The following is a 72,089-nucleotide window of genomic DNA, read 5'->3' as shown; positions in this document are numbered from 1 at the left end:
TCTCAGACTATGCGCCAGGGCTGGTTGGAAATAGCAGGTGCCCGCTATTCTATGGGTCCTTCACGCATAAGTGAAGCCTTGTTTAGTTTAAAACCTCATCCTGCATATACATTGATATCTGCGGAGCGCACTGATGATGTTGATGCAACAGATGAGAACTGTGCAGTTGAGAAGGCAGATGAAAAAATATCTATGCCCGGCGTAAAACAAGAAGCTTACTTCATACTGCACAAATGGGAGAATAAAGAAGAAGTTGATTTTAAAGAGAGCAGGGAGAGATCTTCTTCACAGTTGCGGCATCGCCATCTTTCACAACGCGATCGTTCCTCCAAGTTACAAAAACAAAATATTGAAACCCATAAATAGAAAAAAAAGGTTGCATCACAATGCCCACACTACAATCTCGGGCCTTTTTATCTTTCTTTGCTCTGAAATTACAGTACAATCTCTGGCCTTTTTATCTTTCTTTGCTCTGAAATTACAGAGAATATCCTGTACCCACAGAACTTAATCATGAGCCCGAGGGTAACCGCAGAAAGCGCTTTGGCAGATGAATTACGGTGCAAGCGATCGGACGGGAGGCGATGGCGTTGTTCTCAGCCCCGCGTGGAGGGCAAGAGCTACTGCCAACGTCATTCTGAAAAAATTGAAGGCTATACCCACAAAAACAAGAAGCCCAAGCCCAACACAAGCAGATCGCCGGAATCAGAGATTGGTATAACAAAGCATTGTGTGAGCAACAAGTACAAGATACAGGAAGCCCAAATTGCTGAAACCATAAAATTGCCCAGAGAAATATTTGCGCTACAGGATCTCAGAAACGTTCTAACGGTAGAGGCGTGGAGAGAAGATCTTACAGAGCGGGAAAAATCTAGACTTCGTGCATTTCTTCCAGAAGGGCAGAGCAATAATAACGATGTGGCTGAAACTCTGCTGCTGATCAGGATTTAAATGGGAACGCAATAGATTACAGAGATAATCATAAATACAGAGATGCAATAACCATAAACACATAGATGCAGCGGAAATAATGATTCATTTCATTAATGGAAAATACTGAATACAACCAGAAATGGAAATAAATCAGCTAGGGCGATGGTAGCTATCTCTGAGAAGAGATGTGCGGCTACATGCCTCTGAACTGTTCCGAACTGCGTTACAATGAGGCTCGAAGGCCTATTTATTGTTGAGAAACAATGGAAAACCCTTCACATCCCGAAACCTAACCCTAGAAGATGAAACGCCAAATTGTGGGCCCCGTTTGGGTAAATTGGTACATCAATTTCCCGGGGTCGTAACTTTGGCATACGATCTCCGTTTGACGCGCACGATAGCTCGTTAGAAAGATCTATCCGAGTACTACCACTTTGGGAGGCAACATGGGTCCATGGACCCATGTTGCCCCAGAATCCCAAAAAAACGTCGTTTAGGGCCTCAAAACGGCTCCGGAAGTTCAGGACCCGAAAAACTGCTAAAAATAGTATACTGTGCTACAATTTAGGAAACTGAAAAGACTGAAAGAGACAGTTGTGGGGGTCCAAATGGGTTGGTGGGTGGCCACCAACATCCACCTGGATCATTCCTCCCCCCTTAGGAAGCAATGGTCCCCATTGAGTTGAGTTCCTCCATCTGCTGAACTTGTCCTGCAATCTCTGATGTGTCCAGTGATGGTGGGAAGCATGGTCGACGATGGTCCACATTGAACACTTGGTGCAGGCGAATGAATGGAGGAATGATGTGCTCCAAAGAATTGTTCCCCATAGCCTTGGTACTGTTGTAAGGACCATGTCTGAGTGGTCTGAGCTTCTGATGGGTTCTGGTAAGGCGTTCCTTTTGTCGATGCAACCAGACTTTGTTGCCCACCTGAAACTTGTGTGGTACCCATATGCGTGAGAAGTTGTTCCTGTGTTCTGTCATGACCATATTCCTTTGCTGCTGCTGCTGCGTAGAGGAACCCTTTGCAGGGGTCATGGATGTAGCAACAATCTTCCCCTTACTTTGGGAGTGGACCAGACAGATGAATTTCCTGGTCTGTGATATGAGCTTGCTGCCTTTCTTGGTAGTGATCAAAGATGTGGCGGTAGGTGGGGCTACCTCCGGTATCCTGTATAATGAATTATTCAAAGAAATAATGACAGCACGAGGCCTGGACTCATACACAGCATGTCGCCTCCATAAGTATGGCTGGCCTAATAGTACATCACAAACATCCAGAGGTGTAACATCACACAATACCTCGTCTGTGAAGGGCTTGATGCTGTATGGAAGGCGGCACTGCTGGCGAACTTTCAGATCTCGTCCTTCATGAAGCCACCCGATACTGTACGGCTGTGGGTGTGGTGTAGTCGGTAGGCCCAACCACTTCACGACCTCTGCTGAAATGAGGTTCTTTTGGCTACCACTGTCGACAATGAATCGCAGTCGTGAACCCTTCACCCACATCTGTGAGTGGAAAAGACGCTCCCCCTCCTCTGGATCTTCGGGCTCATTTTTCTTGATCTTGGCGGTGGCAACAGTGGCGTTGGGATCCGCATCAATGATCTGCTTCCCTTTGCCATTCCCCTTGTCGGGTTCTGGCTCAGGATCAGAACATGCATTTGAGTCGGAAGCCTTCAACTCAGCCACCAGCGACTGCTTGGTTCGACACTCACTTGTGTTATGAGTGGGACTCTTGTGGAACTCACACCACTTTCCTGTGTCCTTCTTCGGCTTTGTGGTATTGTTCTTTTCTTGCAACTTCGGCGGGTTGTCTTGGGCTGCCCCGCCTTGGCTTTGTCCTTTGGGCTTCGGATTTGCAGATCCAAAGTCTCGCTTCTTCTGTTTGAACTTTTGCTCGATTTTGACAGCGTATCGGTATGCTGTGCCGAGTGAGGAGATGTTCAAGAACACCATCTCTTCCTGGATGTATTTGTGCAGGCAGCCACGGTATTTGAGTACCAGATGCAACTCAGAATCTTTGATACCCAACTGTGTGCGAAGGGTATGAAAAATGTTTGTGAACTCCGACATATCTTGGTCTCGTCCCTGCCGCAGTGTGGTCCATTTGATGTATTTGTCCTCATAGCTTCCGACAGGGTAATACTGCTCCTTGATGGCATCCCGGAAGTCATTCCAAGTGGGTGCGGCTGAAAATAGTGAGCCTGTACTTTCATCCTTCTGCTCGCAGTAGGTTTCCCACCAGTCCTTGACGTGGGGGGCTGCTTTGAGAAGAGCGAAAACAATCTTTTCCCGACTTGAAAATTCATGAACAGAAAAATACCCATCTAGCAGATTTAACCATTTATCTACGGCATCTGCGTCTATTTGACCCTCGAAGATGGGGATTTCAAAATTAACTTGTACCTTAAACGGTGTGGCATTTCCAGAGTCGCTGTTGGAAGCCGGTGCGTCGCCTCTGGGTAGCCGCTGAAGGATCTGCGCAAAGCTATCCATCATCGCGTTCCTTTGCCGCTCGAGGGCTTCTTCGAGCAAGATTTTGATAGGATCTCCTGCCCCCTCGTCTTTCTTCTCATCCGCCATGGGAGGCCGTCGGGATTTGCGAGGCTGGTCTTGCAAAGGTTCGACCAGTTCAAGCCCTAACTCCTTATATCCCGACCTCATTGGGGACATGCAAAGAAAAACAGAGAAAAAGCAGACCGCTCTGATACCACTGATCCGGATTTAAATGGGAACGCAATAGATTACAGAGATAATCATAAATACAGAGATGCAATAACCATAAACACATAGATGCAGTGGAAATAATGATTCATTTCATTAATGGAAAATACTGAATACAACCAGAAATGGAAATAAACCAGCTAGGGCGATGGTAGCTATCTCTGAGAAGAGATGTGCGGCTACATGCCTCTGAACTGTTCCGAACTGCGTTACAATGAGGCTCGAAGGCCTATTTATTGTTGAGAAACAATGGAAAACCCTTCACATCCCGAAACCTAACCCTAGAAGATGAAACGCCAAATTGTGGGCCCCGTTTGGGTAAATTGGTACATCAATTTCCCGGGGTCGTAACTTTGGCATACGATCTCCGTTTGACGCGCACGATAGCTCGTTAGAAAGATCTATCCGAGTACTACCACTTTGGGAGGCAACATGGGTCCATGGACCCATGTTTCCCCAGAATCCCAAAAAAACGTCGTTTAGGGCCTCAAAACGGCTCCGGAAGTTCAGGACCCGAAAAACTGCTAAAAATAGTATACTGTGCTACAATTTAGGAAACTGAAAAGACTGAAAGAGACAGTTGTGGGGGTCCAAATGGGTTGGTGGGTGGCCACCAACATCCACCTGGATCAGCTGCGGAGAGAACGAAATTTGAAGCAGTCTCAGTAGCAGTATTTCGAAGATATGAAGACCTACTACCACACTCTCCGTGGTACCATTGATGAGTTGTATGATGGTTTGAAGCCACAATGCCAAAACAATGGCGGTTTGATGCTAAAACATGAGATTTTCCAAACACAGTCAAGCCAACAATGTGTAACCCACACTCGTAGGAGGAGCGATATTACCTTATTTTGAGAATTCGACAATCAATCCTGAGCACACCAACATTCAATACTCCACAACTTTCAACCTAGTCCATGCTCACCTTGGTCTCCACGCTCACGGCAGCAGCGTCGGATAGAGAATAATGGCAGAGGAAATGGCATTCGATGCACAGGACGAGGAGCGTTATGTGTAGTGTTAACTAGGCAGGGTATTTTTCTATTTCAAGACGTGTCAGAGAATAATCACAGTGCTGTTATACCAGCGCTCCTACCACAACGATGTTTACTTAAAAACGCATATGACAAAGGGCGCAGTTAATAAAATTGACAGACAGGCATCTCAGAATAGCTTGGACAGCGCTGGACAACGCTGGCAGGAGCAGCTAACATGTAGCTGAAGAAATATTTGTAAGAAAATATTCCTGAGATGCAGAATTGATGGCAGAGGCAACATGTCAGGAGCGTTGGAAAAGAATATGGCAGAGAGCCAGGACTGACATGCACATAACAGGCCACAGAAAAACAAGTGGCTCTGATACCATGTTAAACACACATGGACAGCACAAAAGATATGAAAGATAAATCAGTGAGTGCATTTTTTTATTAACAGGAGATGTACATTTATAATACAATGTTGTGACTCTTGGGTTTCAGATCCCAAGGTCTCTTGGACTGCTTAGTATTTTCGGCTTCCACACTAACCCTTTAGGATTAGGTGTCCAACAGGGATAGTACGGTGTCGAACTATCTTGACGCAAGCCTAGTTGGGTCGTCAGTTCCGTCATCATGTGATTACGAAAATGTTTTTCGTGATCGGTGACGATCGCCTGAGGGACTCTGAAACGAGTAATGACATGATTAAACAAAAACTGCGCCGCTGTGTAACCGTCTTCGTTCAGTGTAGGCATCGCTTCGGCCCACTTGGTGAAATAATCCACGGCAACGATGATATACCCATGCCCCCCGGCCGAACGAGGGTTACAGGACGTATAATCGATGCCCCATTTGGCAAATGGACCTACAGTAACAACAAGGTGCAGTGGTGCAGGAGGTGCACGCATTTTCCGGTGGTACACCTGGCATTCATGGCATGCACGAACAGTGAGAATGCAATCTTTGAAGATAGAAGCCCAGAAGTAACCAGCACGGAGAATTTTCTGGGCGGTAGCATATCCGGACATGTGGCTGCCACAAGCACCGGAGTGGCAGTCATTCAACACCCGCTCAGCCTCCTCGAGAGTCAAACATCGGCGAAGAACAGAATCAACGCCGAGGCGGTACAGGGTATCACCCAAAATGCGATAGGGTTGAGATTGGTGACGAATTCGCCGTCGAGCATCTTTCGACACATTGGGACGGAAGGAAGACGTCTGCAAATATACTATAATGTCCCCATACCACGGGTCGAGGATGCTGATGAGAAACAATGTTTCGTCCGGGATATGCTCCTCCGAACGAGATGGTGCAGAATGAGATGGCAAGGAACAGAGCAGTTCAGCAAAGACCAGAGATTTCTTAGACTTGGCCGCAGTAAATTCCAAGTCGAACTCTTGGAGGATTACAATCCATTTCGAGTATTTGCCCCCCAGCAGTTGACGCGACAAAATGTAGGTCATTGGGTTGCAGTCAGAAATCACGGTCGTTGTGCGCAACAGGATATAATGTCAGAATCGTTGAACGGCGCAGACAGCTGCCAATGCCAACTTCTCGACATATGCATAGCGAGTTTCCGTATCCAGAAGGTTGCGACTAAGGTAATAGATAACGTGTTTGGTGCCGTCATCATCATCCTGCACTAGAACCATGCCGATGGTGGTGTCAGCAACAGCTAGATAGAGAGTGTAATCACGGTGGTAGTTCGGAGGTCTTAAGAGCGGAGCTGAGACAAGGAGGTCTTTAAGTCGCTCGAAAGATTCCTGGGCGATAGCATCCCAACGAAAGGGTGTGTCTCGCTTTAATAACCGTGTAAAACCCTTATCCACCTCGGCATAATTTGGAATGAATCGTCTAAGAAAATTAGCTTTGCCTTCCAGGATCTGCAATTGCTGCAAAGAGGCAGGGGGAGGAAGATTCAAGATGGCCTCGACTTTGAGGGGATCCAGGCAGATGCCTTCTCGGGAGACGATGAACCCGAGCAGTCGGCCAGATTCTACGCAGAAGACACACTTATGCGGATTGAGTCGAATACGGTAGTGTCGACAGCGGAGAAAAATTTCGCGTAGATGAGATGGATGGTCCTGACGCTTAGCTGAATGAGCTGGGAGGTCATCCAGGTAAGGCTGTACGATGTGTCGAATATCATGAAAAGCATACGACATCGCATGCTGGAAAGTGGCACCGGCATTCTTGAGACCGAAAGGGAGCTTCTTATAGGCAAAGGTGCCCCAAGGACAAATGAAAGTTGTCTTATGCTGGTCCACAGGGGCTATGTTGATCTGGTTATAACCAGAGAAGCCGTCCATAAACGAATAAATCTCACTTCCTGCGCAGTCATCAATCAGCTGATCGATGAAGGGCGTAGGGAAGTTATCTTTCAGACAGGAATGATTGATATCGCGGTAGTCAACACAGACCCGGATAGTGCCCTGCTTTTTATTCACAGGGACTATATTGGACACCCACTCCGTAAGGGGAATGGCGTAGATGAAACCAGCTCTAAGAAGCTTTTCGACTTCGGCCTTGATGGCTGCAGCTTTTCGAGGGTGTACTGGGCATAAGCGCTGATGAACAGGCTTAGCATCTGGATATGTAGGTATTTCGTGCACCACGATACTAGGGTCAATGCCGGGCATTTCCTCGTAGGACCATGCGAAGACATCACGGAATTCGCGAAATAGAGCAGTATAGAGTTGAACTTCCTCAGGAGTGCACGTGACTCCAATGAAAATGTTCTCGACAATCCCTGGTTTGACAGAGATGTCGATAGGCTGGGTTTGCGTGATGTTGCCCATATTGCCCTCAGAAGACACTTGATACAGCTGAACAGGTGTTTGAAGGGGCGGGGATGGGACACATGAAGCAAACCGCTCGAGACATGCGACCATTTCTGAATGTGGAGGGAGAAACGAAGAGCGATGGTGGTGATCTGACCAAGGGAGCTCTTCGAGAGACATAGTCTCTATGATGGCCTCATCGGAGGGAAATGTTTCCTTCAGTGGATCCGAAGTGGCTTCATCACCCAGCCAAGGGAAATGATCGTATGAATCGGGAACACTGCTTGGAAAAGCAGGTTCAGGAGGGGGAGCGGATGCAGCGACAATCTCGATGTAGTTGAGCTCAACAGGACTCAACGGCATCATATCACCCCAAGAGTCTTCCTGATTCATGGGGGGGAGAACCCATGGATCAGAGCGTACTGAGATCATGTTGACAGGGGCGAGATTCGGAGGTGGGAGGGGAAAGACTCCCATTAAAGCGGGATCTTTGAACAGTCCGGCACCCACACTCACTAATGACTTGGAGGTATGCTCCACGAACGACACATTACCTTCAGAAGAAGAAGCAAAAAAGGAGAGCTGGTCCACCGTGACAATCTTTCCCTGATGAGGGAAGCGAACGACACAGAATAAGGAGGAAGCCATGGCTTGCATGGCGTATGTCCAGCTCCGTCCAAGGAGGAGGTTGTAAGTGAGATTAGCGTCAACAACTTCAACCTCCACCTCTACGGTCTTCCCTTCTAAAGAGATAGGCAATCGTTGGAGGATACCATATGGACGAGATTCTCTTCCATCGAAGGCTTCCAGGGTCGTAGGAGACTGGCTCAAAGTAGGAGAACCAATGGCCTTCCAGCAAGCAACATACATGATGCAGTTTGAGGCACCCTCATCAATAACTGTACGATGAATCGTTTTGCCATTGATGATGACCTGTATAAGGAAAGCCACTTGGTGAGGCAGTCTCTGTGTAAAACCCTCGAGATCAAAAGAAATCAGATCCGAATCTGCCGGGTCTATGCCACCAATAGCTGATAGCAAGGACTTCCTCTGGGAGGGGCAGCTCTGGAGGACTTCTAACGCGGACATAGCAGACGGAGCCTGGGCTAAGTCCTCAACAATGCTATAATGCTGGGCAACACGAGCATTGGGGTTATAAGATGACTTCCTGAGTACACCTTTGGGAGGGGGTCGGGGGATCGTCTCAGTGCTGGGCCGTTCGATGTGAAGGGGACCAGAACTGGACGGAGGAGCGCTGGAGGGAACCTCCGACTCTTTCCCGGCTTGAGATGGATAATCTTTCGCTCGAGTTGAAACATGGATGGGGATCGTTCTAGCCATGAACACTTGAGAACCGAACGAGGAAGAGGATTGAGACGGATCTGCCACCATCTGAGTCTGCTGGGAAGGGAAAGGCTCTTTAAGCACGGCAGGAGGCCCCGGAGCTCCTTTCAAAAGTCGACTAACTTCGGACCGCCTCGGGCAGTCCTTAGTGTAGTGATCCTCATCACAGATGAGACAAGGATACTTAGGTTTTCGTTTAGCTCCTTCCTCGGAGAGAGGCTTAGGGGGATCCTGCTTGGGCTGTCCAGATTTATCTTTAGCTTTCCCTTTCTTTTTCCCTTTTGAGGATTTATCCGCCACGGTGGACTGAACGGCGTTTACCTCGGAGGTACTCCCAGAATTTGATTGGCCCTGAGAAGCATTCTCGTTAGAAGCGTTCTGTTTCTGCTTCCCAGGGTTCGCGACCGATTTCTTTGATGACGAGTTTACAGAGCCAATGACTCCATCAACAGATGGTTTCGGCGGAGCCTTGGACTGTCCAGGCCTCGGGGCATCTGGAAAATACTCATACAAAGTACCCGACTGAGAGTACACTAAGTCGAGGTACTGAGCTCGCGCGATCGCTTGCTCTTCAGTTACACACGCTCCCATTGCGATGTCTTTTGCAATCTTAGGGACAAAGGAAGTCGTGAACCAATCGGTCAGGAGTTGATCAGGAATCCAAAATTTGATCAAGCGACGACGCCTTCTCCATTCATGTATATGATCAGATATGTGTGTAGTCGTATCCTGTCTGAGAGACGTGAGGAGATGTGTCCCAATCTCATACCGAATGGGTAACTGAAAATGAGTCAAGAACGCCATGGCCAACGAGTTGAAATCTTGAAACATGCCGCGATTCAGCTCAATATACCACTTAGCGGCTGAACCAGTGAGAGTTCTCTGAAAGAGGCGGAGCCGGATAGAGTCATCAAGCCACGAGTTCGATGAACACCAAAGGTGATAGGTCATGACATGGGCCTGAGGATCTTCGCCAGCTTTGCCATCAAATTTTGGACAATCACCTGGTATTTTAGTTGGAACTGGTGGCCAATATGGATTATGCAAAATATGATCATTTGTCAACTTGGACACATCAAGCAGTTCCAACGTCGCTAAGAAAGGCAACTGAGGGTTAAAGGACATTTGTGGCTGCGGATTCGAGGCAGTATTAGGGTTCCAACCAGGTGGTGGTTGCCCCCATGGGCTTTGTCCAGATGGACCCGGCCCAAAAGGACCTGGTGCATAGGGACCTTGCCCATAGGAGTTCTGTCCATACGGATTCTGGCCATATGTGGACAGTTGTCCCTGTGTCTGCCCCCCAGCTCCCCATGTATTAGCAACTTGCCCTGCAGGTGCAGCATACTGATAATTTTGGTAAGGAGTGACCTGTGACTGTTGATAATTTTGATAAGGAGTAAGCTGAGTTTTCCCCTGGGGTTGCTGGTAGCCATACATTTGCTGGGCTCCATACTGAGCCTAATAAGGAGGCTGCGTTTGGTAAGAAGGTTGAGGCTGTGGCCCACCTTGCATTTGATAACCCATTTGAGCTTGGGGCCCAGAATAATGTCCTTGAACCGGTTGGGCTTGGATCATCTGTCCGGAAGGTTGACCTGGGTGGGCTTGGGATGGACCTGCCTGCCCAGAAGGACGAATTTGCTGGGTGCCAGGTTGTCCGTGAGCCACTAAGGGTTGTCCTTGCGGAACAGATGGTTGAGCCGGTTGGACGGCTGGTTGACCCTGAGGTTGGCCAGCCTGTCCAGATGGATGATTAGGGCGGACAGCGGGTTGACCTTGCTGTATAGAAGGTTGGCCCGTCTGCCCCCTAGAGTGTACTGGCTGAGCAGTGGGTTGGCCTTGCTGTATAGCAGGCTGCCCCCCTTGCCCAGGAGGATGCATGGATTGGGCAGTGGGCTGGCCCTGCTGTGCGTAGGGTTGCCTCCCTTGCCCAGAAAGATGACCAGACTGGGCAGTAGGTTGGCCCTGCTGCATGTAGGGTTGCCCCCCCTGCCCAAGAGAATACCCCTGCTGGACTGCTGGTTGGCCCTGAGGAGTGTAAGCTTGCCCAGCTTGTCCAGATGGGTACCCCTGCTGGAAACCAGGTTGGCCTTGTTGGATGTAAGGCTGCCCTGGTTGCCTAGTTGGGTAACCTTGCTGGGTACCAGGTTGCCCTGGGTAACCAGAAGGTTGACTCTGATAGGAAAACGACGGACCACCAATGGCCGAGGGTTGTCCCGGGTAGGGTTGTCCCTGCGGGCCCCCAGATTGTCCTGGGTAAGGCGGGCCATGAAGTGGTTGCCCTTGAGGGGTTTGCACATAAGGCGGCGGGCCTTGATTTGGCGGTCCTTGAGGCTGCCCACGGATCACCTGGCGCCCTTGAAAAGTATGAGTACTGGCGTCGTAAGAGATGGACAACGGTACCGAGACTTCAACGAAAGGTTGAAGAGGTGCGGATTGAGCGAACTGAAGGTACTGACCAGTAGAGTCATAATAAAAGAGGGGACCTTGGTAATTCGGATCCACTACGGGCTGCCCCTGACTATCATAGGGCCCCCCTCCTGGAACAACACCAGAAGAGGGTTGAGCACTCTGTGCAGGATCAACGACTCCAAATGAAACTTCCGACTGGCCCTGATTGTGGGAAGGACCAGCACCATCGTTCGTAGACGAAGACGTTGACACGGCACTAACGACCGGAGTCGAGTGCGCTACACAAACGGTTGGATTGGTAGGAACTGAGGTAACAGGCGTATTAAGAGGTCGTGACACAAAGGGCCCCATGGTGGCAATAAGACTAGGATCCCATATAGTCGTAGAAGTAGTTCTGGCAGCTATTCTATCCCTCATCGACTGATATCGCGGAGGGAGTGGAGATGTAGCTGGGATGGGAGTTTCAATATTTGACACCACGGGTGTCTCACCTGTGCTAGGAGATGTCTCATCCATGTGGGAAGTAGACATCGGAGACGACATACCGGGAGGAGTACGAGGGGTATCATCTTTGTCAGGCTCCCAGATAAGATTCCAATCTTCTTCGTAATCCTCGTCGTCCGGGGCACGTACGTTGATAGGCTGGATACTCGGGATAACAGGAAGAGTATCGCTTACAATAGGTACCTCAGGAGCAATAGAAGATGGAGAACCTTGACCACTCGGTCCGGGAGTTGACGGGTCAGCCAGGATGATAAGACCCCTTAGAAAACCTAAAGGAAACTAACGATAAAGACCCTACTCAAGCTAACGCACACAAGATCTAACCAGGTAATATTATCGTGGCCGAATAAATTTTAAGACACAGGAACCAAACTTGACCTTTTCATGTTTCAAGAGTCGAGAAAAGGACGAAAAGATGACTCCAGTCTCCTTCGAATGTTTAATGAGCACGAAGTGACAAGACGCTCACAGGCACCTTTTCTTTTAGGGAGTCCGAAAAGGATCAAAAGTGACTGCTCTGGAGACTCTAGGTAAAGGGTTTACCAAGCAATCCGTAAAACTGCTTATACACCTTAGCAATCGTATGAGAGCCAAGGACTTTCCGTACTGCAGTCAATCTTCCCGAATTTTGTGTTCGGTGCGTTACGGTTCACAAGGTGGCAGACTCGGCTTCCTATGGATCAAGGATAAAAGCCTAGTGGGGTCTCCCTATATACTCGACGGTACGTGGGAGCACAGTCCGTGTTAGACCACTATCGAGTCACAGAAGGAGGAATCACCCAACCGTAATGTGAAACAATAGTGACTATGTTTAAAGACGCCGGAACACGTCTCTAACCTAGACCTCTAGATGTTTGCGTTAAGTTCCAATGCGTTTTTAGGTTTATTCAGTTTATTTTATGGTTGATCTTGAATCTAAGTTTCGATTTCAGGCCTTATCGTGTGATCTCTCACAATTACCTAGATGCAAGCTATATGCCAAAGAACACCGTTTCGTTCGATGAATTCTAACTACGAGAAGGTTAAGAGTTTTCAATAAAAAAAAACGAACTCAAACAACCAAGCAATCTAATGCAGCTAATGACAAAGAAATGAGACTTTTCTTTGAGAATGCAAATCAACAAAATACTCTTCCTTTGATTAACTATTGAATGCAAAATATACTAGTTCGATTTCCTTATCAATGGCACAATGCACTTACAATGAATTTTGAGAGACATCAACACCGAGTAAAGGAAACAAAAGTCACTCAATGAAACACACAACAAGCGTGAAAAGAGCTGGTTGAACCCAAGCAATTGTAATCTATGTCTGTGTGGCGAGGAGTAACCGAAGCAACCGAAGGACTGGTTCGAGAACAACCACCTAAACAACCAAGCAAAGAAAGCAAAAAGGAAGGTTTCCGCAAAAGCAAAGGCACGTAGCAATGGATCTTTGTGAACAAGTGATAAAACAAAATCAATCCAGCGAAAACGGGATGACAAGACTAGGTCACCGGACACAAAACAAAATCCGCCCGACAAGACTTTGCAAGCAAGTGTCTCACAGTTCAAACAATGAAAAACAAGCCATAAACCAAGTGGAAAGAGTAAGGGACAGTCAACCCAACAGGCTCAGGAGGCAAATTTGAATCAAAATGAATTCTACAGGATCAGCGCGGGTAGAACTCAGCAACAATGCACTGACCAGAGTTCACGTGTAGCAACAATGCGCTGTCAGCGCGGAAGGACACGGGTTATCCGCGCTGGTTCGATTTCAGAACCATCGCGACTGTTCGATGAGAAAGCGCGATGACCACGAAACTCAAGAAACAGGGCAGCGATGTCAGCGCGACTGTTTCAATTAAAAATGCACTGAGGCTAAAAACAAGCAAAATCAAAGAAAAAGCTCCCAAACCCAGGCAAAGGTTTTTCAAACAATTCAAGCACTTCCCAGATTGAACCAGGAAATCCAGAAGTAAAAGACTAACCCCTAAACTTCAAAGAGAGAGCAATCAAGCAAGCTCAAAGCAAAAATGAATGACAAGGGACAGAGGCCAACTTCCCAACGGAGTCGCCAAATTGTTGGAGAGGTAAATCCCCTCTACGGATAGAGGCGATCCCTACTAGCCCAGAATGGGTCTAGCAACAATCAGTCAATGCTACTATGCAAGTTCCTAATTGCAATTAAAAGGTAGGCAAAGGACACCTACTTGGATTCCAACACTATTGTTTGATGAAGAGATGCCGCTCTCGCTCCTTCGCTCTGGCCGGTCACGATCCTCCGCGATCTCCGCGAACAGATACCTGCACACACGAAGAGAAAGACAAACACAAGCGTGAAATCTAATAAAAGCAACTATACATCAGTCAGAAAGGATGTAATTCACATTAACCATTACAGAGACAAACGAGAATGGAACCATAATAGTAGTCATCTATTATTAATCAATAACAGAGAAGAGTACAACCAAATGTTCTGACGTCGATATCCTTCTCAAGAGGGTCCAGTCAGCAAGTCTCTTAAGCATTCACCTTTAGAGATGGATCTCCCAAGACAAGAGCTCTCTCTCTCACACAAGGAACACTCCACAACCTTCCCTAAGCTATCTAGCACTTCCACACTTATCACACCAACTACCTATAGTAGCAGCAATCTGAGCACTACAAACTCCACACAATCCAAACTAGCTGTTCATGGCAATGGTAGAGGTTTAAATAGGAGAGGGAGCCTCCTTGAATGGTGGAAGGATGAGCTTATCTTCAAGGGAAAGTGGTTTCAAAGGCCGAACAGACATGCCATAGAAGGGAGGCGATACTCACAAGGCAACCAACCAAGCCTGTAGTTATCTGGAAGGCTGGCTGTTGGAACAAATTCGCCCAAACTGGATCAGCGCGGGTGCAAAACTAGTTTGGCGAGCTGACATCGTAAAGTAATAATAGACAGGGTCATGTCAGCGCGACTTAATACAAACAGGGGCTGCGCTGGTCATGAAATTCGACCAGCGCGGAAAAGTCGTGTGCTTCCGCGCTGGCAGCGCATGCGGTCTGTTATGAAGCGCCAGTCAGCGCGGATATTTTAAAAACAGTCGCACTGATGAGGAAAACTTTGGAAAAGTGGGTTTTTGGCCAGTTCAGAGGGCATGAACTTGATTATTGTGAACTCCTGACACAGTAGGGTGACTGACAGGGAGACAGTGACGAATTACTGTGTAACATAGTGTGTCGTTGACGAAAAGAATGGTAGGGAGTATATATTTAACTTAAGCTAAGTAAATAAGTTATGGTGATCAATGAGATGAACAATGCTTCCTGAATAGTTAGACCTGTTTTACATGAAGAAAGATACACACATAGAGTTGGAGTTCTACCAGTGTATCGCCAAGTGTTGTAGTTGCAACAACCACCCTCCAAATTTTTTTCCATTCTTTGATTTTGGAGCCTTCCCTTCTATACACAGGAGCTTATCATTCACTCATGTCAAGTATTCATGTTATGATCAAGACTTATCTTTTCATGATGTGCTTGTGATGAGTTAATCCTAGTTTGATATCTTTCATACACAAGCTATCTCTTGACTTGAATTTGCAGCATTATTGGTCTTCCCTCTAGAAACTATGCAATATTGGAAGGTAGGCTAGCCTTGAGGGTCTAAATTGCGCAATATAGACAAGCAAGCCAACCTTGAGCTTAGAAACTACGCAATTCTGGGAGACAACTCGGCCTTAAGCTTAGAAATTGTGCAAAGCTTCCCCTTGAGCTCAGAAACTATGCAATTCATTGAGTCAAGAAGTTTCACGGTAGTTGCAAATTGCATAATCCTTCTAGGCCGTGTGAATGGATGGTTTCCCAAAAAACAAAAAAAGAAAAAGGCAATCCCTAGAAAATAGGGAGTGGATAATTAGTTTCCTGAAGGATGTCCTTTTGTCCTTAATTTTAGGCATGCACATCATAAACCCTAATTAGCCTATATCTATATAATGGATGCCGCTAGAGCTGATTTTCACATTTGATCTTGGAGCTCTAGCCTTCCCAAGGATATCAAGGAGCCTCTAGTGGAGTTTGCGACACTTTTCCAGGTGAGTTTTGCTTTTGTCGTCTTTTGTCGCTTTTTCTATCGTTTTTAGTTGTTTCGCTTCAGTGAGTGTTGTTTGACTTGTTTCTTTTCATAGTTGCTGGTGTTTTAACATATATTAGCTTGTACAAGTGTTGGTTCAGTCCATCATTGGCCTTTTACAAGTGTCACATCAGCTTTCTTATTTTTACCCATTGGTAATCATCGTTTTTTGCGACTCCCTATGCATGTTTGTTTTTCCTTTTGCATGTTGATCTTCTTCACTTAATCTTCACTGATTGATCTTGCCTTAGTCAGATCTACACTCCAAGTTGCACCATCACTCATATTTTCCACTTTCCCATCCTCTTTCCAACCAGATCTGCCCTTCACTTGGGCAGCAGTTGCCTTGCTCAGCTCGGCATTGGGCAAGTCCAAGGCTCAAGCTTCAAGCTTGGTCTCTGAGATTGCCCAATGCGTAGTACCTGGATAGCCCAATTGCACATTGTGCAGTTCCAAGGCTCAAGCCACACTGTTGGCCACTAAGAATGTACAATGCGCAATCTCCTCCTCAGTCTACCTAGGATGAGATTGTGCATTGTGCACTCTCAAGCCTCAAGCTGCTCCCCTGGTTGCTAAGACTACGCAATGCGAACTTCTTGGAGCTAGCCTCTACCCTCAGCTCAGGATTTGCACACTTTTCCCCTTCATTCATGTGGTTGTTGCCTTGATCTTGCTGTGTGAGCCTTTTTGTTCAAGGTAATTCATGTTTTCCATGGGTTCCTTTTCCTCCTACAGATATTGCAGTTGTTGAGCACTTATCTTCATCAATTACTGTCATCATGGCACCAAAGAGATCATCCACTTCAAAGGACAACAGTGAATGCAACACCGAGGAGGTAGTTGAGAGTACTCTAATGAACTTGCCAGTTTTTGCAAATACTCAATTGTTCATAGAAAAAGAGTCAGATATCACATGGCATAAAGTAAATGAAGCTTTATTTGCAAGAAGCTTCAACGCAGATCTTGAGGACCGACATGTATATATCAATGTCCAAAAGTCGGGGTTACATAAGATTGCATGTAGGTACCTGAATTTCCCATATGGAGACATTGTCAACTGGATAAATTCTCACATAGATCCCGAGACTCTGACTCTTAATAATGCCAACAAACAAAGGCTTTATTCTTTTCTGGCACCAGATTATCATCTCATGTACCATTTCCGGAGCTAGAATCATTCATGGATTCTTACTTCTATGCTTCCACTAGCTAATTGAGCACAAATGAGGTTGTCAAAGGCTGGGTGAAAGAGCTAGCAATTTAGACACCAACCAACACCTACAAGACAAAGTCTCTCAGGGAGGTTCACCATTTTTTGATAGTTTTATGTTGCATAATCTATGGTCAACAAAGCATTGAGACCTTCCCCGAAGGGTGGGAATTCTTGCTGAACTAGATTATGAACAAAACAAAACCATTCAACTAGTTAGACTTGTTGGTTCAACAACTGAAGATACATGTAGCTAATGCCCAAAATCCTCCCAAGGTAAAGCAAGCTAGATTTTACATGTCCTCCTACCTGATGGATGTAATTTGTGCTCACAATTCATTCCCTAGCATGAATTGCACCTGGACACCAAGAGAGTCTGTCATGCATATTTATTGTGAGCTACTTTTGGAGTGAAACCACAAAGGAGTAATGGAAAGGCTAACTGATCACTTACTCATTTTGTTATACAAGTTAATCTTTGAGGAAGAGCCACCTTGCATGTCACGTGGGGCAAGGAAGCAGTGTTGGAGATAACAGATTAGTTTGCCTCACCGGGTGACACTTTCCTCAGAGTGTTTGGTGGACAAAAGTCTCTGCATCTTCTATCGAGGTATGCCACCATTAAGTTAGTCATGCAATTAGCTACATACCATCTTTCCATGGGGTTATTAACAGTGCTCCACAGGAAGAAGAAATCACCTTGGCTTGTTCTTCCTATGCAAATCAAATTGTACGAAATCAAGAATCTTAAAGTTGCAAACACCGAAGGAAAGGAGATAGAAAAATTCACATTCAGTCATTTGGACTTCAATCCATACGATCCTAGGAATGTTTGCAAATACCATTGTGCACAAATTCATTATCAATGGCCAAGTGGGACCTTTCGCATACCCGAGGAGGAAGCATGGGAAAATTGTTATAATGCCTCCAAGTCCCATGAACTAGTCATATTCATCCGAACATCATAGGTTACTCTGTAGAAAGAAGTCACTCCAGAGATAGTACCAATGGAAAGGCACAACCTAGTGCACGAAAAGGGCGAGAGGAAAGTCACGCATAGTCCAGTCGAAGAGCAGAGCCACAAGATGAAAACATATCCAATCATCTTGAAAGTAGCCATAACAATAGATAAGAGGAGGAATCAAAGGAAGCAGGAGGAAGAGATGAAGCAGAGGGAAGAACAAAAGCAGAGGAAATTAGAAGAATAAAGACGAAGACAAGAAGAAGAAGAAGAAGAAAGCCTAAGAATGGAAGAAGAAAAGGAATGCGGAAACATGTTGAGGAATAAGAGCAGAACTGACTACTAGAAGAGGAGAGAGAACAGTTGTAGGACAAGGAGATAGCTCAAGAAATTGAGGAGTTGATTGTGATTCCAAACATGGAGGTGGAACCACAACTATGGAATCAAGATGTTATTTGATGCTGAGCGTTTAGCATGTCACCATTCAGTCTCCCCCTCTTTCGACATTAGAGCAAGCTCCAAGCGAGGAAGAGGAAATTGTTCCTCTTGATGAGGGTCTGGTTATAGACACATACAATTTGACTTACGATGAGCTTCAGAAAAAGATTGTACAATCAAGGAAGAAAATTTTTCGAGACGATCTCGCATCTCCTGCATTCATTAGAGAAAGGGTAATTGTAATAGACACTAGAAGGAATCCAAATGCCATTGTTGCAGCCAACTTGGCCTTTGCAAGTGCTACAAAGTCAAACACTGAGTATTTGATGGCCGAGAAAAAACAGTTGGAAAAGAACTTACAGGCTATGCGGAAAGTAGTTGAAAAACTCTGAGCAGAGGTCCAAAACGTAGCTCCCGTGCACATTTATTTGGAAGAAATTAAGGTAGTCATACTTGGTGAAGTATCAACATTAGGAGAAACCATGCATAGCTTGTATGAAGAGATTTTCACCATGCATAAAGTAGTTGTCTGCTTGCAGGACATGCAACAGAAGTGTAAGGATAGTGCTAAAGCTGTTAAGGTTGTTCATACAAGCATTGTTGTTGTGTATGAGTGGTCAATGCAGTACAAAGGGGCACCATCCTAGTTGTTGAAGAAAAAAGGCAACAGGCATAGTGGGAGAAAGCACAAGTGCGGATAATCATTCAGAGCAAAAAAGAACTCGCCTCATTCATTGCCAATATTCAGGCCTCATATGCACAATTGTACAACAATGTGGATTTTGTTGAGAAATGGCAACAAGAAATTACAGTTTAATTTGTCCTTGAATTAAACTGTGAATTAAAATCGAATTATATTCTCATAACAACTTGTAAATAGTTAATTAAGTTTAATTAACTTAATTAGCTTAGGAATTTCAAGTTGGAAGTCTTTCTATAGTTATGTATGTGTTATCCCTAAATTTTAGGGGTCCAGTATGAGTTTATTTGAGTTGTAATTAGATAACTCAGCGTGACTAAGTTATAGACAGTTAAACTAGTTCTAACTGTTTGTAAAGCTAGTAGAGGTCTACTAGTGAGTTGGTGCACTGGCGCATCCTCAGTGCTACTCCAGCTAACTGAAGATTCCCTCATGAGAAACTCATGCATGTCAGTTCAGAGAAAGACTCAGTTGAGACTAGAGTGCAGGGATAATGTACTATCAGTTGTATGATGATCTGAGTTGTACAGATCATGCATGCAATAAGAAGAGGACCTAGATTTGGATTGCGTAGTTATGGAAGAAGGAATTCCTAATTAAATGTCAACTATTCCTCTCAGGAATTGCGCAAGGAAATAAGGTCTCAACAGGCAACAAAAATTGGCTAAGTGTTGGTCGTGCGGGCTTGTGAGGCAGAGAGTTGATCACATTTGTGCGGAATTGTTCTTGTGAGAACAAGATTTGTATTATTACTCAGATTTCTTATTAATGCAATAGATTGTCAGGGTTTTGAGCAACGGCTTTCGCCAGAGAAAAAATTGTGTTATCTGTCTTTGATTATCTTCCTCTTGTTGATTATTGTTCTCATCAATCATTGGTTTCCGCTTTTTAAAAGAGTATAGTAGATTCTTGTTTTGTGTTTGAGTATATTACATGAGCTGTGAATATACAGGAAAATATACATGGTATCAGAGCTAAAGACAATATACTAGAGGATATTTCAAAATTTTGAGTTTTTGGTTACAAGTGAAATTCAAATTTGCAATACATAATTCAAGATCGATAGATGGCGTTCTACAAATTGTGGCTTCAATATGCCTTGGAAGGCAGCTTGAATTATATAACCTGGAAGGACAGAATGGAGGCTACACTAGAGGTAATGGCTTGAAGGAATTCGTTGATCAAGACATTCCTAAGCCAACAGCATCAGATGCACAAAATCTGGCCGAATGGAAGAAGTGTGTGGTGAAGGCGAAGTGGATAATCCTTGAGGGAGTTCAAGACCACATTGTCTCGAGTCTCCATGGGAAGGAAACTCTGTATGCTAAGTGGAGAGCATTGATAAACTTATTCTAGAACAAAATTGATCATAGGAAATTGGCACTGGAAGACAAACTTCGAAAGATCAAGATGGAGAAAGGTGAGACCATTTCGAAATACTTGACCAAGTTCACTCACTGTCGTGATGAACTTGGAATTAGTGTTGGAATAATCATTTCCAAGGATGACATGGCGAGCCTAGCTCTCCTAGGCCTTCCCAAGAGTTGGAATAGCTATCAGGACCTTATCAATGGGAGGGAGAAGCTTCTAGATTGGGAATTACTGTGGTCGTATTTGATGCAGGAGGAGATCAGAAGGAACACTAGAGATGGTTCCTCATTAAAGACTGATGATGAGTAAAATTGTTCCTTAACGAGTAAGGAAAGGGAAGGGAAAGGGAAGGCGTCCCATTCTAAATCAGATTCTTGCCATGGAGGTAAGAAGAAAGATGTGACGAAAGTTAAGTGCTTTCATTGTCACAAGTTGGGACATTTTGCTACAAATTGTTCAATCAAGAAGTCCAAGAAGAAGTCCTAAGGAGGAGCAGCGGGTGAGGCTTTGACCTCTCAATTCGAATTGGACTTTACTCTCATTGCATGCATGGTGTCATCAATGATGGGTAGTGTATGGTACCTTGACAGTGGAGCTTCATTCCACATGACTGGTGACAAGGAGTTGTTCAGTGACCTAGAGGAGAATCTCCATATGCATATCGAGATGGGTGACGACAAGAGGTATAATGCTACTGGATTAGGCACAATTACTTTTTAGAGGGAGGAGGGTGCTCCTTTCACCTTGAGGGATGTTATGTATGTGCTTGGGTTGAAGAATAACTTAGTATCAACCGCCATGGTTGAGGATAGAGGCTATGATGTGATCTTCTCGAAAGGAAAGGTGTTCCTTAAACACATAGCCATAGCTAAAGTAAAGAAGAAAGGGATTTGAGTTAAGAATATTTATAAGTTGGAGGTAGAGGATTGTGCTACTTTGAACACAAAAGAAGAGAACGTGCAAAGCTGAGATGTTGGTGAATTGTGGCACAGGCGATTGGGCCACTTGCATCACAAGTCTCTCAAAATCATGTAGCAAATCTCTACTGGTCTTCCCAAAGGTATGCTAGAGAAAGTTGATACATGCAAGGGGTGTACTTTGGGAAAATACATCAAGGATTCCTTTCATGATAGAGAAAGTCGAGTAGAGGTGAATCTAGAGCGAGTCCATTAAGATGTTTGTGGACCATTCTCGACTGCATCCATGGCCAAACACAAGTATTATGTTATATTTGTTGACGAATTTTCTCGTAAATGCTGGATATTTTTTTATGCAGAAGAAGGATCAAACTTTCACAAAGTTTTGTGAATTTAAAGCATTGGTTGAGAAAGATTCTGGAAAGAAGGTTGAAGCTCTCAGGAGTGATAATGGTGGTGAGTATGTCTCAAATGAGTTTAAGAACTTCTGTGCAGCAAAAGGGATTAAACGGGAGTTGACGACACCCCATAACCCACAAAAAAATGGGGTGGCCGAGAGGAAGAACAAAAGAATTGTAGGGGTAGCACGGGTAATGTTACATGATCAGGGCCTACCATTACACTTGTGGGTTGAGGCACGCAACACAACGGTTTATTTGCAGAACCGTAGCCCACATCGGTTTCTTGGGATGAAGATACCAGAGGACATTTATTCCGGTAAGAGGCCAGATGTTGGTCACTTTAGGATTTTTGGGTCATCAGTATATTTCCATCTCACCAAAGATGCACGGAAGAAGCTTGAGCCGAAAACATAGTTGGGGATATTTGTGGGGTATACTAATACACCTCACAACTATCGGGTGTACTTTTTGACCAGTAGGATGACAATGGTTCACAGGGATGTTAGATTCGATGAGGAGAAGGCCATGCGAGGTTCCCTTGGGAGGGAGCTTGAGCTACATGCAGTTGAGGAGCTTTTAGCTCCTAAGGTTGAGGAGCCTTAGATTGATGTGGAGTAGCCACATGCAGAGGATTTGGGAGTGGAGACATCCACTCAGGAAGAGTCTTCTAGAGATGGGAGAAAGTGCACTAGAGAGGCTAACAGGTTATTGCATGATGCAAAGGACAATGTGGGAGCACCCACATCTCAGCACAGACAAAGGATGTCACCTAAGAGGTACACTAGATACATGGCTCTTATGAGCGGATGTGTTGAGATAGAGCCATCTTCCTTTGAGGAAGCAGTGCAGTAGCTAGTTTGGGTTGATGCCATGGTGGAGGAGTATGACTCCATAGTTCATAATAATGTTTGGGATGTGGTCTCAAGACTAGAGGACATGTCAATGGTGAGCTCTCGATGGCTTTATAAGGTAAAGCAAGCTGCTAATGGTAGTTTGAAGAAGCATAAGGCCAGGTTTGTGGCCCGTGGCTTTTCACAGGTAGAGGGGATTGACTATGATGATACCTTTTCTCCTGTTGCAAGGTACTCATCGATCAAATCTATATATTGGCACTATCAGCACATATGGGTTGGAAGATACATCAGACGGATGTAAAATCAACCTTCCTTAATGGCATTATTGAGGAAGAGGTGTACATAGAGTAGCTTGAAGGTTTTTAGACCTTCGATCATGAGTCACATGTGTGTCGGCTCAAGAGAGTGTTGCATGGGCTGAATCAAGCACCCCATGCTTGGTACACTAGGATCTATAGCTACTTCACCGAGTTGGGCTTCACCAAGAGTGAAGCAGATGCGAACTTGTACCACATAGTGGTGGAAAGTAAATTATTGATCATTGTGTTATATGTCGACGATTTGATTTTGACAGGTGATGATCAAATATCAAGTCTTCTAAGGAGGAACTTGCAAGAGAGTTTGAGATGAAGGACATGGGGCTCATGCATTACTTTCTAGGCATGGAAGTATGGCAGGGTGATGGGGAATTGTTTGTGTCTCAGGGTAAGTATGCCAACGAGATACTCAGGAGATTCCGCATGGAGAGCAACAAACCCACGGAGACTCCTCTAGCAGGTAACTGAAGGAAAGAGGATACTACTTCAAGGGAAGTAGTGGAAGCTATTGTTTACAGGCAACTTGTGGGTTCACTTATGTATTTGGTGAACACACGACTGAATATATTCTATGTAATTAACCAGCTTAGTCAAGCGATGTTTAGGCCTACTAATTTGTATTGGAAGGTGATAAAGCATGTGTTGAGATACCTCAAGGGCACTACTCAGTATGGATTGCGATAGATATGGCCAGAGGGAGTGAATCTTCAAGGCTTCACCACTTCAAATTGCATGGGGTAGGGAGTCGATCCGACAAGAAGAGCACATCAAGAGGGATCTTTAGTATTGGGTCAACAATAGTTTCTTGGTACAACAGGAAATAGAGATCGGCTGCACTCAGTTCGACAGAGGCAAAGTACATGGTTGCAATTCAGGTAGCATGTGAGGCCATCTAGAGGAGGAAGATTCTAGTTGGGTTGTTTGGTCAGCAAATGGATCCAACTATGATTTACTGCAATAATCATAGTTGTATCAAACTCTTTGAAAATCCAGTTTTTCATGATCGGTCCAAGCATATTGATATCTAATATCATCATCTTTGAGATTGTGTATTGAGACAGATTATATTGTTGGAGTATGTTTACACAAAGGAGCAAGATGCTGACATTTTGATAAGATGTAAATCTGAGTTTCACAGAGACAAGATCAGGGTAGATGATAATCCCTTTCTTGTTGAGAGGGAGTGTTGAGAAATGACAACAAGAAATTCTAGTTTAATTTGTCCTTGAATTAAACTGTGAATTAAAATTGAATTATATTTTCATAGTAACTTGTAAATAGTTAATTAACTTAATTAGCTTAGGAATTTTGAGTTGGAAGTCTTTCTATAGTCATGTATGTGTTCTCCCTAAATATTAGGGGTCCAGGATGAGTTTATTTGAGTTGTAATTAGATAACTCAGTTTAACTAAGTTATAGAAAATCAAACTAGTTCTAACTGTTTGTGGAACTAATAGAGGTCTAGTAGTGAGTTGGTGCATCCTCAGTGCTACTCTAGCTAATTGAAGATTATCTCATGAGAAACTCATGCATGTCATTTCATAGAAAGACCCAGTTGAGGTTAGAGTGCAGGGACAATGTATTATCAGTTGTATGATGATCCGAGTTGTACAGATCATGCATGCCATTAGAAGAGGACCTAGATTTGGATTGCACAGTTATGGAAGAAGGAATTCCCAATTAAATATGGGCTATTCCTCTCAAGAATTGCGTAAGGAAATAGGGGCTCAGCACATAGTATAAATTAGCTAAGTGTTGGTCAGTGCGAGCTTGTGAGGCAGAGAGTTGATCATAATTGTGCGGAATTGTTCTTGTGATAACAAGCTCTATATTATCACTCAGATTTTTTATTAATGCAATAGATAGTTGGGAATTTGAGCATTGGCTTTCCCCAGAGAAACAATTGTGTTATGTGTCTTTTATTGTCTACCTCTTGTCAATTATTGTTTTCATCGATCATTGGTTTCCGTTGTTTAAAAGAGTAGAGTAGATTCTTGTCTTTTGTTTTAGTACATTACATGAGCTGTGAATATGTAGGAAAACCTACATTCATGGTGAAATCGCACAAGATCCCATAAGTTGGCTTACTCACCAAAGCCAAACGCAAGAATTGGGTCAGGCATGAGGTTGAAGAATACTTGGACCGGTTTAGATAGATCGCTACCAAGGAAGATCTTGAAGTGAAATGTAAGAACATCCAGAAGTACGTTGGTGGCCCTGTCCAGATGAATATTATGATGCTATTGCTAAAGAAGGAAACTCAGATCGATTCCAAATCAGTGTACTCGGATGCCATGGAGGCTAGAGTCCGCTTTTAGCCCGATCCCATCGTACAGTTTGGGGAATTCATTGCGCAGTAGAATGTTTGGCACTGTCATGTGACAAAGAACCTAAAATTCGAAGTTATTGAGTTGGAGTTTCCCCAAACTCAAGCTTAACTTATTTGTCTTATTATGTTTTCTAGTTGGCTCAACCCAATTTTGTCCTATATGGGTACCAATATAATGTGATATTCTTTTATAATTAATTTGTAAGTGGAATTCCAAGTGTCCATTGTGGAATGTGAAGAGTAATTTTGTAAAGAAGTTGAAGAGTCACGAGACAAGTCCAAGAGTCACAAAAGGGAGATGAATAGTCACCCATTTTGTTATAAATATGTTCTCATAACTCATGTAAAGGGTTTTTTGGGGAGCCAAGCTTTTGGCTAGGCTTTTAGCTTATAATCAGGAGCTTGAGAGTTTGTTGAGAGCCTTGGCTTCTCAGTAGCATAGAGGGAGTATATTTCTTTGGAGGAGCAGGTGTAGACTTCATGTTCCACTATTGGGACTAATGGTTCGTCAATGGTATATGTATGCTTGGAAATTTTACTTTAATAAAAGCTCAAAGCCAACACATTTTCATGCATATGTTGTGAATATAGTAGGAATATTCTTGTTATGTTTGCAATATATGTCATTTCACTTACGCTAATGCTTATGAACTATTTTGTTTGCATTAGTATGAATCTTGTTGAATGTGTGTTGTTGTTTATTTTCGTCATTAATAACTTGTGAACTATTTTGCAGGCTAACTCATGATGTTTTATGCTCGTGTGTTCCTTTTAAGTTGCGTACTATTACAGGTTTTTAAGGGGCTCACTCATTTCCCCTCATTGTGTTGGAACCTTTCATACATCACACTTGACCCTCCCCAAAGTCACACACTTGTTCACCAAAGTCACAATTACACCACTATATGCGTTATTGCAGCCAAGGCACATCATTAAAACCCATTGCTTCGGCAACCGGGTCGTATTCCAGATGGGGCTCCTACACCAGGCCGTATTCCAGATGGGGTGTGAGGTCTAGTTGGGACTTCATATCGTGGAGACCCCCTGAATGTTGGCAGGTCTAGCACCGTCAACAATACCCATACCTTTGCACAGGATTTTCCTCCACACAAGATTTAACTTCGACACACCATTACCTTCATACAAACCCTTTCTTTTGCACAACCTTGGCTTCCACACAACATTTATTACTTTGCATATTTTTCCCCACATATCTCTGCATCATATTGTGAAGTTGAAGCATCTGTTTCTTTAAGCAATGGCAATACTCTGGAAGTTGTCTTAGCCCTTGGGCGCTGGCTTGTTGGCCATTTTTTACCAGGAGTGATGATTGGGGCTACCTCCTTCTCAACCTTCTCATCCTTGTTGGCCTCCTTAGCTTCCTCAGCCTTTGAACTTCTCGGCCTTCTCGACTTGCCTGCCCTGCACTTGAATTGCTTGCTTGGCCAACCTATTTTTCCTTATGATGCATGATTCACTCTTGAACTACTTGCTCGGCCAACCTATTCAACCTTTTTGGTTCGATTTTATGTTCTACTTGATCCTTTGCCGCCTCTTCTACTTGATCTGTTGTTTTTCCTTCGACATTAGTGACACTACTACAATTGACATCAATGACAACATATGTGCAACAATGCTTCATGACTGTGACATCAATACAAACACACATTTTTCAATAGTCCACTCAGTTTTGCTAGTAGTTTATTGCAAGAATTTAAAGAGTATTCACTCTGTAATCTTTTTAAAGTTGTCATAGGCAACAAACTATTCATTCATAACTAACTTTTTTGTGGCAAATGAAAGCACACAAGAGTAAATTTTGGATTCTTTAATGTGTTCTCTATTAAGTTGTTTGGTGGGAGATGCCTATTTGAACTTAATTTTCCATTTCTAAAGAATATCACAATATCATATTGCATTCTCATGTCATTGAAATTTGAGAGATTATTACTGTGAGGCTTTTACAAAGTTCATATTGTATTTTCCAGTTTTAATCTGTTCAAATTATGAATCTGAATTATATGCATGCATGAAGGAGCCCTACAATCTTGTATGGTGTCTGATAAAACAATGTTTCTCTTCGGCATGTAATCAAAGAATATGTTTTATCATTTTTCTGCAAGTCAAGCTTTCTCTTAATCTTGTTGTATTATATACTAAAGGACATACAACTTCAATAAACATTTAAAAGGTCCAGTGACCATGTATGGTAACTTTATTTTGGTAATTTTAGTTCTAACATGCGCCTTTCTGAGCACTAGGGTGTTGTTTTTGTTAGGGATAGTATGTTCAAATTGTTTTATTCTAATTGAATGTCTTCCAAATTTTCTAAGAAATCTATTGCAACTACAATTTAAGTGTTGTTTGTTAGAATTTCTTATGCTAATTTGTAAAGCTTATAAATCTCTATTATATTGCCATCATAACTATGAGAGGGAAAATAAGAACCATATGAAAAAGGAATCACCAAGCCTTTAATTGTCTTTCTACATCAAGGAGTAATACCCCAACTACTTTGTGAAAACTACGATGGGTGCAACTTGGTGTCAAAATGATGGAAATATTTTTTAAATTACAACCATCTATCAATAACTGGAAATAAAATGACATGGAAATCTTATAAGTTTTCAAAAGAATTAGTCATACCCATTGTTACCGCTCTTATGCATGAAGACTTGTATTATTATTTAATAAACTTTTAAGCAGGTTGCTTGTGGATAATTTGGTTTGTAGGCCTTTGTTGCAACTTTTAAAGTATATCTCTTCATTGAGGATCACCTTTCGAGGCATTGTTAAATATTTGAGGCATGGTGGCACATGTGGTAGATTTCTGCCTTCATATTTGAGGCATGGTAGCACATACGATAGATTTATGACTTCGAGAGCCCTTATTGGCCTATTTGCATGCATATATGTTTATTAAGGATGCATCTCACACATACTAAGGCAAGATGACATTCAAAGGCATTGCCACATCATGTACAAATAATTTAAAGAGTTTGAGAAATGCCTTAGGTTTTGATGCCACCTATTCATGGGGAGATTTATGAGTTCAACAATGTCATAAAAGTAGAAAATACATAACACTCTTAAAATGTCAATCTGTATGAATTTTGTAGAAAAAAATGCATTTTCTTTCTCTTGGATGTCTAGCATTTAAAATATATCCTCTACAAACACTCAAGATAAGAAATATTTGTAAGGATTTACAATTTCTTTTCTCAAAAACATTAGCTGATTCACATTATCTCAATCTGGTCAAATTTGACAAATCAACATAAACCTCAATTAGTCAATATTAATTCTATATGTTGATTAATCATCATTTACATTTAGAAGAAAATTCATGAAAATGGACGATAAAACAGGCAAAACCTTTAAATGTATAAATTAATGTGACAATTTGACCCCAACTATAGTAATGGGATAGAAACAGTGAATTCTAAAACAAAAGTTAAGGCTTAATGTGATTCTCTATGAAATGGCTGCCACCACTAGTAGCTTAGGTTTTGCTTCTCATTTGACTTTTGTCTTTCAATGAATAGTTCTACTTTGATGGAGTTCATGTATGTATAGTGAATTTGACTAAAGTGGAACACAAGTGTAAATTCTTATTTCAATATCTAGATTTCATTGTGCATGTCAAGTTTTTTTTGCCAAAAGTGAAGTAGCATGATAGATTGGTACAATTTGGTTCATGAGATTGTTATGACAATTGTATTTTAATTTCCATTTTGTTCAATGTTTGTAAAAGGGACGACATATCATTTGATATTATGGCAAATTACTACTAATTCATACTAAATAATAAATTTAAAATTTTTATCATATATATTATATGCACTTTTCTAGCTTTTCATGCACCACCAAGTAATGATCATAGAATCATTTGGGAAAAAGGGTTATGAAGATTTGATCTTCCAAATGTTAAGATTAATGAGAATTTCATATGGAGGTAAAATTAAATGCATGAGATTTAAAAAAATGTAAGATCTAAATTAATGAAATTTAAATATATAAATTGATTTTAAAAATACAAATTAATTATTCTTTAAAAGTAATATTTTATAACATTTAATTAAGTCGAAGGCTTTTTGGCTTTTTTATGTTGAGGTTTTACCTCAGGACATGTATTCATTGTCCCTCGCAGAATCTGATTAGGGGTAGTGAGCCCTCTTTATTGATATTCATTGTCCCTCACAGAATCTGAACAGGTGTCGTGAGCCTTCTATATTGGTCCTACTAAGTTATAATTAATTCATTGAGTTGACACCTTTAGTGTTTATGAGGTTACAAAGTTATTTTCTTGTAAATGTATTGCTTAATAAGATAAATAATTGTTTATATTATAATTCATAGTGTTCGTGGATACCAGAATTTCTATTATTTTTCTAGCTAAATTGTGATCTATAATTTTAAAAATACATTTTTATTCCCAAATCAAAATTCAACATAAATAATTGTTTATAAAATAATTCACAGTATTAGTAAAATGCCAGAATTTGTATTATTTTTCTCGCTAAATTATGACCTATAATTTTAAAAATACATTTTCACTTCCAAATCAAAATTCATCATAACTAATAATAATAATAATAATAATAATAATAATTTCAAAATATCATCCCAATAATAATAATTAATTTATAATAATAAATTAATTCTATAATTAGAGCCGATCCAAATACAACCAAACACGAAACCAACTTCAAACCCAATAACATCAAGAGCCATCAAAACACCCAATTGAGATCCAATAACATCGAACATTGAGAGCCAAATACCAAATTGAAAAACATCCGGTTGTCTCTGACCACACAATACCTCACATGGTATATGGTGGCAGCGGTTCACAAAAACTTCCACCCCACGAGGTGGAAGCAACATATATTTTTTTCATGCAGCTTTTACTTAGCCAATACTCAAATCTTAGGATTCTCTCACTCACTGCAAGAGATGTCGTTACTATGATCGAGTAGTTGTCGTGATCTTGACTGACTGCGATTCTGGGGTTTCGTTGTAATACAGTGGCTATCGCTGGGATGGGCCAAAAGACGAGAGTGGAGGTGCAGAGAGATGGTGCCTGAACAGAGGCCGTGGTTGTCGTTGCTTATGGTCGTGGGCGAGAGCGTCGTTACAAGGTACGCTATGACCACCACCCTGACAGCGACGCGCAGCTATTGACACAAGAAGAAGATGTTCCCTCTACCCGTGTCAGACCCATTTCTCCTCAGGCACCCCACAATTACAATTACTCCCTCCGAGACGCGGTTGAAGTTTCTGACAAAGGCTGCTGGTTGTTGGAAATTTCTGGTAATTTCAAAGGAAAGACTGAACAGAGAAAATGCTCTGTTTCCACGAGAATCTTAACACAAGGAAGCCAAAATAAAATTGTTTTTAGAAGACAGAGGTTTCAGCAACACATAAAAACTTGTATTTATTCTGTCTGATACAAATTTCTTCCTCGAACAGAGGGATTACACCAGTTTTAAAAGGAAGTTTACTCTGTCTCTGCAACAGAGAGTAATACTCTTTTCCAAAAAAAAAATTAAAACACTGCTGTGTTAAAAAAAACTTTACTGCTGTAATTATAATTCCTTACCTGGGGCATTTCCATTACATTACATTTCAACAAAAAAAAATTCACAGTGCTGCGCACTTCACTTCATTGCAATACATTTCAATCTCCCAAAAAAATATTTTTTATCTTGAGCTGCTGCGCCTCTCAAACTACCTCACACTGCTGTGTTCACCTTTTTTTCGCTTCACACATAAAACAATAAACAACATAACAAAATACATCTATGTGCCCATACTTCCGTGTAAAAAAAACATTAAAATTAAACTAAGTGGTATGGAGGTCGAGTGTTGTGCGTATGGAGGCTGAGCACTGGTATATAGGAACCACAGTGGTATGGAGGTCGAGCGTTGTGCGTATGGAGGCCGAGCACTGGTATATAGGAACCACAGTGGTATGGAGGTTGAGTGATGTGCGTATGGAGGCTGAGCACAGGTATATAGGAACCACAGTGGTATGGAGGCCGAGCACTGGTATTAGGAACCACAGTGGTATGGAGGCCAAGGGTTGTGCGTATGGGTGGAGTAGTGGTATTACACAGTCGACTGTCATGCGGCAGATTTAAAATCGGGAGGACTGCTTACACTATTGAAACATTATACCATTGAGCCATACGAAATTTAGAAAAAATGGAATTCAATACCATTCCGCTGCGCCACTTTGATACCATTCAGACTAGCATATTCAATGCAGAGTCCTCCAGTCATTTGATGGTGAATGCACCTCCAACAAACCATGCATCATACACCATGTCTGGGCGGCGCCATCACTAGAACGAGGCCAAGCACTCAAATTCGTTCGGGCCACGTATGGGAGCGAGATTGAGGGGAGAGGCCAAGGGGCCGAGGTCAATACTAGGTGGGAGCAGCGTTGAGAAGAAAACCATGTTAGGGTTTGCGAAGAGGTTCATGTATTGCAATGTTCAACGGAAAGAATATGACAAATTGCAGAAATGGGAAAGATTGCAGAAATGGCAAAAGGGTGTTACAAGAGGAGGAAACTAAAAAAGGGTTGGCACTCATATCATGTCAGGCCAAGAGGTAACTCCTCAAATCAACTATGTTTATTCATTTAAATTGTTCATGGTTATCTACATGAGGGAGTGACTCTTGGGTTTCATCTCTCGACGACTCTTCCTTTTCCATTATTTATTGTTTACAAATGTTCGCCCAATTCCAGACAATTCGACTTTTCTGCAACCCTACAACTAAAGATCGAATGCCTTCCCAACAACTTAGCTTCCCTGTCAAGGAACTGTGCTGCTTCAAGAATTTCGGCCTGCTACTCCCATCGAGCAGCAAAATTCTCTTCTCCGCTGCTGAGCTTCCCGATTTATCTCTCACTCTTTGATACCATGTGAAAATTCCAAAACTGGAATCCTATTGCAGCAACTAGAAATTATTCTTCTACTTGTTAATTAATTTTAACAATTTATTTGCTACGACAAATACTGAATAAATCACACTGCAATTTTCACAAATAAAATACTGTGGAAATAATAGCACTGGAAACTGAGAAAATACTAGCACACACATACAAAAATGACACTGTTATTTTTTGGACAAATATCCCCGGAAAAACCCAACTTGGGAAAACCAGTGCAGCAGAACCTTCACAAATAAAATACTTCCGAAAGAGTAGCATTGGAAATTGAGAAAATACTAGCACACACACAAAAATGACACCGTTATTTTTGAACAAATGTCCCCGGAAAAACCCAACTTTGGAAAACCGGTGCAACAGTTGAGGGTTTTATTATTATGCAGCAGTGAGAAATTTTGAGTACAATAATCTGGATGCCGAATTTGGCAATCCTACAGAGAAAAACACTGGCAAAATTCTAGTGAGGAATTTTCCTCACCCCACAGGCAAATCTCGGCTCTGACTGCGACTCCAAGTGAGTCGTCCACACTGCCTCTGCGCTGGCTTGCATCACCCTAGTGCAGTGTTTTCCATGCTCAATCTAAATCAACTACTCCTATAGCTGTCTTGTCTGCCATTGGTTGAGAAATTGTCTCTCCAGCCTTTTAGAACCCTTTAGCGGCCTCTAGAACTGAAACTCGGTTTTCTCTCTAGCTAAATCAAACTGACCTCTAGAGGCTTCTGCGCCAGCCTCACTGTGGTACTTCTGCCTCTCTGCAAATGCACTCACTGGATCTGGAAATCTTCCCCCAACCTCACTATCCCTGCCCCTCACTCTCTAATTCGATTTATGGCTCTCTGGCAACTGCTGCTGTACTCTGGAAATCGATCTACCAAGGAAATTGAACTTCTGGTGCATCTTCTCCAAGTTCCCATCGACTTCTTCTTATAATCTTCTATTCGGATTCCAACGGCTAAGATTAAATTTAAATCAGGGGCTAGGATCATCTTGAAGTCGATTCGTGTGAGTTTCTAGATGATTCACACTTTGAATTAATTAATTCTGATTAATTAACCATATTCCCTAAGTTTAGACTTAGGAAATATTTAAAAACTGGTTAATAATCTAATTAAGCCATCTTTAAGTGGAATTTCCATAAATGATTTATGGGTTTTGGAGATCTCATGTAGTCTAGCCTCTTCACCAAATTTCGTGGCTAGAACATATACGATGCTACAAAAACTAACAGTTCAGCGCAGGAGAGTAGAGTGCTATTGAGCACGAGGAATTCAAGAGAAATCCAACCTAGTTTCAGAGAACTTAGAGTGTCTATCTAGCTAGGAATTAGAGGAGACCAACACAGGGCTCCTATTGAGCTTCAATTTCAGCAGAAATTCAGGGGTGCGAGTTTCTTGGGTGTGGGGGTAGTAGCGGAGGGGCCTCACGCAGCATTTGGAGAGAGAATTGAATAGCAGAATTTCCGGGGTAGAAATCACTCATCTGGAGTGAGAATTTGGAGAGAATATTTGCATGATTACTGGGCTGAATTGGAGGGCCAAACTTGCTCATTTTTGGCTGTGCGTAGAGGAGGACAGCATAGGTCTGTGCAGACAATTTGTGGGTTGAGTTGGGAGATGAAGAGGGGTTGAGGATTTGAACCTTCCTGGATGTTTTTCAGTGGATTTTTGGAGGATTCTAGTAGTGAAGAGTGAGGGTTGTTCCAACAGTTTATTTCAGTCAGATTTCCACTTCAAAGGGCCAGTTGGGCCACTCGCACTTGTTAGGGGACAATTCTGTCTCTTGGTTTCAGCCCAAACCATTTCCGGTTCTTTGTGGGTTTGGGAAGAGGAGTCTGGGGTTAAATTTTCAGAGCATTCCGAGGAGTATTCAACCATGAGATACTTATCACAGCCAGGAGTTAACAACAGATTATTTATGGGCAATGCACATTTCTTGTTCCAAGGCATTCCTCATCTATGTCAAAGATATCTCGTTTGGGTTCTGCATAGCTTGCTTAGCAAGCCCATGTTTTATCATTTCAGCTCATTCTATGTACCCAATGTTGGATCAGGTGCACAGCAAATTTAAATACACACAACAAAATATCAAGCACATAAACACAAGAATTAACGTGGTTCACCCAACCAATCTGGGCTACGTCCACCAAACATAGGCATCAGGAATATATTAATCAAATTTGGAGATTACATCAAGAAATGCTCACACACTCATAGCAAATCATCCGAATGACTGCCTGTTATATAGCATAGAGAATCTAACAGCCTCATAACTCCCTCACATCAAATATAGGAGGCATTAACTCCCTCCCAACAACCTGGAGCTAATCTAGGAATTGAATCCCTATTGTTGTCATCCTTCAGAGATTTTTTGCCTATTTGACTAAAACAGAAAATCTCAACAATCTCCACCTTGACAACAATTCCCCTGATGCCCTGTTATTATTATTTTATCTTTTCTGCAAGCCAAGAGAAGCCAAACACCAGCGTAGCTTCTCCAACAAAACTGGTTTCGTGAACATGTCTGCACAGTTCTCCTTTGTATGCACATTTTCAAGAGAAACTCCCCTTTCAGTGATAACCTGTCTTACAAAATGATATTTGATTGGAATATGCTTTGATTTACTATGATAGGCCGGATTCTTAGCCAAATGTATTGCACTTTGACTGTCACAAAGTAACCTGATGTTGTCCTGTAACCTACCAAACTCACCAAGCAAACCTTTCAACCAAACCGCCTCTTTGCAAGCATGAGAAGCAGCAATGTATTCTGCTTCAGTAGTGGATAAAGCAACAATATTCTGTAGCTTTGACATCCAGCTTATAGCTCCACCTGCAAGAGTAAAGACGTACCCTGAAGTTGATCTTCTCTTATCCAAATCACCTGCAAAATCGGAATCAACATATCCGCAAACAAATTCACTACTCTTATTGTAAGAAATACAATAACTACTTGTGCCTCTCAAGTACCGAAGCACCCATTTTACTGCTGACCAGTGCTCTTTACCCGGATTTGCCATGTACCTGCTGACAACCCCAACTGCATGAGAAATATCTGGTCACGTACACACCATCGCATACATCAAACATCCTACTACATTGGCATAAGGAATTCGAGACATATAATCCTTTTCTTCATTTGTATTAGGACATAAACTCGAAGAAAGCTTAAAATGGCAAGCTAAAGGGATCGACACAGGCTTCACATTGTTCATACCAAACCTCAAAAGTATTTTCTCAACATACTTCTGTTGTGATAGCCACAGCTTACCATTGCCCCTGTCTCTGAAAATCTCCATGCCCAAAATCTGTCTTGCCGCTCCTAGATCTTTCATATCAAACATCCTTGCCATATGAGTCTTCAACCTGTTGATTTCTTCAATGCTTTTGCTTGCTAAAAGCATATCATCAACATACAATACTAAGATAATGAACATGCCATTATTTAACTGCTTAAAGTAAACACAATGATCATATTCACTTCTTACATATTTCTGACTCAACATGAAAGAATCAAACTTCTTATACCACTGCTGAGGCGACTGCTTCAGGCCATATAATGACTTCTTGAGCCTGCAGAAAAATTTCGCATTGCGATGCTGAACAAACCCTTCCGGTTGTTCCATATATATTTCCTCATCTAAATCACCATGTAGAAATGCAGTCTTAACATCTAACTGCTGCAACTCCAAATCAAACAAAGCCACTAATGCTAACACAACTCTAATTGAAACAATTTTAACCACTGGTGAAAATATCTCATGAAAGTCTATGCCAGCTTTCTGAGAAAACCCTTTTGCAACTAGCCGAGCTTTGTACCTGTCTACCGTATCATTCACACCCCGTTTCAGCTTGAATACCCACTTGCATCCCACAGTTTTCTGCCTTTGGGAAGTTCAACCAGATCCCACGTGCCATTCTTACCTAAGGCCATCATTTCTTCCTTCATGGCTGCTTTCCATTTGTCACTATTTGAACCTTCTACAGCTTCCTGATAACACAAAGGTTCATCATCATTAGCGATCAAAGCAACTGAAGTAACATGATCATCATACCTTCTCGGACGGCGTTTGATCCTTGTAGACCTCCTTAAGAATGTTTCTGGTGCTTCCACAATTGGCTGTCTATCAACTGTAGGAATTTCTTCATGATCGCCATCTGAGACCTGTTCATGTCCTCCATCTGAACCTTGTTCATAATCTGATTCTGAAACCTGTTCATGACTAGAATCTGAACTATGGTCGTTATGACTATCACTAGAAATGCTGTCAAACTGAATATGATGGAAATCAGATACATCATCCTGTTTTAATCTTCTATCTACATCTAACTGTACAAGAGAGGATTCATTAAACCTTACATCTCTGTTGATGATGATTTTGCGGGTAGTAGGATCCCACAATCTAAATCCCTTTGTTCCATCACCATACCCAACAAAGACATACCTTTTCGATTTCGGATCTAATTTAGTTCGCTGATGTTTAGGCACTAGAGCATATGCATCACAACCAAACACTCTGAGTTTAGAATAGTCACAAGGGTGTCCTGTCCATACCTCTTGCGGAACCTTGCAGTCTATTGCCGTTGATGGAGATCGGTTTATCACATAACAAGCAGTTGCCACTGCTTCCGTCCACAACTCCTTCGGCAACCCGACGTTACTCAGCATACACCTTGCTCTCTCTAGAAGAGTCCTGTTCATGCGTTCAGCAACTCCATTCTGCTGAGGAGTATAAACCGTGGTCTTATGTCTCTCGATCCCTGCATCCTTGCAATAGCTGGCAAACTCCTTGGAGGAAAACTCACCACCATTGTCAGTTCTTAAACATTTTATAGTTCTACCAGTGCTGTTTTCTACCAATGCTCTAAACTGCTTGAAAAGTGTAAAAACATCAGACTTCTTTTTCAACATGTAGACCCACACTTTTCTAGAAAAGTCATCAATGAATGATACAAAATATGACGAGCCACCATATGACGCTGTAGGGGCTGGTCCCCAAACATCTGAATGGATATAATCAAGTATACCTTTACTAGTATGTTTGCCTGTTTTAAACTTTTGTCTACTTTGTTTACCAAACAGACAATGTTTACAGAAATCCAATTTTCCAGATCTTAGATTAGGAAGTAACTTTCGGTCAGCCAAAATTTTCAATCCTCTTTCACTCATATGCCCCAATCTTTGATGCCATAAGTGAATGGAACTACTGTCATGTTCAGACACAGACACATGATCTGACCCAGTTCTACCTTCTAACTGGAATAGATTTCCTACTTTCTTAGCTTTCATAACTAGCACGATGCCTTTGTAAATTTTCATTACTCCACCTTGAATTACAGTTTTATATCCATTTGAATCAAGTGCTCCTAATGAAATCAAATTTTTTCTTAAATATGGTACATGCCTCACATCAGTTAATATTTTGGTTGTCCCATCAAACATTTGCAGTTATATGCTCCAATTCCCACAATATTACATGTTACATCATTACCCATGTACACAACACCATCATCAATTGATTTATAAGTTTTAAACAATCTTTATGAATACACATGTGGTTAGATGCCCCGGAATCTAACAACCAATGTTGATCATGTTTTGAAACATTAACTGAAAATACCTCATCACTCATACCTGAACCTGATACTGAACCTGTATCCGTGGTGTTGGCTTCCTTCTTTTCTGTCGAAGAGCCTTCTTTAGCAGCCTGCTTTCGCTTCCAGCAATCCTTTTTTAAATGTCCAACCTTGCCACAATGCCAGCACTTCACCTTTGGCTTCTTTCCTTTGGACTTTGAGCGAGAGTTGCTATGCTTTCCCCCGGAGTGTCTCTCTTGTGAGCGACCTCTGGCCATCATGACCTCTGATGTAGAGGTGTCTGCATTCGACCTCTTCCTCGTCTCCTCAGCCAACAAGGCTCCAACAACATCGTCAAATTCAAGGATATCTGATGTACTAAAGCTTATGGAAGTAACAAAGTGATCCCAGGATTCGGGCAAAGAACATAATAGAGTTATTGCCTTATCCTCTGAATCAAATTTCACATCTAGACTGTCTAATTGCACCAATAAGGTATTAAAAACATTCAGGTGATCAACAATTGAGGTACCTTCTTTCATCCGCAAACCATAAAGCCGCTGCTTCAGGAGAATCCGATTTGTCAAAGATTTCGTCATATAGAGCTTCTCAAGCTTTGACCACAAGCCTGCGGCGGATTTCTCTGACACAATGTTGAACAGAACATCGTCCGCCAGACATAACCGAATTGCGCTCAGAGCTCTATCGTCCATCTCATCGCAATCATCCTCCGTCATAGAAGGAGGCCTTTTGTTTTTCCCCAACAGTGCTTTCGCCACACCTTGTTGAACCAACAGATCGTGCATCTTCACCTTCCAGATCTCAAAATTATTCTTGCCATTAAATTTCTCAATTTCAAACCGGGCACTTTGAGTTTTGGCCATCTTGTATCAAAAAACACAATAATCTCCAATATCAAACCAGCAATTTAAAACAAAATTGTCTATGCCTTTGTTTTTACATAACAAAGAAAACTGCCTATGCCTGTGTACTTCTGCTTTTTAAAAAAACTGCCCTTTGCACTTATTTAAAAGAAAACTGCCCTCTGCCATATGTACTTAAAAAAAATAATATACGTCCTTTTCAAAAAACTTCAATATACCTTATAACTCCTATTTTTTTGTTTAACAAATAATTACGTACTCCTTTTTGTTTAAAGGCATTAAAGTAAGTACGCACTCCTCTTTGTTTGGTTAATGGCATTAAAATCATTACCGACTTTCCATTGATTATTTGTCAAACGGATTCATTAATAGGACCAGGCAACAGTGCAATTCCAAGTTTTAAATCAGCAGAGGATATTTGAATCTAGCGTATGGTGGGAGAATATATTTCGGCAGGCTTGGCTCCGAATCCCAAAGCTACAGTTAATCCGAAATAATGAATGATTCATTCAATTTAAAGTTCAGCTTGTTTCTGAACAAGTCTGATCCCCCGAAATACAACGCTTGCATTTATTTAGAAATATATATACAACGCTGGATACTATTGGACAATGAACGGTTTCATTTGATAGGGATTGCAGCACGGTTTCATTTGAAACAGAACAAGATAAAAAACAGCGTTAACTTATGAGGCAGCGTTAACATAAAAAACCAGCGCTCCACAACAAATTATATCGGGCAATGACATTCGTGCAATTCCATTCTCAACGCCCCATTTAATATTATATGAAACAGTCATCATTACGCAGCACCAGCAATTAAAACAGCGACCAGCAATTAAAAAAAAAACAGCGACCAGCAATTAACAACGCACCATTTAATATCAGGATCGCCTCCAGCGCCTTGGTCCACCAACGCTTCGGTCAACACAAGTCCGTGCTCTCTTGCTCCACGCGCAGATTTTACAGTGCTCAGCGCGCACACGCAGCAACAAAACCTTCAGCACCACGCTCCCTCAGTGCTCAGCTGCGCTCCACCTCCCGCAGTCAGACACACACCAGCACCTCCAACATGCTCTGATACCAATTGTTGGATCAGGTGCACAGCAAATTTAAATACACACAGCAAAATATCAAGCACATAAACACAAGAATTAACGTGGTTCACCCAACCAATCTGGGCTACGTCCACCAAACATAGGCATCAGGAATATATTAATCAAATTTGGAGATTACATCAAGAAATCCTCACACACTCATAGCAAATCATCCGAATGACTGCCTGTTATATAGCATAGAGAATCTAACAGCCTCATAACTCCCTCACATCAAATATAGGAGGCATTAACTCCCTCCCAACAACCTGGAGCTAATCTAGGAACTGAATCCCTATTGTTGTCATCCTTCAGAGATTTTTTGACTATTTGACTAAAACAGAAAATCTCAACACCCAAATCCATCTATTTAATAAAATGGCTCAGAGTGTTTTGCTGGCATCTCATGTACTGAATAAACCTATCATATATTGGTCACCTTTAAATTTGAAGTCTTTGTTTGGCTCTCGATTTCTAATGAAGTCTAGATGTCACTAGTCTTAATCTAACTCTTGTTACAGAATGAATTACAATGCACAGAAATCCTTCTTGACATTCCTAATTACTTTTAATTTTTTTTTCTACCCCATTGGGTACTCTCACTCCAATGAATGAAAATTGAAACCGAATTCTTTTTTTCAGTATTTGGATATCTTTTTCTTCTTTTTTCGCAAAACAAGTCTTATATTCACAGAAATCAAAAGAAAAGTTGAAGGGTATATACAAGGGATTTTATATCCTCTTCTGGAAAGAAACTATTTCTGAAATAAAATCTAAATAGACTACAGAATCAAAGATTGAGAATCCTTTATCAACAAAACACCACTGACTAATAACTGGTGACATACCTCATCATGCCACATAGCACAAAATGTGGACAGAGAGCTAACCTCAAACTCAGAAACGAACTTATAGAGGGTGAACAAAGAATAAATTCTCAAGCACTGCCAAATCCCAATGGAGGATTGAACTATATAGCAGCAGTCACCAAGCAATGCCACTAACCAATATACCTGACCCTGAAAGAGAACCATTCAATAGTCCTGAATGAATCCCCAACAACTGCTACAAAGTTGTACCTCCCAAAAAAAATGCTTCACTGTCAGAATTGAGAAAAACAGGTTAAAGTCCATCAGTAAACCCTCTCTGCCAATCTGGTTTTAGACAATCACAACTTATATGACAATCAAATGGACCAAATACTGTGAAGTCTGTGAACCCACCTTTCCTTCAGATCAATGTCGTTTATGCAACAATGAGTAAAGCCCACCAATCTGGTTTTTTTCCTTTGAGAGGATCTTTCTGGAATCTAGAATGATTGATTTTTTCAACTGGCTGTACTCTGGCACAAGGGTACGCCCCATTCAGAGAAGTTATTTTCCTTCCTTTATATCCTAAGTAACTTTTTTCTAAGTGCTTGTAAAATATTTGTTTGATGTAGACGAGTGGTACATATTTATAATTTCCATTCTCTATTGATAACCCTTATTGCCTTGAAAAACTTAATAAATTTGAAGATCTTTGTACTAAATAGTTTAGGCGAGTTAAATGTATTGTATACTCTGTTTGCTAGAAGTTTATTGCAAGAGTTTTAAGAGTAGTTGCTTTTTAATCTTTTTGAAACTATAATAGCCAATTGACCTCCATAGACCAAAAGCACATGGAACCAACTCTCTCTTGCTAGCAATTTATTGCAAAAATTTAAGAGTATTCACTTTTCAATCATTTTGAAGCTGTCCTGGGCAACAGACTATCCATTCACAGCTAGCTTTTCTGTGGCAGATGAGAGCATGCAAGAGTAAATTTTGGATTCTTTAATCTGCTCTCTATTAAAGTTATTTGGTGGGAGATGCTTATTTGAATTTAATCATTCATTTCTAAATAATATCACAATATCATATGCATTTCTCATGCCATTAAAATATTGTTACTGTGAAGTCTTTACAAAGGTCATACTGCAGCTCCATGTTTAACTCTATTCAAGTTATGATTCTGAATTCTCTGCACCCATGAAGGAGCCCTACATTCTTGTGTGGTGTCTTTTAAAACAGTGTTTCACTTAGGAATATAACCAAACAATATGTTTTGTCATGTTTTCACTAATCAGGGTTTCTCTTAAGCCAGTTATCTTATATAATTCAAGAGATACAGCTTCAATAAAGCTTTGAGAAGTCCAATGAACATGTATGGTAAATTTGATTTTGGTAATTTTAGTTTCTACATGTGCCTTTCTGAGCAATAGGGTGTTATCTTATATAATTCAAGAGATACAGCTTCAATAAAGCTTTGAGAAGTCCAATGAACATGTATGGTAAATTTGATTTTGGTAATTTTAGTTTCTACATGTGCCTTTCTGAGCAATAGGGTGTTTTTTGTTAGGGACAGTAAGTTCAAATTGTCTTATTCTAGTTGAATGTCTTTCAAATTTTCCAAACAAGCTTTAGAATTTCTTATGCAGAATTGTAAAGTTTATGCATCATTATCATATTTCCATCCTAACTGTGAGAGGGAAAATGAGAACTATCTGAGAAAGTAATCTAAGACTTTTATTGTCTTACCACAATCAAGGAGTAATACCTTAACTATGTGAGAAAACTCTCATGGGTGCAACTTACTTCAACAATGTATCATTAACTGCTAATAAAATGACAGCAATGTTACAGGTTTTCAAAAGGATTAAAGTCATGCCCATAGTTAACACTTGAAATATATCCATTGTAAACATTGGAATTATGAAATATTTGCTAACTTCCAGACACCATTACCTCCACATGAACCTTTTCTTCCGCACAACCTTGGATTCCTACTTAAGTCTATTTTTCCCCACATATCTCCATATCATATCGGGAATTTGGCGCATATTTTTGTCTTTTAACAATGCCAATACTCCCGAAGTCCAAAAGGGTCTTAGCTATTGGGAGTTGGCTTGTTGGACCTTTATGACCAAGAGCGATCATTGGGGCTACCTCCTTCTCATCCTTCTTAGCCTTTTTGGCTTCCTCTGCCTCCTCAACCTTTGGCCTTCTCTGCCTTCTTGGCTTGCCTTCCTTTCACTTTAATTGCTTGCTCGACCAACCTATTTGGCCTTATACTGCGTGATTGACATGCGCTTGAACTGCTTTCTTAGCCAACTTATTCGACCTTTATTGCCCGGTCTATTGTTCTGCTTGATCCTTTGTCGCCTCTTCTATTTAATTCATTGTTCTGCCTTAGACATTAGTGGCACTACTACAATTGACATCAATAACATGTGTGAAACAATGATTCATGAATTTCACATCAATGAAAACATGTGTGCAACAATTCTTCGTGACTTTGACATCAATGAAAACATAAATGTTCAATAGTCTACTCTGTTATATCGCCATCATAAATTGTGAGAGGGAAAATAAGAACTATTTGAAAAAGGAACGACCAGGTCTTTTATTGTCTTTCCACAGTCAATGAGTAATAATGCCCAAACTACTTTGGGAAAACTTTGATGGATACAACTTGGTGTCAAAAAGATGGAAATGATTTTTATGTTATCTCCACAATCTATCAATAAACGAAAATAAAATGACATAGAAATCTTATAAGTTTTCGAAAGACTTAGTCATGCCCACTGCTACCACTCTTATGCATGAAGACTTGTATTATTAATTAATAATTTTTTAAGTAGGTTGCTTGTGGATAACTTGGTTTGGGAGCCTTGGTTGCAACTTTTGACATTTATCTCTCCATTGAGGATCACCTTTCGAGGACGTCATTACAAGGTACGCTACGACCGCCACCCTGACAGCGACGCACAGCGGTTGACACAAGAAGAAGATGTTCCCTATACCCGAGTCAGACCCATTCCCCCTCAGGCACCCAACAATTACAATTACTCCATCCGAGACCCAGTTGAAGTTTCTGACGAAGGCTGCTGGTGGCCGGGCATCATCACCCAAGCTATGCGCACCAATTCTGAGTTTTTCCTTATATATTTTCCTCACAATCATATACAGAAAAGGTATCATTACTCCAAATTAAGACCTGCTCAAGAATGGCTAAAAGGAAAATGGTACCCGCTACCATCACAGGTAACATATTTACTGTATTTTTATTATGTTTTTGGGTCTTAATGTACAATTTTTGTTATTTGGTTACTGCTATATTGGAGATCATTACCAATACAGTTAAGGCCTTCCATAAGCATCTGTAAGCATCTGTAGATGTGAATTAAGAGCTTTTTTTGAAAAGAATTTTTCTGCCCACAGTAATTAGTATGTCTAAGCTGTTTATCACTAATTTATTACATGCAGTTGCATTTAATTCAGCCTCGGCTTTTAAAAGCTCAAATTCATAGTTAAAATAGCATGCATTCATTTTCCAGGGTTTGCAGATAATTTTGAAATCCTTAATGTAAAGGTACCTTTTCTTTCTAGTTGATCTAAGGCATTAATAGATAACCTATGCAATTGACCCAACTAAGGCATTAATAGATAACCTATGCAATTGACCATTCTTCTTGTACATTAGGTCTTACTATTATCCATCTAAATAATTACATAGGTAGACATCTAACAGAGAGTTAGATGTATTTGCTATATTGTCCATTCTTGTATATTTAACATATGCATTGCTTCCAAACATTAGGATTGGTCGTGATGCCTTAAATTATCAGTGTTTTCTATTTCCAGTTGAGCTGGGACTACGCAAGATTATAAATACGAGTTGTCCATTATTTTTGTAGATTAGGCTCTATTTTAATCCATCCACACAGATGGACAGCTAATTGATAAATAGGGTTGTTTTTACTTACAACATTGTAGATTGTTGTATACTTGACATAGCCATTGCTCTCAACATGTACAAGTAGGATTGACTCTAGTTTCTTAAATTATAATTTCGTTGTATTTAGAGCTAGGGCTTTAGAATATGGCATAGATCTAATTGTACATTCTCCCTGTAGATTAGTTTTTTCTTCCAACTCCTCTAAATCCTCTATCTTCCAACTCCTCTAAATCCTCTACACGGATGAACTATAACTAAGAAAGGCATTTCTCATTGCATTGCCATGGAAATATTACCAAATTATGTGGCATAGAGAAGATGAAAAGTTAAATTGAGCCTTTTTTTACCAATTAAACTTCTTTGCTTAGTTTTCCTAATTCTTTGGAAAATTTCATTGATAATTTGTATTAGTGAGTTATTTAATTTCTTTAGTGAAGTTGGAGATTCTGTGAGTAGTTGATTAATGAAATGGCTGATCTATTCTTTTCCCTTTTTTGTAGCAAACAAACAATATCATATATGAAGGAAAATATCCTATGGCTGCAAATAGTGAGACAACTTCGATAGCATCATCTCCCTGGGATATGCAAACTAACGCACAATTTCAAAGGAAGTTTGAAGAAAAAGTAGAAAAGCAGAGAAGGAATCATGATTGGAAAGAAAACAGGGCAACATTAGACGTTGAAGAATGTTCTTTTCAAGCAAGTAGAGATAGAGATTCAGGAAGGCCCAAGACTTTCAATCACGCAAATGCAATATTGAAGAATGATGTAGCCCTATCTAGGAAGAAGAGAAATGATACGGAACAAAATCAGAAAGGAAATTCACTTGCTCCGCATTCGATAGGTGTGAAAAGAGTGTATGTTTATGATGATAGAAAGGATGGAAAGTATAGAGGCATTAAAACTACACCAGGTAATGATGCCAAAAGATTTAAAGATACAGAGTTAACAGAATCCATAGATCAAATCTTAAAATACACCGAGACTCCTGTTGAAAGATGTACAAGGAGTGCAATACTTGGTTCTCCTAGAACTGAGCTTGACAACAAAGCTCATAGGAATAATCCGTTGAACATGGTGGCAGAGCAAAGACTAGAAACGCATGATGAAGAGTTACTGGCATATCATTCTGTGATAGAGGCCTTTTATGCTCAGTCTCAGGTTCACTTATCCTGGGAACGTCATGATCTCTTGACCAGTCTCCGTCTTGCATTGCATATTACTACCGATGAGCACACTGACAAGTTGAAAAGGCTGATTTCTCAGTCCTAATTTCTGATGTTTACATCTTGTAAGAATATATTTTATGCAAGCCAACATATTATTATTATGGTTTTCATCAAAACACTCACCCTATTGAATTATTGTTCAATGCTAAAACTCGGTAAAATGATATTGATTTGATCTCTAATGCTCTTGCAGGGCACTGCTGTACAGGAATTTATTTCTGGTGAACATTATCTCTCACATAGTAATTGAAATTTGGATTTGATCTTATTTGACAAACTGATGCTTACCCAGTGTAGCCTCAGCGATGTAACTATGGAAAGATTATCAGGGCTTTGGTGAAAATACTTTCCCTATTGAACCATATTTCAATACGAAAATTGAGGTCAGTTCTATCGAAATGGTCTTCAAAGTTCATGGAGGGTACAAATGTACTGAGATTCACATGAATGTTAGCTCTTATATTGTATTTTTAAATTTGTGCTTATATTCTTTGCTGCTTCTGTGGAAAAGAAAATAAATGAGTGATATAACATTTCACTTCTTCTAACTTCATAGTGAAACTGGATTATTTTGTTACCTTTGTGATACTAAAAGGGTTGAAGATGAAAAACACTTTCTCTTTGATTGTCTAACTTATACTCAGATTAGATCTAATTTTCAATATATTTGTCACACTACTAACCCTCTTGACCTTTTAACTCAGCAAAACTATGCTGATATTGGAACGTTTCTCTTAATGCTTTTCAAGCATAGAAATAAAATCCTAAAGAATTATGAATAATTTCTAACCTTCAATAAGCCCAAAACTGTGAATAAGGCTGGAACTGGAAAAATATGGGACCAAAAATCTAGTTGACCAAAAAAATACTTAAATATTCATGTGCATCCATATGAATCCAAACCATTATACACAAATATGCAAAGTTTCTCATATATAGCAGGGGTGCATATAACCAAAATAACATTGATTGCAATCTATCTTTGAACCAAAATTACATCAACAAAGAGGCTCTATGGAATGTTCCTTCTTAATAAATTTCTGCTAGAAGAGATCAACCATTTTTTCCATTTTGGAGCTAACACATTTTTTGGGTACCAACTTAGGGAAAGTGGTTCAAATATTAAAGTTCGTGGAATGTGGGTCCACCCCTCATGGAATACGCACCTCTTGGGAGAAAAATCAATTTTGTGAAGGGAGGTCGAAATATTTGGAGGGACCCACAAGGAAAAGTATGGCAACAATTATAAATAGAAGGTTGGGGCAGCAATTGCCACCTTTTGATAATTTGACATTTACACATTGTTGCTCAAGTTGTTTAGCTCTGTCACAAGTGTTGTTTAGCAGAGAGTTCTCCAAGGGGAGAACTCACCCTTCTTTCGATGGACTTCAAGTGCCACCCTAGGGAGGTAAATTTGTTGCTACATTTGAAGGGAGCTTGTGGAATTTTGGGAGGACCTTTCAGCCATTACCCTTAGCTAATTCGTGCTCCACGGAGGATGTACTAGAGGATCTCATGCCACTTATTTCAACTATTTTCCAGGGGGTCTTTGTTGGGAGAAATTTAGAGAAGTTGCTCCAGGGGAATTTCGGGGTTGGAGATTGTTGCCTTTGAGAGGGACAAATTTCTCTTCCTAAGGCCTGCGCAGAGGGGACATTGGACAAATTTGTGTGGTGTCGGGCTCAGCTTTTGAGTGCCGAAATTTGTGGTAGAACAACTCTCCTACTACAGGGGAAATTTCCTAAAACACTTCCTTAGTAGATTGAGTAGGCATAAGGAGGATTCCAACATATTTCATCACTGGGGGACGCAGACTTTGTTCAGGAGGGCGTAGTGCCAAAATAGGACAATTTTGGAAGGTCAGAATTAACCAAATCCCTTCCTTCTTTTTTGTGGGTTTGTTGAGATGAATCTAGGGTTAAATTTACAAAAAATTTCGAGTAGTATTCAGGCAAAAATCTCCTTTTGTTCAACAATACGTGTTATTATTCAGCTGGTAATTGCATCATTTTGTGGGTTTTGCGGGTGGTTGGTTTGGGGCAAATCCCTTTATGGGTTTGTATGAGTATTTCTGGGAGAAGCTATAGCTACATTTTTAAGCAATTCTGGGCATCACAGAGGGTCATTCTCAGTATTTTTAGTGCAACAGTAGTTGCCAATTTCTGGGTTTGCACAGAAGGATATTGGTCCAAAGTTTCCTAGCTCTTGGGGTCATCTCCTCCACTTGGTTTTGCTCAAACTTGCTTATTCAAGCCCAGGTTCACTTGTTCCTTGCTATATGTACTCCTTACAGCTCATAATTTAATAAAATGGCTCAGCTTATTTTCCTAGCTCCTTGGTGTTTTTGATGGTGCATTCATATTCATGATTTTATTTGCTATAGCCAAGTTCATGTGTTTGTTATTAGTTGTAAATTTCAGTTTGGAAAACCACAGTGGTATCAGGGCCATGATCTTGGTTAGTTTTGGGGTGGCTAACTAGATCATGGGAGATTTGGGCATGTATGCACAATGACGGGTTACAACGTACACCACCCATGGCTCAAAGGAGATTCAGTATGTAGGAATTTTGAGGTGGAATTTGCTAGAATGATGAGAGGTTGGCTCATTTGAGGGAGGTGTCAGGCCAAATCCATCCGTGTCCCTACAACAGAGACACTAGAGGTGCACAGGCCGTGGGAGTACAACCGTTTACACCATATGGGGAGAGTCGACAAAATCAGGGCACCAGATCTCCTCAAAAGGAGCAGAGAGGCCAGGGGTAGTTAGAGGGTGAGACTAGGATGTGATTTTGTTGGTGGAGACATGGCTTTAGATATCAGGAGCCTAAGGAGGAGGAGGTCAAGCATGATGTTGACGGTAAACAAGGTGATGAGGAGCATGTAGATACACCCAATGTGACAAAGGAGCCACCCTTGCGGGAGTTTCCTTTGCTAGCCTCGATTGACATGTTGGTGGAGACAGTTGGGCACGCACCCATAGGACCTTCGATTGATGAGGTGCCAGTAGGCGCAGAGGTACCTAGAGCTGTGACAAAGTTCCTAGTTAACCGCTTCCTACAACAGTAAGTAAAGCAACTTGAGGAGCATGAGCTAGATGAGGATGTTATGCTTGAGGAGCTACCTGTGGTGGGGTGGCTCAGGATTCATGTTGAGTCCATGATGGAGGCGGATGGGCAGTCATCTTTTGGGCCTGAAATCGACAGGGAGAAGATAGATACACATGCAACTACCAGAGTTACAGTACTTCCAGTGAATAGCTCTCTTCAGGCTTACATAGAGTGGGCCAGCAATATTGTTAGGTTACTTCTGCATGTTGAAGGGAGAGTGGCTAAGTTACCGAGATAGATCGTACATGTTGACCAGGACAGTGAGACGAGGCAACGAAAGTTGCGTAGGGCATAACACTTGTAGGGTGGAGTTGTTACGTATACTAGTGCTCTTGCATTTGATCCCTCTCATGGGGTTGGATGGAGAGAGGTATTGAGCTGGCACCCAATGGAGTAGGCTAGGTGTCGAGATGTATCAATGGCCATAGTTCAGTAGGGGCCGTGGGTTACCAAAGGAGCTTGAGGGCCAAACTATTTTTGGGATCCAGGTGGAATTCCCCATCACATCATGGAGTCATTCGGCGATGGTAGTAGTTGTTCGCTAGATCCGGGGATTGAGGACACACACCCACAATTTTATATTAGAGTTCCAAGCAGCACTAGTGGCTAGCTGGATCAATAACAGAGTAGGTGGACTCTGTGAGTTGTCTTGGCATGTGGATCAAGCGTAGACTGCAGGATGATCAACATACCCTTGTCAGGGTTGATCAGAGGAGGTGGCATCGATAAGCCACGAAATAGAGCATTGTACAGGGATGAGGCTTTCCTACGGATATGTGGAGTGCAGAGGACACCGGGCAGCAACACCTTAGTGACACCACCACTGGCACGTAGGGAGGTTTGCCTGTTATATCTCTCTGAGAGGATCAGGAGGGGAGGTCCACTCCTTTGAGGTCATGGAGGTGTGGTAGTAGAGGTGGTGACCCTGATAGGATGTAAGTTACTACACATTGACTCAGCCTCTAGCTGTGGCATTCTGTGGTGTATAGAGATATGTAACAATGATCACCTCTTGAGTATATCCATATGGGCTTGCATACAGTCACAGAGGAGTTGGTTGTTGTCCCTTGATGCCCTCACCACAAGCAGTAGAGAGCTAGTCCCTTGATGCCCATACATTCTACGTAAGTGACTTGCAGTAGTGTTAGGTGGCAGCCCTCCTAGAGTCTCGATGTGTTGTCATTTAAAGGACTAAGGGGCATTTAGTTAGCAATACGGGAGCAAAGCACTGGCAGGATAAGATACGACATCAAAGTTGCAGCGAATTTTTTCAATGTATCTTTTATACCATAGACTGTTGTATTATTCAAATTTGGTTTAATATAACGAAGATTAGGGTTGTACATTATTGTACAATTTGTTAAAAATTGTGTATATTTGTGCATGTGTGATTTACTGCTTTATATTTTCGTTGTGCAAAGTAGTTTATGGTTGAGATTCTTGGTTTGGTAGCATCAGTGATTTTAAGACTCTAACCTAGACCCAAGGTCGCAGAAAATCAACAAAAGCTTGAGTTTGATTCTTGGATGATGTACTCTCTCGACTGAATATTTGAAGACAATCTAATAGAAGAAGATTGCAATGGGTTTTCTCCCTTATGGAGTTTTCCCTGGTCATTGACCAAATATTGTGTCTCTTGTCTCTTGGTTGTCTTTCATTGTGCATTTGTATAATTGTTCTATCTACTATTTCTCTATTGTCTTTGGTTAATTGAAAAATTGGAAAATGTTAAATTGATGATAATGGATATTGTTGAAGTAATGGTTGCAGCATAGAACAATTGATTAAAAATTAACATGGTATTAGAGGTGAGTGTTATAGACATTTTTGTGCCTTACAGCATGAAGCATGAAATGTCCATAATCAAAGGGATCCAAAGTCCCTAAACATGTTGTTCTTACCCCTAGAGGAACAAGGTCAGCAAACCACAGCACTTCAAATCAGTTCTCCACCTGAAAACGCTAAAAAACAAGGCAATTCTGGATCATGTCAACTGCTACACTGGCTACCTGCACTGAATGTCAACTGCTACACTGGCTACCTGCACTGAATGTCAACTGCTACACTGGCTACCTGCGCTGAATGTCAACTCCAACACTAGCTACCTGCGCTGAACGTGTTTGGACAAGTGGCAGGCTCATTTCTCAAGGTGCCAATGCCCAGGAAGCTTCCAAAATGACACTTGGATCAGGGAATTCGCCCAGTGATGAGTAAGAGGTTCTTAAACTCCAAGTGGAAGCAAGGATCTCCAAGTGGACTCAAGAACTGAAGTATAACTGAAGTGGGAGAGGACACTAGTCAGCTTGAAGCCAGCCTCAAGCTGACTCATCCTTTCTCCAAATCTCCTATATATAGAGCTCTCTCATGAGGTCTAGGGAGGCTGGAATTTTGTGCAAAGCAAGGAAGTGCTGTTGGTTTACAGTTAGAGCTATTGGGTGATTGCTTTTATAGAGGAGAAGAGGAGATTTCTTGCTGCTGGGGAGGTGCTGCTGGATTGGAGCCATTTATGGTTGTAACCTTCTCAGAACCTTTTTCTTCTATCAATAAAGCTTTGATGTTCTCCTATATACTTGTATTGCAATGATGTATTGTTCTTATCTGTATATTTGATTCATTCTAATCCATGCATCAGTTATGAGTACATGTTTCTTGTAGTTTCCCTCTCTTGTTTTTGCAGGATCTTTGTGTAGCTGGGCCGGCAAAGGGAGCGAGGAGCTGGGAATAAGAGGCAAAGAGAGAAGACAGGATCAATAAAAGCGAAAGACATCGGTTGGTCAATCTTTTCTTCCTTCTCTGTACTTTCATAAAGGAAAACTATCAAAGCTTTACTTTCAGTTGTTGCTAAGGAACTATCACCCTTAGAGTCGGGATAGGGTCATTCCGAGTCGGATACTTTTCCCCACAACAAACTGGCGACTCCGCTGGGGAGCCTAGTATCTTGTTGGTGTTTGTAGTATCTTTTCTATTCATTTCCTGAACAAAAGAGTACCAAATCGAAAAGCTTTTGACTATATCAAAAGCGAAGTAGAGGGGCTGCTACTCTTGCTCATTTTCTGAGCAGATTCATGATTTGAAGAGCTGATCTACAAAAGACTCTTGTGCTCTTTGTGATAGCTTTTCATCCTCTTGATCATCCCTTAGCTTGTACTTGACCTATAGCTTTTTATTTCAGCAAAAACAGTGAATTTTTGAGCTTTTTATGACCCGGAAACCCTTGTAAACGCAACTCTCGTGTCTCAGTGCAGGCTGTCCAAAGGCAGTCTGCATTTCAGCGCAGGTACTCCCTTCGGGAACTGCGCTGAAAGTCAGTTTGACAGACCAGAGCCTGCGCTGAACCAGTTAGCCAGTGTCTTGCTGAGGTTTCCTACTGAGTCTGGGCCCTGTTTTCACTGTTGTTTTGCTGCTGATTGCTTGTCTTTGTACTTGCTGTAAACCAACTGTCCTTGACATTATTCCACCTCAGTTGTGTGATGAAACTGTGATTGTTCTTTCAGTATTTCTTGATTCATTTACAGTTTCCCATTGTGAAAAGCGAACCAGTATAGCTGTGACCTCTTAGATCCAGAACTGTAAAAGTGTCGTAGTGGTCTTGAGAGTTAGTTTTATTGCTGTTCATAGCTGATTGAGTTTGTTTGTTTTTCATACTATGGTTTGAATTCATACATTTTTAGTGTCGAAACAAGTACCTGTAAGGCGTCTTTTGATTTTAGACAAAACTTGTTTGTTTACACTTCAAATTGAATTCGAAATTATACAACAGTTTCCTTTTTGTCTTACATCAACATTAAGGAAAAAAGAAAAGAAATACCTGCATCTTGCATTTGCATTTTTTGATAAGTTTGCGTGATTGATCTAGGAGAAAGTGCATTAGTTTGTGCTTTGTGATCTGTGTGAAAAGATGATGTCTTTCTTTTCCCTCAGTAGTTAGGATTTTCAAAGCTAAAAAGATTGAAAAGCTTGCTTATCATTTTAGCTGCATTTAGGAATTGTACCAATACATCTCGTGGTGATCCTGAAAGACAAACTGCTAAACAAGATCAACTTAAAATATATTGAATGAATCTAAAAACGCTTTGTAACATAACGCTCACAATAGAGGTCTAGGTAGAGATGTGTTCCGGCGTCGTTAAACGTAGTGACTGTCGATCTCTACGAAGGTGGGTGATTCCTCCTGAGGGACGATAGCACTAATACGGACTTGTGCTCCCGCGTACCGTCGCGTATATTGGGAGACCCCTATAGGCATTTATCCTTTATCCTTAGGAAGCTGTGTCGGCCGCCCTACTGATCGCGATGCAGTGAACACAGCATTCACGAAGATCGACCACCCGTACCGTAAAACGTATACCAACACTGGCTACCTGCACTGAATGTCAACTGCTACACTGGCTACCTGCGCTGAATGTCAACTCCAACACTAGCTACCTGCGCTGAATGTCAACTCCAACACTAGCTACCTGCGCTGAACGTGTTTGGACAAGTGGCAGGCTCATTTCTCAAGGTGTCAATGCCCAGGAAGCTTCCAAAATGACACTTGGATCAGGGAATTCGCCCAGTGATGAGTAAGAGGTTCTTAAACTCCAAGTGGAAGCAAGGATCTCCAAGTGGACTCAAGAACTGAAGTATAACTGAAGTGGGAGAGGACACTAGTCAGCTTGAAGCCAGCCTCAAGCTGACTCATCCTTTCTCCAAATCTCCTATATATAGAGCTCTCTCATGAGGTCTAGGGAGGCTGGAATTTTGTGCAAAGCAAGGAAGTGCTGTTGGTTTACAGTTAGAGCTATTGGGTGATTGCTTTTATAGAGGAGAAGAGGAGATTTCTTGCTGCTGGGGAGGTGCTGCTGGATTGGAGCCATTTATGGTTGTAACCTTCTCAGAACCTTTTTCTTCTATCAATAAAGCTTTGATGTTCTCCTATATACTTGTATTGCAATGATGTATTGTTCTTATCTGTATATTTGATTCATTCTAATCCATGCATCAGTTATGAGTACATGTTTCTTGTAGTTTCCCTCTCTTGTTTTTGCAGGATCTTTGTGTAGCTGGGCCGGCAAAGGGAGCGAGGAGCTGGGAATAAGAGGCAAAGAGAGAAGACAGGATCGACAAAAGCGAAAGACATCGGTTGGTCAATCTTTTCTTCCTTCTCTGTACTTTCATAAAGGAAAACTATCAAAGCTTTACTTTCAGTTGTTGCTAAGGAACTATCACCCTTAGAGTCGGGATAGGGTCATTCCGAGTCGGATACTTTTCCCCACAACAAACTTCAAAGGTAAACCTTCATTCCAACCACCGAGTTGAATGCAATGAAGCTTGGGGGGCATGCACCTCGATTTTCATTATTATGTTGGGGGCATGCAAACTTATCATCGAGCAGTTTTAGCACATAATTCATGCTCGTTAAAAAATAAACGCAAGATCCGAGCAGTTTTAACGCGGTCTTCATGCTCGTTAAAAAATAAAATAAAAGCAGTGAGCAATGTTCCCTCCAGAGTTTAAGCTCATTTTTATCTAAAAAAAGAACCTATCCCGGTAAATAACCTTTTGAGATCGTAAATCCATCAGCCATAAAAGCCTTGGTCGTGTTTGTGCACCGTCACCTCCACTTTTCATTTGGCTGATCATTCACCTCCATTTGTGTGTTTACCTCTTTTGAGAAATAGCTGCGAAGAGTGATTTCACCTAGCCATCCTTGTGACACTGCCGTGATTGGAGAATTCCAACCTGTACCTGGAATCTGCTGCTATCCCTGTTTATCACTCGTTCCTCAAAAGACGAGTCTTCTTTGAGCTCTTTTCATCTGACTCGTAAAATATGAAAAGTTTGCCGAGTTTTGGCCTTCCAGCTCGTTAAACGACCGGAAGAGCTATCCCTCCTCTAGATTTTAATCTTTTTTGGACCTGAGGGATTATTGCACAAAAAGATCGAGCGCTTGTCTTGTTCGGCTCGTTAAAAGTACTGAACACTCATCCCTTCTGTATTGTTTTATACTTTTTCGGACTTAAGGGATTAGATGACGAAAAAGGAATTTTGGAGTTAACTTTCTGTACCTTTTCAGACTCTCTAAAAATGAAAAGGACCGAGTTTTCCTTGTCGTTAGACTCGTTAAAATGATTAAATAGCGACAAACTTGTCTTTAGACGAGAACGAGTTTCCCTATCGCTAGGCTCGTTAAAACATAGCGATGGGCTTGCCCGAAGGGCAGGTTATAGAACAAGCATATGTTATCCTCCTCAAGCTTGACAAAAATAAAGAGGTACTGGTCAGAAATGACTGGGGAAAAATTGGGAGAACATCAAAGCTTAATGGTAGCAAGTCGCTCTTGAACATGACACTTTTCCTCCGTACCACATCGGGTTGGGTTGTTTCATTCACCGGTCTCATCGCCATGGTCTTCGCCAAACCATCCACATTTTGGGGTAATGCTACCGATCCATCGCATCAGTGTCGTTATATGTTCAAGAGAGGTCATTCTGAAAGTGTCAACCGTGTCCCATCCACTGCCATACATTATCCTTCATCCATTCATGATCGCCACCCTGAATCATATGTCACAGTTTGTTTTCACCTCCACTAAAATCATTAGCTCCGTTCCGTGTCATTGATGTGGGATTCATTAAGGCCCTCCTTTGACGGATCGCTTCTTGTCGACTTCAGCTCATTATCCAAGAAGTTGATCTAGGAACAACCCCATCAGTACTTTGAAGCTTGCATGCCTCAATGGCAAGTTTCTCACTTCCGGCGACAGGTATACATCAATGACCTTCGACCAGAAGATTTTGCGTGGCGTTCGACGCCAAGTCCTTTATTCACGCCACGTGAATTGTACTGCAGTACCTTGAGGGTCATTATCATTATCAGTGATTCCTCTCGCGCTTGTTAACGGTTTTCATCATTGACCGGTAATCAAGCGATGTCTTTCATGTTCGACTTCAGTGCAATTCTCACATGGATCGACTTGTACTTAGAGTGAAGATCGAGCGAGTTTGAAGACCCCGGATCTAGTTTCATCCATTCGGGCTGCGAAATATATTCAGGAAATATAAAAACATTTGTCATGTACATCATTGCAGCAGATGATCATCCTATTCAAAGGATGATAATTTCAGCAGAGAATTATCAGTCTACCATCAGACGATAGTCTGTTCTATGTACCAAAATGTATTTATAAAGCTGAGCATGGGAATGCCCGCCTCAGCTAGATCATGAAAACAGAATGAAAAATAATGTATTGTATTGTATCGTATTACAGGGCACCTCTCAGCACTTGAATGAACTTCGGATCCTCTGGATAAAGCATTTCACCCGATAAACGACCTCATACTTTAGGGGGCAACTGTTATAGACATTTTTGTGCCTTACAGCATGAAGCATGAAATGTCCATAATCAAAGGGATCCAAAGTCCCTAAACATGTTGTTCTTACCCCTAGAGGAACAAGGTCAGCAAACCACAGCACTTCAAATCAGTTCTCCACCTGAAAACGCTCAAAAACAAGGCAATTCTGGATCATGTCAACTGCTACACTGGCTACCTGCACTGAATGTCAACTGCTACACTGGCTACCTGCACTGAATGTCAACTGCTACACTGGCTACCTGCGCTGAATGTCAACTCCAACACTAGCTACCTGCGCTGAACGTGTTTGGACAAGTGGCAGGCTCATTTCTCAAGGTGTCAATGCCCAGGAAGCTTCCAAAATGACACTTGGATCAGGGAATTCGCCCAGTGATGAGTAAGAGGTTCTTAAACTCCAAGTGGAAGCAAGGATCTCCAAGTGGACTCAAGAACTGAAGTATAACTGAAGTGGGAGAGGACACTAGTCAGCTTGAAGCCAGCCTCAAGCTGACTCATCCTTTCTCCAAATCTCCTATATATAGAGCTCTCTCATGAGGTCTAGGGAGGCTGGAATTTTGTGCAAAGCAAGGAAGTGCTGTTGGTTTACAGTTAGAGCTATTGGGTGATTGCTTTTATAGAGGAGAAGAGGAGATTTCTTGCTGCTGGGGAGGTGCTGCTGGATTGGAGCCATTTATGGTTGTAACCTTCTCAGAACCTTTTTCTTCTATCAATAAAGCTTTGATGTTCTCCTATATACTTGTATTGCAATGATGTATTGTTCTTATCTGTATATTTGATTCATTCTAATCCATGCATCAGTTATGAGTACATGTTTCTTGTAGTTTCCCTCTCTTGTTTTTGCAGGATCTTTGTGTAGCTGGGCCGGCAAAGGGAGCGAGGAGCTGGGAATAAGAGGCAAAGAGAGAAGACAGGATCGACAAAAGCGAAAGACATCGGTTGGTCAATCTTTTCTTCCTTCTCTGTACTTTCATAAAGGAAAACTATCAAAGCTTTACTTTCAGTTGTTGCTAAGGAACTATCACCCTTAGAGTCGGGATAGGGTCATTCCGAGTCGGATACTTTTCCCCACAACAGTGAGGTGAAGACAAGCAAAGAGACATATAGCAAGAGCATCCATCTTCTAGCAGCTGATTGAAAGGGGAAAATATTTTCGTAAAAATGTCTACCTCTTATTTCAAGGAAAATGAACAACCGGTTGATACATCTATGCATCTTGGAATACCAGGATCAATGTCACCTTAGATGAGTATGATGTCTTGGAATTAATGGAAGGAAATATTTCACCACCACCATAAAATTCTCCTCAAGCTTCCAAATCCAAGTATGAGAAAGGTGAGATTAAAGCTAAAAAGATCATTATTGATTCCTTAAGAGATCATTTACTTGTTTATATTTCATCCTTGAATACCTCCAAAGAAATGTACAATAAGATTGTTGGCATGTATGAAGTGAATATTCGAGCCATATTATTGATTTGAAAAATCAACTGAAGAAATCTAAGATGTTCAAGGGAGAGGCTATACAATCATTCTTCATGAGAATAACTGAAATCAGAAATCAACTTCGGATTGCACAAGAAATTATACCTAATAGGGAATTTGCCATGACTGGCCTTAGTGGTCTTCCTTCATCATGGAACATGTTTATTACTTCCATTAACAATAGGGAAATGATCCCTTCTTTTGATGAGCTACTTGCTCTATGCAATCAAGAGGAAAGAATGATGATATCTAGGGGGAGAATTCAAAGGCCAAATGAAGGAGAGCCTACAACCTTCGTTGCTCAAGGAAAGAAGAATAATATGAAGAAAGGAAAGGGAAAGCCATCTAAGTTAAGAAGACCTCTTCAATCCAATCGAGAGTTCAAGGATTCAAGAAGGCGTGATAGAGATGTCGAATGCGACAATTGTAATCAGAAAGGTCACTATGCTTCAGATTGCCCCGAGAAAAGAGATGCTCCAAGAAGAAATAACTATCATGTCTACAAAAACAATAGGTCATATGATAGAAGAGATGGTAGAAGGAATGATAGAAAAAGGAGAGACTTTCCTCATGTTTGTGAAGAAGGTTATCGTCCACAAAAGAGGTCAAGAAATTCCAGGTATGAAAGTAGTCCTACTAATCAATCTGAATATATTCTTATTTCTGCAATTTCTAGTTCCTTGAATTCTTGGGATAGTTGGTTGGTTGATAGTGGGGCCTCTCATCACGTCTTTTGATATAAGGAGGTTCTCTCTAACTTGGTAGAGAGGAAGTCCAATTTAAAGATTATTCTTGGAGACAACTCCACTCATCACATTAAAGGATTTGGTTTTGTCAAATTTCATTTGAACTATGGGGAATCTGTTTTTCTTCATGCTGTGATGTATGTGTTCAGATTAGAGAAGAATTTGGTATCTATTGTCACTCAGATTGTATAGAGACTGTGACAACAGCTCAGGGCAGGGGTTTTCACTCTAATCCCCACGTAGTCCTTATGGAAATGAGATGATGGGAAACAAGTTGGGAACCAACTTATCTAGGAGACACAGTTGAGTAGCCTAGCTAATTGGTTAAATTTAGCAAGATTCAATTATTAGATTATATTCAAGAATGAGACTAGTGTCTTATGGAGTCACAATGCTTGCTTATTATAAATTGATACTAAGTAACCGAATGGACAACCGCTGCTTAAATGATTGACTGACCTATATGCTATGAAAATCCTATGATCTAGGTATAATGCAAGAATCTTGGTTACTTTTAAATTATATGCCTAGCCTAAATGGAAACTCCCTCTTAATTGTTTCAAGACTAGTCTTTAGGGTAGGTTGTGGGATGGAAGCCAACGAGAAGCAGACAGAGGCTTGATTAATGATACCTCCCCTTGTGTTCCAACCACCCAGTGCCTCCATGCTGTAGAGACTATGGCTCTGACGACTACAAGGTCATTGTTTTAACCACTAAAAAAGGAGTGAATCCCTCAACTATATGAGAAAGGGTTGTCCTAGGAGTCTATCAACCAAGCTTATGCTTGGAAGTAAATTATTAGTACAAGCTAAGCCTAGAATGCCTATGCAATGGAATGGGTGAGATTCTTAGTTTAAGAATAGCTTAATGTTTAAGTACTTTAACTTATGATAAATTGCTAATAGCAAGAGTACTTATCAATAGATTATACGCAATCTTTTAACAAGAATGTGTTAATTGTTAAAGTGCCAATGTAACCAAATTACAAGATGCTTAAACAATAAAATTTAGAACAAAGATCAAGAATTCCTCAAACAAGATTAATGCCAACGATCTTATGCCAATATTGAAAAATGCTTGCAAGATGCTAATGCTTAAGATAGACAACAAAATGTGTGTAACAATTAACAATACTGCCAATTAGATTCGCAATATACCAATATGCCCAAAGATGCTTAATATCAATAGAAATTATGATTAGAGTGTTGTAGTGAGTGTTTATTGGATGTGAACTTAGAACTTATGGATCAACTCAAACAAAAAATGTGTTAGCCAAATTGCTATAGAACATGAGCAAAGGTAGATCTGATGTTATTTGTGTTCAAATGAGCAATTATTTAACTTTTAGGACAACATTGAACAAATCACTCTAGATCCAAGAAATAGCAAGCATGTAGAAACCAAATATGATCAATGAGATGTTAATACACTTGCCAAGTGGAAACATAATTTAGTTAACCTTCTTATGATGAATCAATCATTGCATATGAGATCAGAAACACTTATTATAGCAGTAAGAAAAGTGAACAAAAAGTGAGTTATTGGTGCAATTACTTGTGCCAAAAATTGCCAAATGCTAGAGTAAATTTGCCAAATCGAAAATTTTGATTTTTAAGCCCTTCAAGATGTGATATTCAGAAAATATCAGATATGATGTAGTGATTATGCAAAGAATTTCCATCCAACAAACAAGTAGATTTGAGCTAGATATTCAATGCCCAAGTAGCCAAAACAATACCAAAATTTTATTATAAGATTATTATTGTGTTTAGACCTCTTAGATGAGATATTAGAGAACTTATATCATTGTTATGAAGAATTTATCATAGTTGTAGCAAAATAGTAAGAAAACAAGGGCTTAGAGAGCAAACTCTAGGCCTGAGGCCTTGTAGATCACTTGCCTAACTTGGCCAACATTTTCTAATGAAGATGCCACCTAAAAACAAAAAAATTGAGCAAATTTTTCTGCAAACACACAGCAAGAATTCAGTCCCAGAAATTTCATAGGTCAATTAGGGAAAGCTAGGGCTAGGAAGAGGCCAAAAAAGGAAGGGAAAATGCCCAAATAGGCCTACGACTAGGGTCAAAATGCCTAACAAGCCTCACAACAAGCATAAAATGGTTGTCGTTAGGATTAAAAGGGGTCTAAAGGGCCATTAGGGGTTGTGGCCTAGGGTTTCTAAGGCCCTACAACTTGCAACACCTTAAAGGAGGCCCCAAAGATGCAGTTGCAAGCCCTTTAGGGTTGCGACCTAAGGGAAGAAGGGCACTGAGGGCAAGCAGAGGGGCCGAGAGGAGAAAGGAGGAAGGAGAAGGGAGCTGAGAGGAGGACGAATCTAACGAAAGAGGAAGGAGGGGTTGTGGAGGAGGGTTGAGGAAGTGGAGCGGAAGACCTAAGAAGGCCACAACAAAGGGAAAGAAGGCAGGCCGAGGCCCCTAGGGTTTAAGACCAACCTTAGGGAGGTGAAAAAGCGCTAACGCAGACCCTCAAAGGTTGATGCAAAGGCTTAGGAGGAAGACGCTGGCCCTGGAGAGGGTAGATCTGAGTTTAGGAGCCCTAAAACTTGAAACCCTAGCTTTCAAAATTTTTATTTGCTTTAGATCTTCAGTTTGCTTCAAATTTTCTTTAGTAGTTGGCCCTCCCAAAATTTTGGAGACTAGATCTTACCCTCAAGGGCCTAAATCTAGCTCTTCTTGCTTGATAACACATGCAACAATAAATTTACAAATACCCAAAAGCTCAATATATACAAAAAATCTCAAAACCCCAAAACTCCAATTAGAAAAAAGAATTTACAAAATATATTACACAAATTTATTTACAAATATACAAATATACAATGTTTTTAAAAAGAATTTTGAGAAATAATTTTTTTAGAGATTTTTATAAATGGCTAAGTATACTTTGGAAAATAAATGAAAGTTATAGCCTTAGCGAAGTTAGATAAACCATAAAAATATTTGAAGTCCAAACAAGGTCAGTGTTATGAAACCAGCTCAAGAAAAGATAGAAAAGATAGATCAACGCCTTAGAATCCAGCCTCTTCGAGGGGGCAACCTCCTTTACATTACATAAATGAACAATTCTTTTTGATGATTCAAATGACAAAACCTCCTTTCTATATATAGGAGTCTAAGGAGTCACAATATAATCCAGCCAACCTAACAATAATAATATAAAGCCACAAAAATAACAATAGAGGGATTCTATGGGGCACAAAAATAACAATATGGGGGTAATAGGGCCACAACAATATAAATAAGGGGTATAACTATAATATTAATGGGGTAATCACTAGTATTATAGGGACCCAACATGCCCCTCTCCTTCAAAAAAGTGTTGTCCTCAATGCTTGAGTAATTCTAGATACTTCTGCATAAAATTCTCATCCTCCCATGTGGAATCTTCAGCGGATAAGTTCTTCCACTTGATAAGATACTCTGAAATTGATCGATTTCGTAGCTGTCGAGTTCTTGTTTCTGTGACTGCTTCCGGTTCCAATATAATTTTTCCTTCCTCGTCAAGTTCTGGCAATATTGTTTGAATTGGGAGCTTGTCGCCAATAACCTTCTTTAAACATGAAACAGGAAAACTGGGTGCAATCGAGAAGCTGCAGGAAGCTCCAATTTGTATGCCATAGTACCAATCTTTTGCAACACCTTGTACGGACCATAATACTTTGGTGATAGTTTATTATCCTTCTTAGCTTGCTTTAGGGACATTTTCTTATATGGTTGTAGCCGTAGGAATACCCAATCACCTACATCAAAACTTCTTTCGCTACGATGTTGATTTGCCTGTTGTTTCATTCTATTTTGTGCCAACACGAGGTTATCCTTTAAGAGTTGGAGGACTTGTTGTTGATGTTCGATGTGATGTTCCACTGGTTGAACCTTAGAATTTTCTCTTAAATATGATGTGATGGATGGTGGTTGATACCCATAAAGTGCCATAAATGGGGTCATTTTTGTTGTTGTATGGAAGGAAGTGTTATACCACCATTCAGCCAGAGGCAACCATTTGACCCATTGTGTCTGTTTATCAGATACAAAGCAACGAAGATATCCTTCCAAACATTTGTTTACTATCTCAGTTTGCCCATTAGATTGAGGATGATAAGATGAGCTATGAGCTAACTGAGTACCAAGACAAGAAAATAATTCTGTCCAAAAATTTCCAGTGAAAATGGGATCTCTGTCACTTACAATAATCTTTGGGTTTCCATGTAGCTTTTGAAATGTTTCCATAAATGCAATAGAAACTGTACTGGCTTTAAATGGGTGTGATAATGCACAAAAGTGTGCATACTTGGTAAGTCTGTCAACTACCACCATGATGACACTCTTTCCCTCAGACTTGGGTAAACCTGTGATAAAATCCATTGAAACCTCCTCCCAACATTGGCTTGGAATGGATAAAGGTTGTAATAGACCCGGTGTCTTTTGTTTCAACTTTATTTTGTTGGCAAACCAAACATTCCGCCACAAACTTTTGAATATCTGATTTAAGGCCATCCCAAAAAAATTCCTTCTTAACCCTGTGGTAAGTTTTTAAAAATCCTAAGTGCCCTCCTAAGGGAGATGTGTGCAATTCCATAAGAATCTTTTGTTTTAGCTGGGAATTCTTACAGAGGTATAAGCGATCTTTGTACCATAACGAATCATTTTGCCAGCTAAATGTATCAGAAGTACTGGAATCTTGTTGTAGCTTTTGAATAAGTGCCCACACTTCTTCGTCATTCTTCCATTCCTCCCTTGCTTCATTTATCCAATCTGGTTGGATAATAGAAATGGCACACAACAATGCTTCCACATCCTCATCCTTTCTTGAGAGTGCATCTGCCACCACATTTTGCTTCCCTTTTTTGTAGATGATTTCAAAGTCATAACCCAACATCTTTGTGACCCACTTTTGTTGCTCTTCAGAGGATAATATTTGTTCTAAAAAGTATTTAAGGCTATCATGATCCGTATTTACCTTGAAGTGTCTTCCCATTAGGTAGGGTCGCCATTTCTTAAGTGCATGGAGTATTGCCAACATTTCCTTCTCATAAATAGCTTTGCTTAAAAACTTTCCCTTGATTAGACGACTTTCAAAAGCAATGGGTCTTTCATCTTGCATTAGAACAACACCAATTCCATTTCCTGAAGCATCACATTCCACAATAAAGGTTTTTGTGAAGTCCGGTGTAGCTAAGACCGGTGCTTGGCACATTGCCTCTTTAAGATGTTCAAAGGCCTTTGTTTCTTCCGGAGTCCATGAAAATGAATCTTTCTTCAATAATGTTGTTAGAGGTGCTGCTATTCTCCCATAATTCTTAACAAACTTGCGATAATACCCTGTCAACCCAAGAAATCCTTGCAGATGCTTTATGGATGTGGGGATTTTCCATTCCTTAATGGCTTTAATTTTGCTAGGGTCTACCTTAACTCCTTCATGAGATACAATATGACCCAAATATTCCACCTCCTGGACTCCAAAGAAACATTTGGATCTTTTTGCATATAATTGTTTCTCCTCCAATAGTTGTAGCACCCTGTCAACATGTTCAACATGATCCTTCCAAGACTTGCTGTAGATTAGTATATCATCAAAAATTACTAACACAAATTTTCTAAGGAATGGTTTGAAAATTGAATTCATCAAACCTTGAAATGTTGAAGGTGCATTGGTAAGGCCAAAAGGCATGACCAAAAATTCATAATGACCCTCATGAGTTCTAAATGTCGTTTTCGGAATGTCTTCAATCTTCATTCTGATTTGATGATATCCCGAACGAAGATCCAACTTGGTGAAGTAAATTGATCCATGCAATTCATCTAGTAATTCATCAATGACAGGAATGGGGAACTTATCTTTAATAGTGAGCTTGTTGAGCTCCCTATAATCCGGACACATGCGCCATGATCCATCCTTCTTGTGCACCAATACTACTGGAGCTGAGAAAGAACTTTGACTCGGTTGAATTATACCAGCCTCTAGCATTTCTGCAACCATACGTTCAATTTCACTTTTTTGGACATAGGGATATATGTACGGCCTGATGTTTGGAGGAACACTTCCTGGAATCAGATGAATAGCATGATCATGATCACGCATAGGTGGGAGACCTTTGGGAGTCTCAAATACCTTGGAATGATTGTCCAAGACTTTTTGGAGATCTGGAGAAATAGATGATTCCAATGTGGAAACATCTAGCGAACATAATTGTGCAATTACACCTCTTTGCTCCTTTTTTAGAAGCTTAGTCATGCCATTAGAGCTGATTATCTTTCCCGGTTTCCCTGCAATACCCCTTAATTCAACTTCCTTTCCTTCCGTAGAAAATTTGATGAAAAGTTCTTGAAAATTAAAAGCTATTGTACCCAAGGATTGTAGCCATTGGACTCCTAGTACAACATCGGCACCTCCCATTGGAATGGAAAGCATTGGGCTCGTCAATACATATCTCCCATGGATAGCTTGATATTATGGCACTTTCCAGAGCAATTTATTGTTCCTGCATTTGAAATCATCACTTGACACTCTGGTGCTGGATATAAGAAGCAATTCAATTCTTTTGCTACCCTACAATGAATAAAATTGTGGGTGCTTCCTGAATCAATCAACACTATTACCTTTTTCTTCTTGATTTGTCCTTCTATCTTGATGGTTTGAGGAGTGGTAATTCCCGCCAATGCATTACAAGATATGGTCGGATTTATTTGTTCTTCATCTAGGCTTTGTTCCTGGAATATATCCTCTTCTTTTGACCTTTCTTGCTCCTTTTCTTCTTCCTCTTCACAATCTATGTAGAATAATTTCTTCTCAACACACTTATGACCTTTTGTGTATTTGCTATCACAATTATAACAAAGCCCTTTTGCTCTTTTTTCTTCCAATTTTTGTGGTGTCAACCTTGTAGGTTGTGGAAGACTAGGGGCAACAACACTTCCGTCTTTATAGTTGTGAGTGGTATGCTTCTTAGTTGCCATAATTTTTCTTTCCATTTTTCTTGCTAACCTGAATGCCTTCTCTAATGAATCAGGTTCCCAAAGGCGAACATCATGTTGGATATTATCCTTTAAAGACCCTATGAACACATCAATCCTATGCTCCTCTGGAATATCTTTTACCCTTATGTTCAATTTTTGGAACTCCTCAATGTGCTCCATTATTGAACCCTTTTGTTTGAGACTTATCAATTGGCTAAAAAAAGTGTTGCTTTTTGTATCCTCATAATGTGCTATCAATTCTTCCGTAAAAATTGCCCAAGTGATAAATTGTTAACGAGAACAAAGCCATTGATACCATACAAACTGATTTGGTTCCAAATATACAGTTGCCATACGTACCTTTTGTGCGTTTTGCACATTATTGAGATCGAAGAATTTCTCCATATGTAATATCCATGTGGCGGGATCCTTGCCATCAAACTTCCTCATATCGATTTTTGGAATATGGTGATTCTTTGATCCAACATTAGCATCTACGAAATCATGATTAACATTTCTTTTGTTCTCATCATGAGTTTCCTATACTACCTTTTCACTATTAGTAAGTATTTCTTGTAGAAAATTTGTCAAATCTGTCTTCAAATCTGCCATGCCTGTCTTCAAATTTGTGTTCAAATCTATCTTCAAATTGTTCATCTTAGCTTCCATGCCATTCATCTTAGCTTCCACGCCATTTATCTTAGCTTCCACACCATTTATGTTAGCATCTGTTAACTTTTGTGAGCGTGATATTTGTTGCACTTGTTCTTGTAATTTTGATATATCATGTAGCATTTCTTCCTCTTCTTCATGAGTCATGCTAGAGCTTTCAGGTTCCTTACTAGGTGTTTGCATTTTCTTTCCTCGGGGCATCAGTTATCGATAATAATGCTCTACTATGCCCTTTGAACTCCTTCAAAATAAATTTTCAAACCAAGCTTAAGCAAAAATTTTAAAAAATCTACACACTTTTTTTCACTTTGTAGGAGCTCGATATTGCCTCTGATGTATCTCTATAATTTCCAATCATCTAGTTCTGAATTTATGACTTGCAGTATCTCTTTGTGTCCTCTTTCCAATGCCACCAGTCTGATCCAAATTGGATTCTCTAAGAAAGAGTTATGTACAATCTCCCAAGATGACCTGATTATAGACCTTTCCAGAAGAGCGAAGTTGTATGAAATTCCACGTGTACATTTTTTTATATTTGGTTCTGAAAAAGATATACAAGAAACTACAGTCCGTCCTCTTTCTGTACCTTCTTACGAAATTTCAATCTGATTCCCAGAGAGAAAGTTATGACAATTTTCCCCAGGTCACCTGTTTTGAATGTAATTCAGGAGTCTGCAAAAAGACCAACTTACTTAGATCATATCTCTGAAAATATCGCGCAAAAATCTCTGAAATTCAGACCCAAGATTCAATGTGATTTCTTCTCAAATGGGTTTTTTTTACGACTTTTGAAATGTCACAGAAAAAAAGTTATAGCGAAACTTCCACGATGACCTGTTTGGAGCAGCGAAACCCTAGAATCCAAAGCTCTGATACCAAATGTTATGAAACCAGCTCAAGAAAAGATAGAAAATATAGATCAACGCCTTAGAATTCAGCCTCTTCGAGGGGGCAACCTCCTTTACATTACATAAATGAACAATTCTTTTTGATGATTCAAATGACAAAACCTCCTTTCTATATATAGGAGTCTAAGGAGTCACAATATAATCCAGCCGACCTAACAATAATAATATAAAGCCACAAAAATAACAATAGAGGGATTCTATCGGGCACAGAAATAACAATATGGGGGTAATAGGGGCACAACAATATAAATAAGGGGTATAACTATAATAGTAATGGGGTAATCACTAGTATTATAGGGACCCAACAATCAGACTACGTCCACAATTTTTGAACTTGGAGCCCAAGGATTGGGGAACTTGCAAACACTATATATCTTCTTTAAGAAATCTTGTTAGACATGGTGGATCAAATCACCTAATATAGACCCTAAATCTACTAATAGAGTGTTCTTATCACCATATAATGAATAAACAAACTTTTAAAATTTTAAGCACAATATAGGAAAGCTCGTACCTAGCACATATCACAAATCATTAGACAATAAACACCATGAACTATACCTCAAATTTTTTATTATGATTCAAAAAATATTCATAGAGGGATAATAGCATTACCTCAACTTTTCTGCAATTTTTTTTAGCCAAATATCAGATGGCTTGAGACACAAATGACTCCTAATCTGTAGATAAATCCTCTAAGTGGAAAAATAATGGCTAGTTGGCTTGATCCCCGTTAAAATAATCTCAGTCGTTGATAAGTCTATGATGATATTTTAATCTTTTCCATTGAAATATTCATTTTTTGAGGAATTTTTGAATTTCTCATTGTACTTATTTATTATTAGCACAAAAAGAATTATTTTGAGCTAATTTCCTCAAATTTTTGACTTTAACTTAACCACCAGTATCCAAGGGTCCATTTTTTCTTGAAATACACAATATTCCCTTGGTGGGGGCCTCCAAAAGTTATTTTCTTTTAGACCCACGAATTTTTCGACTGGGAGAATTTAATTTCTTAACAATTTAATTTTGATTATAATTAATTAATTTTTTAGCTTATGATTAATTTTATTTTTTCCAGAAAAATTAATTAATTGATACTAGAGGGGATTAATATTTTTTCCACCCTCAAATATTTTAGCCATGGTGTCTTAGAGACCATGCACTAAAATATGGTTTACATAATAATTACATTTTCAACCCTCAAAGGGGGAACACCCTTCAGTATAGACCCTCAAATTATACACCCAATTCTGCGACACAATATGATTTAGTAGACCAAGTGATTTGTAATAAAATAATTTTTCCAATTAGCTCATATTATTCCCAAACCACTTTTACATAAGACTCGACTAAAACACTAGGACTCACCTAAGACTTTGATGAAGAATTCCACCCTAGCTTTGGGGTGAGGCTGGAGGGAAAAACTTTGTCGACCATCTTTGTTTAGAAACACAAATGAATCAGTGAGACAAAAAACCTCTTAGGATGAAACTTTTGCCAAAATAATAGGCTTACCTAGGTTGTTACATGCATACACAGTCTTATTAGCATCATTTACATTACAAATTTGCAGAATAGATTTGCAATGACTCAATAAATCGATGATTAATGATTCAGTCAAAGAATTTTTGGCATATATGCTTCCTTAGAACTTTGACAAAAATGTGCAACATCTGGCTCCATATGGAGACACGTTGCTTCCATGAAGTAGCGTGAGAACCCCAGAATCCTGCATCCAACAAAAAAGAATTCCATCAAATAGATATCCATTAAAAAATGAAATCATCATGCATATATAGTAAATCTGGCTGAAATAGAAACAATCTACTCTAACAAACTGGAAACTACAAAATATAAATGCGTGAAATAAAACTTAGCTAACAACATAAAGTAAAAAGGAGTAGGGTTAGAGATATTATACAAACTATGCCCCATAGTATCATATGTCTTCAACATAGTGCATATTGAGCATCTGCCGACTTTCCGACAAGTTTGTGGGTTGCTTCTCGGATGTGCCATGCTGAATTCTAAAAATGCTAGGCCTTTGACTTATCTGAATATCGAGTTGTTGTCAGCCATTAGACGCATTGACCCTCTTCCTTCTTCTTTTCTGCCTTTTACTTTTCTTCCCATTGGGATGTGACGATAACAATGTGACCAATTTAGATATTCAACCCTGATTTTGAAAATGCTTGGATGAAAAATCAGAAGAATATGAAATATGGTCGATCTTATTTTGAATATACCAGGTGAAAGGAGGCACATAAACTTGGTATTTCTCAGTTTGTTTTTCAATCATGGCATTTCTAGTTAACCTGTCCTTGATGGGGCAAGTGATCTCCTTGCAATGTGATGAGAATCGCATTGGCGGACTCGGAGGCTTATGATCTTTCGCAAGTTCCTTGTTTCTTTCATCATCTGATCTATGTTGATAGTCATACACCTGTGATATTTCCATATTTTGAATCTTACTCTGAAGAGTGATTTGCTCCATTTCCACGACATTCATTTGATTAGAATGATTAATTTCCATTGCTTGTACCCTTCTTTTCATGGCACTCATCTCCTTATCATAATTGGAGACTATTTTTTCTTAATTAAGTTGCATGCTCTGAATTGCTTGTGCGTGATTCTTTATTACTTGTTTGTATTCTACTCTCATGATGGACTTTCCACAGTTTTCATTTCCTCAGCATGTTGCTCCTCCATGGCTAATAACTTGTTATGAAGATTGATCTCCCTGTCTTGCATAGAGTTCATTTCTTTCTTATGATTTTCCTTTATGGTGCTCAGCTCCTCAACACGCTTTTTTTCTATGGCTAGCAATTTGGTGTGCATGGATTCCATTTCCTTGGCATGATCTGCAATTAATCTCTCTTGATTAAGTTCCATGTTTTTCATCAATTGTGCTTAATTGAATTGCATGTCTTTAATCATTTGCTTTAATTCCTTGATAAGATGCTTATCATTTTTCTTTTAATCATCAAATTAATTTGATCCTTTGTCCCTGCCTTTCCACTATCACGGATTCTTCGTGCAACGGAACAAGTGGATTGATCATGAAAATGATCACAAGGTCTGGAATATGGGAAAGATTTACGCGACACATTCTCCTAACCCTCCTCCAAGATAGTTGGGTTCTTTACAGGGTCATCTTTCTTTATATTGTAATTAGCGAAAGGTGTATCCTTTTGATCTCCATATCTATCCTTAAAAGCATCGACGATGGCTTGTAAAGAATCAAAATAACTATCAAGGAAATCACAAAACCAATTTCTGGCATCACCATCCAAAGAAAGGGCAAAGATTTTCATCTAGACGTATTCATGATTGTATGCAGTTACATGAGTATATCTTGCTAGAAAGGTCATGAACCTTTTGATGTAGTATGTAGCAGTGGTTGCATCATTATCTGTGAAAGAAGGTAATCTTTCAATAGACGTTTCCAGAATATCATGAGGGATGTTAGTAAAATGCAAAGGAGTGAACAAGTCATCCATGATTACTTGCTTAAGGCAAAAAGGAGCAAATGGATGTCATGATGGACCATGTGGAGGACATTTTTCTGGTAAAATAATTGCCTACAAAATCCTACCAAAGAGTATGTTAAAATATGTGATAGTTGTCAAAGAATGAGGAAACCCATTCCATCGAATGAGATGTCTCTACAAACTCAGGTACTTATAGAACCTTTTGAAAAATGAGCTCTAGATTTTGTTGGACCAATAAATCCTCCATTTAAGCAGAAACGATATATACTTGTTTGCACGGATTATGTTACAAAATGGGTAGAAGCTAAACCTATTTTATTTGGAACTGAAAATGTTGTAGTTACATTTATTTTTGAGGATATCTTCACTCGTTTTGGTGTTCCAAGAGAAATTGTAACAGATCAAGGTACTCAATTCACATCAAAGTTGGTCGAAAAGATCATGGAGCAATACAAAATCAGGCATCGGAAATCTACTCCATATCATCCACAAGCCAATGGGCAAGTTGAATCTACCAACAAAGTTCTTGAAGCAATTCTTACCAAAACCGTGCATTTGCATAGAAAGGATTAGGGAGAAAAGCTTCATGAAGCATTATGGGCATATCGAACCACATGGATAAACACAACTCGACATACTCCTTATGAGCTTGTTTATGGGAAACAAGTATTTCTTCCCATTGAATGGTCAGTTTCCCAAAAAATCAAAAAAAAGAAAAAGGAAATTCCTAGAAAATAGGGAGTGGATAATTAGTTTCCCGAAGGATGACACAACTTGTTATTTTTGGACTTTCGCCAAGTGTCAATTTTTTCTTGATTTTAGGCATGGGAATCATAAACCCTAATCAACCTATATCTATATAATGTTCACCCCTAGAGGTCATTTTCACATTTGATCTTTGATCTCTAGCCTTTCCAAGGAGATTAAGGAGCCTTCGGTGGAGTTTGCGGTGCTTTTCTTGGTGAGTTTTCCTTTTGTCGTCTTTTGTCACTTCTGTTGTCAGTTTTTGTCATTTAAATTATGTGAGTGTGGTTTCACTTGTTTCTTTTAATGGATGCCAACATTTTAACTTATATTAGCTTGTAGAAGTGTTGGTTTGGTCAGTCATTTTCATGTTACAAGTGTCGCATCAACTTTCCTGTTTTTTCCCATTAGTGATCATCGTTTCAGCGACTCCTTATGCATGTTTGTTTTTCCTTTTGCATGTTGATCTTCTGCACTTAATCTTCACTGATTGATCTTTCCTTAGTCATATCTACACTCCAACTTGCACTATCACTCATATCTTCCACTTTCCCATCCTCTTTCCAAGCAGATTTTCCCTTCACTTGGCCAGCAGTTGCCTTGATCAGTTCAACATTGTGCAAGTCCAAGGCTCAAGCTTCAAGCTTGGACTCTGAGACTACATAATGTGAAATACTTGGCTAGCCCAACTGCACATTGTGAAGTTCCACATCTCAAGCCACACCCTTGGCCATTGAGACTATGCAATGCAGAGTCTCTCCCTTGGTCTGCCAAGGCTTAGACTACGCATTGTTCAGTCACAAGCCTCAAGTTGCTCCCCTAGCTGCAAAGGCTA

General features: G+C 40.5%; 1 protein-coding gene across 1 annotated transcript; it reads left to right on the top strand.

Annotated features, from left to right (window-relative positions):
• The first annotated feature begins 16,551 nt into the window (after positions 1 to 16,551).
• LOC149267412 (uncharacterized) lies at positions 16,552 to 45,853 on the top strand. Its single transcript, XM_089411624.1, has 5 exons — positions 16,552 to 16,749; positions 18,432 to 18,755; positions 18,921 to 18,988; positions 43,443 to 43,845; positions 45,040 to 45,853. Exons 1-5 carry the CDS (start codon positions 16,552 to 16,554, stop codon positions 45,811 to 45,813), a joined length of 1,767 nt encoding a protein of 588 aa, XP_089267750.1. The 3' UTR covers positions 45,814 to 45,853.
• The last annotated feature ends 26,236 nt before the right edge of the window (positions 45,854 to 72,089 follow it).

Source organism: Pinus tabuliformis, chromosome 6, assembly GCF_031772625.1.
Source record: "Pinus tabuliformis cultivar Carrire ecotype Pingquan chromosome 6, CPIR1, whole genome shotgun sequence".
Taxonomy (NCBI): domain Eukaryota; kingdom Viridiplantae; phylum Streptophyta; class Pinopsida; order Pinales; family Pinaceae; genus Pinus; species Pinus tabuliformis.
This window is presented reverse-complemented; position numbering and strand designations above follow the sequence as displayed.

Coding starts and splice junctions, on each gene's coding strand:
- LOC149267412 (XM_089411624.1), top strand. CDS start 16,552: ATGGCACCAAAGAGATCATCCACTTCAAAGGACAACAGTGAATGCAAC. Junction 18,989..43,442: donor CATACAAGCATTGTTGTTGT/GTATGAGTGGTC, acceptor TTTTTTAAGTAG/GTTGCTTGTGGATAACTTGG. Junction 43,846..45,039: donor GGTACCCGCTACCATCACAG/GTAACATATTTA, acceptor CCTTTTTTGTAG/CAAACAAACAATATCATATA.